Consider the following 72089-nt stretch of genomic DNA (forward strand, 5'->3'; position numbering starts at 1 on the left):
AGGTCTGGAGCCAGCAAATCGATTGCCTCTGCTGTTGGACTGGTTGGGACGCCAGCCACCATTGAAGCGGCCCCTACTACGGCCAAAATTGCCAAAAGTCTGGCGCTGTGCAACAAGAGCAGAAGATGGAATGCTGGGTGTGGGCAGCAGAGGAGCATGTATGGAAGCAGAAGATTTGTGAAGAAATTCATGTGTGAGGAGATGACTGTGAAGATCTGCATATGATAAAGGTTCAGCCTTGGTAATAAGACTGGTAACTAAGTCTTTAAACTCTCCCCGAAGACCACGAAACACATATAAATTGAAATCTTCAAGTGAAACTGGCCGACCAGCAGCGGGCAATTCATCAAATAAGGCCTTCGCTTTTTGCATAAATTGAGTTACTGATTCATCACCCTGTCGAAGATCCTGAAGAGAGCCGTGAAGTTGCATAATACGAGAGTTGGAGGTGGAAGCGAGAGCTCGCTCAAGAGTGCCCCAAGCTGAACAAGAACTTTGACAACCAACAACAAGATGCAAAACTTCCATAGATAGGGAGGAAAGAAGAGCACTTAGAATGAGTTGGTCCTGTTGTTTCCAGGTTTGAAAAAGCGGATTTACCTGAAGAGAGATACCATCATGGGCAAAAACATGTGTTGATGGACATGTGTTGGAGCCATCAACAAAACCAAAAACTCCTTGGCCTAGGAGATAAGGTAGCATTTGCATACGCCAATATAAATAATTGGTGTTTGTTAATTTGAGGGAGATGACTTGATGAGTGTGAGAAAGAGGGATAATGCTTGCGGCAGTAGAGGCAGCAAACGTGGGCTGCAAGAGGAGGCGTTCACCAGCCATGGCAAAGGAGAATCCAGGTGGTGACGTAGTAGAGGAAAGCAGAGGAGGCGCTGCAAGAGAAGAGGGCTGCACTGTCGGAGAAGAAGAAAGCTGGACTGCTGGTGCTGCAGAATTTGAAGATGTATGTGGTGGTTGTTCCATTAAAAAAGAGAGGTTGGGAGGCTATGAGAAAATTAGGTTTAATTTATTTTAGGGTTTTGTTGCTCTGATACCAAGTTGAGAATAATAGAATGTGTTGGGTTGTGCCTTAGCCAACCTTCTTATTTATATAGAGGCAGTAGAACACTGCAGTAACTGTAATGATTACAACATCCTATATTAGAATCCTATTTTGATAGATACATGAGTAACTGTAATGATTACAACATCCTATATTAGAATCCTATTATATAATAGTTAAAAACCTTTATAGGTGTCGTAGAGACAACCATGGCTTCTTTTGATCTTGCATGCTTTATATCTTTCTTAAATTCTTTCTTTGTTTCTGAGGATCACTTAGGAAATAGCTTATATACTTTGCTATTTGGATTTCCAAGTCATAGTTGTTTAAAAGTGAACGACATATTCCCTTAAAGACTATATAAAACTCCCATTGCATTTGATGTACACCCATGTCTATGAAAGAGGCTTCACTTATCTTCTCCTTACAACCGGACTAAGTTTATCTATTTTACAATATAGTCCAAGACTAGTTCTTCCTTTTTTTGGCTTAGAGCATGCAACTTCTAGTAATCTTACAACTTATTGAGTGTTGTAGAAGAGTGTTAGGGATTCTTACTTTAATTGGTCCCAACTATCTAGTTTTCCAACTAGAATCTTAGTGTACCTGTTTATAACAACTTCTTTTACGAGCAAAATGTTTCACCATCAGGTCTCTACATATTTATGCATTGTTACAAGTCTCCACATATTTACCTCAAATGTCCTTTATCTAGAGGATATTTTAAAAAAATTGATATGAAAACTACTTAAAATACCTTTAACTTGAGGGATATTAAATTAAGAATCATGAAATGTAATTGGACTAAGTTTTTTAATTTAATGTGAGTCCAAACACAAACAAATTTAATTTATTTGGTATTAAAGAACTTGGATCATAAATAGAACTTGGATCATAAATCAGACTTGTAGAGATTTTAGAGTCTACATGATAAAAATGATTTTTGCTTTAATCGCTTTTCTTTTAAGAGAATCAAAATGAATTAAAATGATAGTTTCATGCCTTCAAACAAGGATTGAGTTTCTAGCGATCACAATTTTCCCAATTAGAATAATGAAGTAACGAGTGAGACCTATTCTATTATGTAGTTTAAAAACTAGTTGGGTTTTTCACATAAATGTTCAATTAAAAGAGAGAGAGAGAGAGAGAGAGGGAGAGAGTAGTTTATAAATAAATAAATTATAAGAATATTCATCCGAATTGATGTAATAAATGATAACTGATGATCAAGTCATATTTTCTAGAAACACTAAATTCTTTTCATAAACATGAAAAATATACTTGTTCTATTAGTTTAAACAAAATAACTGGTTATTTATATAACATTTCTATATATAAAAAGTGAATATTTTCTATGAGAAAGAGAAAAATAGTTATTTCACTTGTTAAGAAGCAATATCTCCCAAGACTTGTTTACATACAATATATGACAAGAAAAATGAATTTTGGTAATACTAGACGCTGATAGTTTATTCAATATCTAATCAATTAAGAAATGTTTTTAATCATGGATTCAAAATCCAATTTTGTCATTAAAACTTACCCAGGAATTGCTCAAATAAATTAAACAATGCTAACTATTGTTTTGTATATCCAATATGAATGGTATGCTTTTAAATGAATTTAGTGTAATATCAGCCACAAGCTAATGCTGTAAAGTTTCTCCTTTTTTTTCACACAGAGAGTGTTCATAGGGATCAACACAATCACTAGAGTTTCTTATCGGGATGAGCCAACAATCATAGAATGGGAATTAGTGAATGAACCACGCTGCCAGGTTGACTCCTCAGGAAAGACTGTAAATGTCAGAAACAATGTTAGCAACCATGAATAAGTACAGGTAGCCATCGGCTTAATTATAATATTATCTGCTAATGAGTTCAAGAGATGACACCCTATGTTAAATCCATTGACAACAAACATTTGTTGTCAATAGGCATGGAAGGCCTTTATGGGCACTCGATTCCTAACATGGCGTTTGTGCAGAACTTCTGGAAAAAGGTCCTTCAAGAAAGAAGCGATCTTGATTTTGAATTTGATGTTACTCTCATGTAAAAACTAATCATAATTTTTGAATTTTTGAATTTTTAAAAATAATCATCAAACACAATTATGCTATATGTTTCCAATTTTAATCATTTATGTTCTTTTCTTAATCTTGATTAATTAACGTATAAATTCACTAAAAATAGAATAATAAATTTTAATAAATAAATTAGAAACACGAATTCAAGTTTCTAGAAGACTTACAAAATGCGTCTACTTCTATCAAAACATGTTCAATGCTAGCAATATTCTCACTTTAAAACAAATCAATCTCGAGAGGTTGCTTGATTTGATGGTTAAGAATGTTTCATAGTTTTTAATTTCTTTGTATGAGCACCTAAAAAATTTTATTAATCCATCAAATTAATATAAGCTGAAATTCCCAGAATTCTCTGATGTTTCATTTCGTGATGCATGAGCTCCATGAGAGGAGGAGGGGTGCCATAAGATATCATTTTCTTTGAACTTTCTCCACTGAAAGTCATCTTTCTTCACAGTCGAACTTGAAACATCCTTGAAACTTTACCGCTACGAGTCCTTGATCCAGAGAAACGGGAGAAAAAACAAACTCAAAAGTAATGGGAAAGAAAACAGAGAGTGAAAGATGGAAGGTGTAAGAGTGGCAAAGTGGAAAATAATTAGAGAGGGAAAAGAGGATTGGAAGTTATAGTAAAGAAATATGCAGAATACGTGAAGGGATTCAATTGCTTTTATTCAGCTTACTTTCTCTGTTACAAGCACATTATATATAACCAACTTTACAAAGGCTCCCTTTTCTATTAGGATACAATCACATGTTTACGGAGATTCTAGGATATATTTTACAGCTAACATCAGAGATACAATAGGACTCAAATACTGGAATTCCAACTTGGAGATAATTGCTTAGACTTATCAACACTCCCCCTCAAGTTGGTGCGTAGATATCGCTCATCCCTAGTTTGTTGAGACAGTCATTAAACGCTTGGTTTGACAGTGCCTTGGTTAGCACATCAGCAAGCTGATCTTGAGATCGAATATGAGGAACTTCAATTAATTTTTCTTCCAGTTTCTCTTTGATAAAATGCCTATCAACTTCAACATGTTTTGTGCGATCATGTTGGACAGGATTATGAGCAATATCACATGCGGCCTTGTTATCACAGTATAACTTCATAGGGTTGACTGGCTTGATCTGTAAGTCTAGCATCAGATTTCTAATCCACAACAATTCACATAGAGCTTTAGCCATTCCTCTATATTCAGCTTCAGCACTGGATCTAGAAACTACCTCTTGTTTTTTACTTCACCATGTAACCAAGTTTCCTCCTACAAACGTGAAATAGCCTGATGTAGAACGTCGATCTTGAATCGACCCATCCCAATCAGCATTTGTATAGCCGTGAATATCCAAATTGTGTCCTTTCATGAATAAAATTCCTTTTCCTGGAGATGACTTTAAGTAGCGTAAGATTCGGATGACAGCATTCATATGTTCTTCGCTTGGGAAGTGCATAAATTGACTGACCACACTCAATGCATAAGTTAAATCGGGTCGAGTATGTGCAAGATACATTAATCTTCCAACCAGCCTTTGATAGCGTTCCTTGTTAGTAGGAACTTGATTTGAATCACCATGTAGTTTCAGGTTTTCTTCCATAGGAGTGCTAGCTGGACTGCATGCTGTCATACCAGTTTCACTCAGTAAGTCTAAGGCATATTTTCTTTGTGATAGAAAAATACCTTTCTTTTATCTTGACACTTCAATTCCAAGGAAATACTTCAATTCTCAAAGATCTTTCATCTCAAATTCACGGGCAAGATGCTGTTGTAGTCTTTTCCTTTCTGCAGGATCATTTCCAGTCACTATCATATCATCAACGTACACAATGAGAGCTGTGATTTGTTTTTCGCTATGCTTTAAGAATAAAGTGTGATTTGAGTTACTTTGTGTGTAACCAACTGTCTTCATAAAATTTGTGAACCTTCCAAACCACGCTCTAGGAGACTGCTTCAAACCATATAGGGATTTTCTCAACTTGCAGACCTGTTTATTACCTTCAGCTTGCTATTTACAGCTAGGAGGCAATTCCATATACACTTCTTCCTGGAGAGTTCCGTGTAGAAATGCATTCTTTACATCAAACTGATGTAGAGGCCAATCGAGATTTACTGCTAGAGATAGTAGAATACGAACAGTATTAATTTTGGCCACTGGTGAAAAGGTCTCCATATAATCGATTCCATATGTTTGAGTATATCCCTTGGTGACAAGTCTTGCTTTGTACCGTTCAATAGTTCCATCTGCTTTGTATTTAATGGTGAAGACCCATCTACAGCCAACAAGTATTTTCCCTTTCGGCAAGTCAACAACGTCCCATGTTGAGTTCTTTTGAAGGGCTCTCATTTCTTCATTCATTGCCTCCCTCCATCTAGAATCATCCAAGGCTTCCTGCACATTGTTAGGAATAGATACAACAGATAATTGATGTACAAATGCCATTTTTTCTTGTGACAGTCTATGGTAGGATACATAGTCATTCATAGGATATTTAACTTTAGAATGAAGGACCGGTTCATAGTTCACCTTGGGTTTACCTCTTGTGACTCGATTAGGTAGTTCTTTTAGAGGTTCAAATGGAAGACTCTCATGAGACTCAAGTATGGAATCAACCGGGGAAGACAATTGGTTAACTGGTACATTATGGGAAACTATCGGCACCTCCAAGTTATCTTCATTATTATCAACGATTTCAATTTCTGGACCATCACTACCATAACTTGCATCACTGGTATACTCCTCCCTATCCTGGTGATCCCTAATGTTCTCATCACCCGGATATTCATTGCTAGTTTCCAAGTCATCCAATCGGTTACCTTGTGCAATGACATCCAAATTGTCTACAGGATTAGCTGATTCTGCAGGATTAGTTGATGTTTGCACTTTGTCGCCAGCATCCCATTGAGTTGAGCCAGTAGAATAATACATAGTAGTTTCATGGAAGACCACATCAAGAGTAACATAAAGTTTATGAGAAGGAGGGTGATAACATCGATAGCCTTTTTGATGCAGGGCATAGCCAACAAACACACATTTAAGTGCCCGAGGTTCCAGCTTAGTTCACCAGCCTTTGTGAAGATGCACAAAGGCTACACATCCAAAAACTTTAGGAGGTAAATTTGGCATAGTAGGAGCGTTGACAATGCAATGAAGAACCTCAAAAGGAGTTTGAAATTGCAGAGAACTAGAAGGTACACGGTTAATGATGTAGGCTCCAGCAGTGACAGCTTCTCCCCAGTAACTGGTAGGCATGTTGGCTTCAAATAAGGAGGCACGAACAACCTCAAGAAGGTGGTGATTTTTGCGTTCGGCTACCCCATTTTGTTGAGGGGTGTAAGGGCAAGTTGTTTGATGAACAATGCCATGTGAATTCAATTAATGTTTCAAGCTGTGATTGATGAACTCTCCCCCATTATCAGTACGGATAACCTGAATGTTAGATTGATACTGTGTTGCTATCATTTTGTGAAATTGCTGGAATAGAGAACTCACTTCACTCTTTGATTTCATTAAACAAATCCAAGTCATACGAGTGTGATCATCAATGAACGAAACAAACCAACGTGATCCATTCAGAGAAGCAGTATTTGCAGGCCCCCATACATCAGAGTGAATAACCATAAAAGGTGCAGGACTTTTATTCATACTAATAGGAAATGAAACACGATGACTTTTAGCAAGTTCACAAACATCACATTTAAAGTCTGAAACAATCGCTTGCGAAAATAACTGTGGGAATAATTTCTGTAAATATCCAAAGGATGCATGACCTAAACGCCTGTGCCATAACCAGATTTCAGAATTCTGATGTTTATCAGATGTTTTAACTGAGAACACTTGGGCCAACTGAGTTGAGCTTGCCGGAATCAGATCTAGATAGTAAAGCTTCCCTCTCCTAGTACCATAACCAATTGTCTTCCGAGTTTGAATGTCCTTGAATATACAAAGGTTAGGCCAAAAAATCACAACACATTTCAAAGCACAAGTTATTTGAGCAACAGATAATAGATTATGATTAAGAGAAGGGACAACAAGCACCGAATCTAAATTCAATTTTCGTGCCTTCTCCTAACACAGAAGAAAGAGTACCATCAGTTGTGGATACTATATGTTGATTTGAAGGCTTTATGGACTGGATACAATTATTGTTAAAGGTCATGTGATTTGTGGCACCTGAATCAATTATTCATTCACTATTTCTAACAAAAGTGGAGGTATGAAGAGCCTTACCTTCATTCCCAGCAGTAGCAATAGAAGAGGAGGCTTTCCCAGGATTGTTGACAGATGTATGATTAGGCTCTGCCACAGCAACTGAAGCATGAGGATTTGTCTTTAAGTTTCGTTTACGAGGTGCTTTGGAAAAATCCCACCATTCTGGATAACCAATCAATTCATAGCATCGTAGTTTGGTGTGTCCTGTTTCACCACAGTGAGTACACATGCGTTCTGGTCGTGCAACTCCTATTTCATAGCTGCGATTTTGTGATCCAATTGACTAATTATGATTCGGTGAATCAGATGCTCGCTCTGGTTTCAGGTTCATTGGTCGTTGATATTTGATTCGACGAGCTACCATAACAGATGGTTCTAAGTGTCCAGGTTCGCCATTCAATGTGTTTCGTCGGACAGAATCACGACGAACATAGGCATACGTTTCCTCAAGGTCTAGTACAGAATCTCTCCTGAGGATCTCACCACGAATTTGTTCAAACTCTTCATCGAGTCCATTCAGAAATATATGTACCCGCAATCTCTCAACGGATTTTTTATAGGCAATTACATCATCAGGGTCGTTCATGACAATTTTAGCACGATGATCTAGTTCTTGAAAGATTTCTATCAGATCACCATAATAGGTAGAAATAGGACGACCAACCTGTTTGGTAGAGAATGCACGTTGATTTAATGCAAATAATTGTGATTCATCTGCCCCATCATAGAATGCTTTGGCAAGAGCATTCCAGATCCCATGTGCAGTAGGCAGTCTAAGGTAGCGTTTCATAATCTCTGGTGACATGGAGGTCAACAACCATCCTTTAACCTTCTGATTCTTAGCATACCATTTAGCATAGGATGGATCGGTTGTCTCTGAGATGTGTTATTCATAAGATAGTCAAGTTTCTCTCACCCTGCAATCTGCATCTCCATGATTTGAGACCAGACATCATAGTTGCTTTCAGTAAGGATGACATTAGTTGAGAAACTGGAATTCTCTGATTGACCATGGATAACTGGTGCAGAGGAGGATGATTCGGTTTTGTCAATAGTCATGGTACGAAGGGAAAGTTTATAAGGTTTCAGGATTCATGTTGTGATGATATAGAGAAGATACTACACCTTGCTCTGATACCAAGTAAAGAAATATGCAGAATACGTGAAGGGATTCAATTGCTTTTATTCAGCTTACTTTCTCTGTTACAAGCATAGTATATATAACCAACTTTACAAAGGCTCCCTTTTCTATTAGGATACAATCACATGTTTACGGATATTCTAGGATATATTTTACAGTTAACATCAGAGATACAATAGGACTCAAATACTGGAATTCAAACTTGGAGATAATTGCTTAGACTTATCAACAATTATATAGTTATGAAGAGACCAAATGAAGAAAGAATTAGGCCTTGTAACATTCTGCGCTTCTCTATTCAATGCTTTCCACACTTTTTGTTTATGTTGTACGTACATGTATACAGCGTTGCAACGATCATTCAATTTTTTAGATTATTAAAAGTGATTGTGAATAATATAAAAGAAAACGATAATTTTTTTTTAAAATCCTTTTATCAATAGAATAAAAAAATCAAAACCACCACCTAGTATTTAACAATTGTCCATATAATTTCAACACTTTTCCCTATTTCCATATCATGCAAACCATGTTCCCTAAACATGCTTATATAATAGCTAGTTGAGGCAGAGATATAGAGACTATACTTTGACCCATTCGGATTTCAATCTGGATTTGTGGATAGAGGTAGTATCGTCGGTGAATCCGATAAAAATCAGGTGTACGGGCTCTCCAACAGTATGGCCGATAACTTGCGGGCGGCCCATAGTGTTTCAACCGTTAGGAGCGCTCCCAATTAGTATCGAGCATTCAATTTAAGGAGTTTGTGGCCTTGCAGTAGCACACGACTCATCTCATCAAAAAATACAAGCAATTATCGGTGAATTATAAATAACACACAACTCATCTCATCAAAAAATACGAGCAACTCTCGACGAATTATGAACAACTCCACCAAATGATCATGAACATTACATCATAGAAGAGTGATACATGTGCTTCCTCTTTTTGGTCGTATGGTCCCGAGAACAACCAACCTCCTCCTCCTCTTCCTCCTCCAGCTCCATCATTGTTCTAGTTTAATATTTTTTTGGAAACACATTAAATTTGTAATAAATATTATTTAACTTTATTTTTTTTAGTTTTGATGTTTAATAAAATTTTATTTGCATAATTGGTTTTTTTTACTATTAATTTTATAATTTTATATTATTTATTCTAAATAGTTATTTTAAAAAATATATATTAAAAAACCCCACCGACGGATTTACCGATGAAATGTCTCCGTCGGCATTTCATCAAGAGTTGAGAAATATGATGCAACCGTATTAGTTGATAGTTTCATTCACATTTAACTAGTGTTTTGCCTATGTTTTATATATAAAATGTCTTGATATTCTTTGTTTTATGTTTTGAAGGCACTTTTGGATGAAAGATGAAAAAGGAGTAAATTGGAGATAATTGACAGATTTAACCTTTAGTCGATGTTTTGTGCAGGGCGTTAGCTCTAGAGGTTGAAATGAAGTGATTCTACAGGCATTAAAAAGCTACCATCCATACCTTTTTGGACATCTATGGCAAGAAAATAAAATAAGGAAGAGCATGGAAATCACAACCTTCAAAATCAAATCTTGCAATCTGTCAATGTTGACCTTCGGCCATTCCGACTTGAATATCTGGAGCTAAAGAAGTCCAATTGAAGCAAACTCAATTTTTTTGGATTCCTGACTCAAATACCTATAAACACTCCAAATTTAAGCCATAAAAAATGTCATATGAAGGAGATATGATTTTTCAAATATGACAACTGAATTCTGCTGGCAAATAGGTTTCGTGAAGAAACGAGTCCAAATTATGTTCCAAAGCATCTAAACCGATATCCAAGTTTTATTTCAGCAATTTAGCTCCTCTAAGCCAAAGCTTGAAGATTTCATGCAAGGCCATTTCTTCTTTTTTAGAAAAATAGTTATTGAAGTACTTAAATGTAAACAGTCTACTTAAAGGAGGACTATTTTGTAAAATAGAGACTAGGGTTTCCTATGATATAAAAGGAATGAGAGAAGACAAGGGGGGCAGCCAGCCAAGAGGAGAAAAACACCCCCCCTCCTCTAAGAAACTCAAAATTATGCATTCTTCCTTCTTTTTGATTAGTTGTTCAACAAACATACAAGGCTAAACACTTTTTCTTGGTTGCAAGAACACGGAAATCATCAGATTTCAAGAACTGTGAAATTTATTGTACCTTTTCTTTTCAGTTTATATGATGAATATGTTTGTTCTCCTATGCTTATTTTTTCTATGATTGTTTATTTTAATTGCTAGAACGAACTCTAAGTTATTATTATAGACAATCTATTGTTAAGTTTGATATCAAAACTGGAGTTGTGGTATATGAACTTGTAAAGCAACTGAGTTTAATAATTGTGGCGGATCTACGTTATTAATCTTAGGAAGAATATTCAATCAAATCAAACATAGACTGCGGACAATTATGTTTTCTTGATTAATAAACTTATCTAGTTCTTAAGGCTGCCATTGAAATTAAATTACTAGTGCGGACACTGTGGTTGTTTTGATGGTTAGGTTAGTTATACGGCGGATCCGTTAACTAACCAATGTTAAGAAGAGATAAATATTCAGAATATAAATTGATGTTTCGTTTCCATGATCAATTCTGATTTCTGTAGGTGGATGTGTGCTTACGACCAAGGTTTGTTCTCTTGATAATTTTCTAATTTTATTAAATTTTGTTTGATAGTTTTTTGTTTTCTTTTGCTTTAGCCTAAATAACGTCCAAACCCCCCCCCAAATTGCATAACATCTAGCATAAAAATCTGACTTGAACCTTCCTTGTGGGATCAAGCCCTTGCTTGCTCTATACTATCTTGTGTGTTGTGTTTGAAGTTAGGGTAATTAATTTGTGCAACTGCGACATCGCAACAAAATATTCACTAAAAATGCAACAATCATCGACGCCTTCACAGATGGATGAAGTCCGTTGGCATTTTACCGAGAGTTAAGAAATATTTACTAGATATGCCACTATCACTGATGGAATATATCCGTCGATATATTTCCAATGGGAATTTGTTTTGGCCTGTATTTTCCGTTTGTAAAACCATCGGTAATTTTTTTTCTTCGACAAGCTTAGTGATGTAATGTGGTATTATTAAATTTTTTTTTCTCCAACAGACTTTAATATTATTATTTTAAAAGAATAAATCAACAAATTTAGAGTTCACGGTAGCCTTTTTTTCATTAAAAATTATGTTTTTTTTTGTTTCTATAGTTTCCGTCCGTATCATATAATTTACATAAAGTTTCTAAATCAAGCATGCTAGATGTTGATGGTTTTATATATCGATTCGTTTTTTCGATTATTTTTTTCCCTTTTCTCCCTTCCTCCTTCCCACCCATCTCTCCCTTCCTGCTCTCTCCCCCCCCCCTCTTCCCCTTTCCTCCTTTCTAGTTGCCCCACCCCTCCCTCTCTCCCACTCCCTCTCCTTTGTGCTCTTTTCTCTCATATTGTTGTCTTTCTCCTCTGTTCCATTTCCTGTTCTTTTTTTATCGTTACTGTTGTCTTTCTCTCATATTGTTGTCTTTTCTCATTTACTGATGATTTGATGAGACAAACCCTAATCCTGTTCTTTCTAGCTAAAGTTTGTACTCTCTGCTTTAGTTTATGGCAAAAAACTTGAATAAAATCCTTGTTTTTGGTTTTATTAACATGTAGTTCTCCTAGTGAGGTCCCAGTAGTTTGCGGGAGGCTATTGGAAACTTTGTTAACATATAGTTGTGCTAACTTGGATAAATCCAGTGATTGTGATTCGAGTAAGGAAGATCTTTCAGATTTCAACCAAAGGGCTCGAATTCAAAGTTTTCAGTAAGAAATTTTTTTAATGTGATTCGGCCAAGTTTATCCAGTGATTGTGATTCGGCCAAGTTTTTTTTTATTTAATTGGTTTCGGTTTTTTCTAGTTTTAAGGCTAAAAAACCGACCCAAAACCGAACAAAACCAGTTTGGTTCAGGTTATATTAACAAGGAATGGTATTTTCTGATTCGGTTGAATTTTTATATCAAAACTGGACCAAACCGGACCGTGAACACCCTTAGTTATTATAAAGTCCAACTTTTGCTTTGTTGCTTGCTTATACCTATTGTCTAAAAATATCCATTATGTAAGCTTTCCCCAATCAGTTTTCCATTTATTAGTCATTTGCTCTGGATATCTTAGTATGAAAATTTAAAGATTAATTGCCCGCTCAATCCATATCTAGTTTTAGTTTAAAGGATAATTAATTAGGGCATATATATGCCAATCCTACCTAAGGAGAATCTTCTGTCCATAACAGCATGCATTATGTGTCCACAAGTAGGAAACTTCAGTTTAAGAGGATGTTTGTAAATGTAGTTATAGTATTTTTTATTTAAAAATTTATTAAAATAATATTTTTTTAAAAAAAAATTATTTTTGATGTTAATACATCAAAATGATCTAAAAACATCAAAAAGTATTAATTTAAAATAACAAAATAAAATTTTATTTAAAATATTTTCAAAAGCACTTTTGAAATATAAAAATAAACGGGGTATAAAATATTATGGTCATTTCAATGAAAGTACATTAAATTAACCAATTTAATTACATTAGGTTTTGCTACATACATTAAGATGAGTAGTGCTGTAAATGCCCATACCTATAAATTTTTTTATATATCTTAATTTTAATCCTTTATATATATATATATATTATATATATATCTTTTAATGCTTGTTTCTTTTCTTTTTTTATGTTTAGAGTTTAGAGTGATGGTAATAAATGTAAAAATATTACTTTTCTCCTACCTGTTAGTAAAAAATTAGAATCCTAAAATAACTATAAGAAAAAAAAAATCCAATTCTCGTTTGGAAATTTTCAAGTGGACTAGGCATGTGTTGGCAAGAAATCAATCAATCATACATTAATATTTTTTTTTTATTTTGCTTATAGATTATAATAGAGAAATATACATGGATCCGACCAATTAACTATAAAGTAGTTTAATTTTTGTCAAGTAGACTTGGCATCTGTTGGCAAGAATCAATCAATCATACATTAAATTTTATTTATTTTGTGTCTAGGAAATTTCCTATGAAAATTCCATAAAATGTGAAAATTCTCTGATGTTTCGTTTTTGACTTGGGAGGCACTGCCCAGACTTTTGCTAGGAAGGTGCCACTTGACGGACCACTTGATGGTTAGAATAACAAGTTATCTAAGAGAGTGTTTGGCTGTGTGTTTCAATCTGTGTTTCGCTAAATTTTAAAATTTTTTTATTATTATTAAAATTAAGTGCGGTTTGTATTTTTTAGATCGTTTTGATGTGCTGATGTTAAAAATAATTTTTAAAAAATAAAAAAACATCATTGACATATATTTCAACATAAAAAACTATTTAAAAAACAACCGCTACCACACTACCAACCACACTCTAAGTCCAATGCGTGTTAGATTCCACTTGCGTTTTCATTTGTCTGCATTGAAAGTAATCTTCCTTACAATCACATAAGAAAAAATCCAGGACGTTTACCCGTACGAGTTTCTGCTCTAAAGAAACCGGAGAAAAAACCGAGAGTGAAGGATCGAGGGTGTAAGAGAGGAGAAAAATCAGAGAGGGAGAGGGGGATCTGGAAGATACACAGTTGTGGAGAGGCCAGAAGAAGAAAGAATTGGGCTTTGGCTAGATCTGTCATCTCTCTACTCAACTCTTCCCACACGGTTTGTCTCTGCTACGTGTATTAGAATTATGTTCCAGCTTGAGTTTGCCAGATCTCTTGCTCTTAACTTTTTGTTTCATGTTTGAACTCAGGAGAACGCTAGTTAAGAGTTAAGAAGACTAGAAGGAATCAATCAGTATTAAATTATTGCTACTGGGATTCCCATGGCTTCATCCAGCATACAGAAAGCAACCTCATCTTCTTATTCTCCTCCCCAATGGATGTATGATGTCTTCCTTAGTTTTAGAGGCAAAGACACACGGAATAACTTTACTAGCCATCTATATTCTAATTTGGTACAAAGAGGCATCGATGTATACATGGATGATAGGGAGCTAGAGAGAGGAAAGACCATCGAACCTGCTCTCTGGCAGGCCATCGAAGATTCAAGATTTTCAATCGTTGTGTTTTCAAGAGATTATGCGTCTTCACCATGGTGCTTAGATGAGCTCGTCAAGATTGTTCAGTGCATGAAAGAGATGGGGCACACTGTTCTTCCAGTTTTTTATGATGTGGATCCATCAGAGGAAGCCGATCAGAAAGGAAATTATATGAAGGCGTCCATTGAGCATAAAGAAAAGCTCTCGGGAAATCTGGACAAGGTAAAATGCTGGAGTGATTGTCTCTCCACAGTGGCCAATCTATCTGGCTGGGATGTACGGCTCAGGTAAACTAAGCCTGTTTATATTTATTTTGGAAGGAGTTATTACTGTCTCGCAAATCGTTATTCTTGTAAGTTATTTTTTTCATATGTTCGACCTTTGATTATAAATCAATGCATTATATTATTAAATATTTATTAGCATATTCAAACAACAGAAAAAACAAGAATACAAGATGCTAAAGTGTTTGTAGATTTATTTTATTAAAGACAAATTACCTTAAAGACAACCCAAAGTTTTATGCGCAATGGATTTTTTTCCTAATTAATTATGAAATTGATGGAGAGTAACTGCATGACTGAAGAAATATTGAAGAGCTATACGTTCATTTCGTCGTTGAGTTTTCATCATCAATTTAACAAGTGGCAAAATATGATATCGAAAAACTAATATTGAAGGGTGACTAAAAGGAGGCAAGTGATTGAGTTTTCATGGCGAGCTTGACAAATGACAATACACAAAAGAAATGTTATGTCGAGTAATCTTTTCGAATAAAAACTCAACAATTTAAAATCTAAAAAGTTTTATAAAAGCAAATCATTGCAAGATAAATTGATAAATTGACATGGCAATTTAAGAAGTGATTGGTTTTTGCCTGTCAAAACCATACTTAGTGGCTTTTGTGTTCTTACATGCATGCTATTCTATGTGCAATAAGCTAGCTATTATAAGGATCGATCATTCTGTGCATCCACAGAATCCTAGTTCCTTTTCAAACTATTCTTTCCTTTTCCTCCTCCTTCTTGAGGTATTATCAAAGGTTGATTGATTAATTTCTCGTTAACAACCACGCATATATTTCAAGTAACAATATTTCATGTTTTCGCACACTGCATGCCTAATGTTTTTTCCCCTTTTACGCAGGGACGAGTCACAATCAATTAAAAAGATTGCTGAATATATACAGTGCAAACTAAGCTTCACTTTGCCAACAATTAGCAAAAATTTAGTTGGAATAGATTCCCGTCTGGAGGTATTGGATGAATATATAGACGAGCAAGCAAATGATACTCTCTTTATAGGGATATGTGGAATGGGTGGCATGGGGAAGACAACCGTTGCAAGAGTCATGTATGATAGGATCCGTTGGCAATTCCAAGGCAGCTGCTTCTTAGCAAATGTGAGAGAAGTTTTTGCAGAGAAAGATGGACTGTGTCGTTTACAGGAACAACTTCTTTCAGAAATCTCAATGGAGCTTCCCACCGCACGGGATTCTTCAAGAAGGATTGATTTGATAAAGCGCAGGCTGCGGCGTAAAAGGGTTCTTCTTATTCTCGATGATGTAGATGATGAAGAACAATTACAGATGTTGGCTGCAGAGCATGGATCGTTTGGTCCAGGGAGCCGGATTATCATAACGAGCAGAAATAAACATGTGCTGCATAGCCATGGTGTTACTAGAATATACGAGGCTGAGAAATTAAATGATAAAGATGCTCTTATGTTATTTAGCTGGAAAGCTTTCAAAAGAGACCAGCCTACAGAAGATTTATCGGAACTGTCCAAGCAAGTTGTGGGTTATGCTAATGGCCTCCCACTAGCTCTTGAAGTCATTGGTTCGTTCTTGCATAAAAGAGGTCTGCGTGAATGGAAAAGTGCAATTGATAGAATGAATGACATTCCTGACAGGAAGATTATTGATGTTCTTCGCATTAGTTTTGATGGCCTCCATGAATTAGAGAAGAAAATATTTTTAGATATCGCTTGCTTCTTGAAGGGGATGAAAAAGGATCGTATAACAAGGCTACTTGACAGTTGTGGGTTCCATGCAGATATTGGGATGGAGGCTCTTATTGAGAAATCCCTTATAAGCGTCTCACGAGATGAGATAAGGATGCATTAATTTATTACAGAAAATGGGTGAAGAAATTGTTCGTCTTGAATCCCCTGAAGAGCCTGGAAGACGCAGTAGATTGTGCACGTACAAGGATGTCTGCGACGCACTCAAGGACAGCACAGTGAGTAGTAGCTGATATATACAGAACATTCATTATCCATAAGATTTCATGCTCCATCTCTACTCTGTAATAGCTTCTTACCTCTCCTTCCTCTTGGTCGACAGGGAAAAATAGAAAGTATATTCTTGGACTTGCCCAAAGCAAAAGAGGCACCATGGAACATGACAGCCTTCTCAAAAATGACAAAAACTAAGATTGCTCAAAATTCACAACGTGGATCTTTCTGAAGGACCCGAGTATCTCTCAAACGAGCTACGATTCCTTGAATGGCATGCTTACCCTTCAATGTCATTGCCAGCTTGTTTCCGTCCGGATGAGCTTGTTGAACTCTACATGTCTTGCAGCAGTATTGAGCAATTATGGTACGGATGTAAGGTAAGACCCACTAGCTCTGTATTTATTTCTATCTTTTAATAAGCCATAATAAACCACGAAGGGCATCAAAGGGAAATGGTGAAACAAGAGAGAACATGAAGCAAAAGTATTGTACACATAGGACAAGGTCACCGATTCGTGACAAATTGTGATAGGACTCCCTTGCACTCTCGGCTCTCAAGTGAGATTTCGATTTAGAGAGAAGAAAAAAAAACATATAATAGACAAGTGCAAATAAACAAGAGATTAAGATATTTTGATTTTTTTTTGTTTATAAATATATTAAAATAATATTTTTTATTTTTAAAAATTGATTTTTAATATAAACATATAAAAACTATCCAAAATCACTAGAAAATTAATTTATGGTAAAAAAAAAAGTAAAAATAAAAAGTTAATCCAATGGGTTATCATGTTGTAAAAGAAAGAAATAAAAATTTATAATAGAGAGTCAGTCAAACATGAGATTTAAATTACAATAAGAATAAAGAAAACATCTTGAGATTATCATTACTTGCTTGTCAATTGAATATCATAACTATTAGATACACATTTTAGGATTGGGTATATATGATAATGGACGATTAAAACTTCTGAGATTTTAACTTTTTTTATATATAACAAAATACACTAAAAGAAGAAGGGGTGAGAATACTACCTATTCTATTGCACCAAACTCATTTAATCATTGGTTACAACAATGAATTTAATATTTTGTCCCTTCTAGAAATAGCATTTAAGCTTGATGGTTAGACTAAGATTGTCTTGTTGTTTTTTTTTTTAATGGATAGTGAAACTGCTAAAATGTTCTAGAAAGCAAAATGTAAATGCATTGTTTAGGGGTAATTAATTTTTTTTTTTCACTAAAGGGTTATTTTCATTGTTTTAAAATTGATTTTTTTTTTTTGTTATTTACTATTTTTTTCAAAGGGCATTATGGTTTTTTAACCAAAATTATATAATATTAAATTTTAAAATGTTGTTGGCATATATGTCGCACATGTCAGCGTCTATAAGACACTTGCACACTTTGAACGACGTGTGCAACACCTTCATATGGTAAAAAGTGCATTTTTGTTGTATCGTTCGATGCATTGTCGTGTTCTCTTTCCCATAAATTAAATATTGGTCTTTTTTTATTTTTGATATTTCTACTTCTATTGTTTTTGTTTAATTTCTTATTTTTAACCTTGGTATTTTTGTAAAAGTTTTCTTTCTTTTAAATTTAATCATTTAATTTCATTTTCTTATATATTATTATTTTCAATTTAATTCTTTATTTTTAAATTTTTATTTGTTTTTCTTAGTTCTTTTATAAAAAAAAATTATTGATTTTTAATTTTACACTTTAATTCAGGTTACAACAAGGAGAGAAAAAAAAAATCAAAACTTGAGATTGTCTATTAATGGTTGCTTGCTTGTCAATTGAATATCGTAACTATTAAATACTTGTTACATTATTGGGGTATAAATGATAATGGACGGCAGAAGTTTTGAGATTTCCTTTTTTATATATAACAAAATACACTTGAAATGGAAGTGGTGAGAATACTAACTCTACTATAGCACCAAACTCATTTAATCATGGACTACAATAAAATTTATTATTTTACCCCTCAATCAAATAACATTTAGGCTTCTTGGTGAGGGTAAGATAGTTTTTCTAGATTTTTTATAAATAGTAAAACTACTAAAATGCTCTAGAAAACAAAATATACATATGCATGGGTTTAGGGGCAATCTTTTTTTTTCACTCTTGCTTGTATAGTAAATTTACTTAAATACCCTTATAGTAAAAAAGAGCCTTCAGTAAAGGGTTATTTCTGTCTTTTCAAATTGATTTTTTTTGTTATTTATTGTTCTTGAGGGTACTATAGTTTTTTAAGCAAAAGTATATAATATTATATTTTAAAAAGTTGTTGGCATGTGCATTGCACATGTTAGTATCTGTGAGGCGCTTGTACACTTCAAGTAACGCGTGTAACACCTCCATGTGGTAAAAACTGTCTTTTTATCGTGTCATTAGATATGTTGTCGTATCCTTTTTCCTCGTGTCGCGACGCGTGTCAATGATGATTAAACACTTTATCACATGTGGATTAGTTTTCTCTCTTTATTTTCTCCCCCTCCTAAATTACTTATTGATCGTCTTTGTTTTTTATATTTCTACTTTTGTCCTTTTTCGTCTAATTTCTTACTTTTTTCCTTGGGTTTTTTGTACATTTTTTATTTCTTTTAAATTTAGTTATTTAACTTCAATTTCTTAAATATTATTTTTTTTCATTTGGTCCATATTCTTTTTTTTTTCTAATTTGTTTCGTTAGCTTTTTAATAAAAACTTTATTGATTTTTCAATTTCACACTTCAATCCAAGTTTATGGCTTCTTATTGTTTCTTTGTTCCTTTTTAATTTTTTTTATTGGATTTGTTTTTCAATTTACCCTCCAATATAAATTTTTAGTTACCCTTTAATTTATTTTCACTATCAGTTTTTACTTATTATTTTTTTTTATTTTAGATTTTCTTGGTTAATTTTGTTTCCCTTTACATTTGAAATTGAATAATAAAAATTTGTCAAGTTAGAACTTAAAAATGACAAATCAAGGCACTTTGTTAACTTTATTTTGTCATATTTCCTGTTAATTAGCTTATTAAAATTTAAGTTAATGTTTGGTTATTCTTTTAGTATAAAAACATAAGAGACAATAAAAATAGAAAATATATTTAGTTGAAAAGATAAAGATATAAAGATAAAAAATAAATTTATCCCTAAAATAATTTTAGAGTGAATTTCTATAATTTCATAATAGGAAATATAGAAGGAATATATTTCCCGAGACAATATTTATTATCTTTATTTCTAAAATATCCTTATAAAAAACTCTTATCTTTTAAAAAATTTCTCAACTAAAACATGTAAGGATAATAATAATAATAATAATAATAATAATAATTTTAAAAACTCAACTTAGAGGTCGATATGGGATAAAACCTCAATCATCGATTAAGAAGATCAACCTAAGTTGACCCGAGTCAACGTAAGAATAACATTTTTATTAAAGTCTTAAAACTCGACTAGGTGGTCGATCCGGGACAAAGCATGGATCACGTGTCAAGTTGATCATTGACCCAAGTCAACATAAGAATAAAAGTTATTATTATCGTAGTTTTAAAATTCAATTCAAGGGTTGACCCAGAGCAAATCCCAAGTCATGAGTTGAGAGAGTTAATATGGGCTGACACAAGTCAATATATGGATAAAAATAATTACTATTATAGTTTTAAAACCCGACTCGAAAGTTGACCCGGAGTAATTCTTGAGTCACGGGTTAGGAGTGTCAACCCAAGGTGACCCAATTTTTTTATATATAAAAATAGAACCAAAGCAACCTCATTTTGACTAAAAAAAATCAACAGTTTTTTATCCATATTTTATCTGGTTTTTTACTAGGTTAAGTCCGGTCCGGTCAAACTCTCTTTTATTTTTTTTCTTAAATCCTAAACCAATTTAAGCCCATTAGGATTAGGTCGACCTATTGAGTCAGATCTGATTTTATAATTAGAATTATTATAATATTATTAATATTAACTCTTAATATAAATTAAAGTAAAAAAAAACATCTATTTAGTTTTTTAAACATTTAAGTTTCATAATATTACATATTAATGGTAAAATAATTTTTTTTATATTTTTTTATATCTTGTGTACCATAATCAACCATGATACATAAATAATTATTTTCTCTTGTATAATATTATCAAATATAATTTTGTTTTTGTCTCATTTTCTGTTTTGTTTCCTTTGTTTTTATTGTCTATGCATGTGTCTTTTATATTAGTACAGTAACTAAATGCTACTTAAAAATATGTATTTTCAAAGTACTAAATTATTATATCTTGTCAAATGTTGTTTTAAACTAAAACATAATGAATGCATAGTACCCCATTTAATTATTATCAAACATAATTTTACTAAACACAATTTTATTTTCATTTATTTTTCTGTCTTTTATTATTATTATTATTATTATTATTATTATTGTCTTCATTTTATTTTTTGCACTGAGAGAGAACAAAACATCACATAATAATATTTGAAAAACATTTTCTTATTTTGTCAAATATTATTATTTAAAACTAAATCATAGTGAATGTATATAGTACCACCATTTAATGTTTGTTCTCTCTCTCCGGTCTTGATTGCAGATTTTAGTTAATCTGAAAACTATCAATCTCAGCAACTCACTATACCTGACCAATACTCCAGATTTTTTTGGAATTCCAAATCTCGAGAGTCTGATTCTTGAAGGTTGTGCAAGTTTATCTGAGGTCCATCCATCATTTGGACGTCACAAGAAGCTTCAATTTGTGAATCTTGTGAACTGCTATAGTCTTAGGATTCTCCCAAGCTACCTTGAAATGGAATCATTAGAAGTTTGCACTCTCAGTGGCTGCTCAAAACTTGATAAGTTTCCTGATATAGTAGGAAACATGAACTTCTTGAGGGAGCTTCGTTTAGATGGGACTGCTATTGCAGAACTATCCTCATCATTTTATTGTTTGGCTGGTTTAGTTCTATTGAGCATGAACAGTTGTCAGAACCTTGAAAGTATTCCCAATAGTATAAGTGGTTTGAAATCCCTCAAAAGACTTGATGTGTCTGACTGCCTTGAATTTAAGAACATACCAGAGAATTTGGGGGAAGTAGAAACTTTGGAGGAGTTTGATGCAAGTGGAACTTCAATTAGACAACCTCCAGCATCTATTTTTCTTTTGAAGAATCTTACAGTATTGTCTTTTAATGGATGCAAAAGAATAGCTGTGAATCTGACAGATCAAGTGTTGCCTTCTTTGTCTGGTCTGTGTTTTTTAGAAGAACTGGATTTACGTGCTTGCAATCTAGGAGAAGGAGCAGTTCCTGAAGATATTGGCTGCTTATCATCATTGAGGATTCTAAATCTGAGCAGAAATCACTTCTTAGCTTGCCTAAAAGCATAAATCAGCTTTCTAGGCTTGAAAAGCTTGCCTTGAAGGATTGCGTGATGCTTGAATCATTGCCTGAGGTTCCCTTGAATGTTCAAAAAGTAAAATTGGATGGTTGTTTAAGACTAAAAGAAATTCCGGATCCAATAAAGCTAAGCAGTCTGAAAAGATCAGAGTTCAAATGTGTTAACTGTTGGGAACTGTACAAGCATAAGGGCCAAAACAACATGGGTCTGAATATGCTTGAAAAATACCTCCAGGTCTTCTCTTCACCATATCCAATCTCTCTCTCTCTCTCTCTCTCTCTCTCTCTCTGAAACATTTTTGTTTTATGATACAGGGCTCATCACCAAGACCTGGATTTGGTATTGTTGTTCCTGGAAATGAAATCCCAGGCTGGTTTACTCATCAAAGTAAGGAATCTTCAATTAAGGTGCAAGTTCCTTCTTATTATCTGGATGGTGATGCTAATGGATGGATGGGGTTTGCTGCATGTGTTGCATTTAGTGCACATGGTAGAAGCCCTCTCTTTTGTCATTTCAAAGTCGATGGAAAAGAGAATTATCCTGCGCCCATGTATATAGGTTGTAACTCTATGCAAGCTTTGTCAGATCATCTGTGGTTATTCTATTTATCTTTTGATCATCTAAAAGAGCTTAAAGAACGGGAGAATGAAGCCTATAGCGAACTCGAGTTGTCGTTTCATTCTTACGAGCGAGGAGAAAAGGTGAAGAATTGTGGTGTCCGTTTGGTAAATTATCCGTACACTCCATCATGGGAATCACCTACTGGCCATCTTATTGTTGCAAGCAAAGAAGCAGCTTCTTCATATATTGATTCTTTGGCTAATTCTTCATCTTACTATCAATGGATGCATGATGTCTTCTTTAGCTTCAGAGGTGAGCACACTAGCAATAATTTTACCCATTTGTATCCAGCTCTAGTCCAGAGAGGCATTATGCAAGAAGACAGAGAACTAGAGTATCTGAGGGTAATTGAATCGAGTCTCCTAAGGGACATCAAAGAGTCGGGGCTGTCAATTATTATATTTGCAAGAGATTATGCTTGTTCACCTTGGTGGTGCGAAGAACTTGTCAAGATTGTTGGATTCATGAAAAAGATGAAATCAGACACTGTTTTTCCAGTTTCAACAGTTTCTTATAATGTCGAGCAATCAAAGGTAGATGCACAAGCAGAGAGTTACACGATTGTCTTCGACAAGGATGAAGAAGATTTCGGTGAAGATATGGAGAAAGTACGAAGGTGGATGGATATTCTCACTGAGGTTGCCATTTCATTTGGATCGGAATCATCGAAAAGGTAATTAATCATTACTTCCCCCCTTTTCTATTTTCTTTACCATCTACTTAATTACCAAACCACTGAAAGTGGGTTTGGAACATGTTATTTTAAATTTTAAATAATTTTTTTTTATTTTAATATAATTTAAAAAATATATATACTTTAAATCACTACCACTAAAAAAATCTCAAAACACACAATAAAGCCTTTCAAAATCCCATGTTTACAAAAACTCTTGTGTATTCAAGCTTTTTGTGGAAGTTTAGTCTTGTTTTATCTACATATAGAAACTTGGCATTTATGAAAGATTAAAAACTATTTTTTGTGCATAATTTTATAGTGTTTCATCTAATGATATTTTATTAATTATTTATAAGCTTGTATTAAAAAGAAAAAAAAAAAAAAGGACAGACACAAAACCAGGTGTACAATGAAGAGAGTTTTAAATTCAACGGTTGGTAGTCACTAAGAAATCTTGTTTCAGGGTGAATGGCATGGATTGGCCAGTTGGGAATAGGTTTCAAGGGACTGACTTGGAGTTTTGTGCTGCACTTCATGAAGAAGGTCCTTGAGGAAAGAAACGATCTTGATTTTGAATTTGATATTACTCTTGAGGAAAACTAATCATGATTTTTTAATTATTATTTTTTTACAATATATACTTTCTTTTCATTGAGAATGAAAAAAACAATTTAATTTGTTAACAAAAAAAATGACAGCGTTAATTGATTGAGAAATATTAGCTTAATTTCTATCAAAATTAGTATGTTTGTGTTGGTTGATATAATGATTACAGGTAGGTGTTTCCTTTATTGCTCTGGTAAAGAAACATAGGATTAAAAGAAACATACAAATTTTTTTATTAATTTTCTCTTAATCCATCAAAATAATATAAGCTGAAATTCCCATAAAATAAGAGAATTCTCTGATGTTTCATTTCCTGATGCATAAAGCTCCATGAGAGGGGGAGGGGTGCCATATGATATTATTTTCTTTGGACTTTCTCCACTGAAAGTCGTCTTTCTTCATAATCTAACTTGAAACATCCTTGAAACTTTACAACTACGAGTCCTTGATCCAAAGAAACTGGAAAAAAAAAACCCAAAAGTAATGGGAAAGAAAACAGAGAGTGAAAGATGGAAGGTGTGCCAATCGTAACAGCTAAAAGAATAGCCAAAATAAATAAAACTATATTTTTACCTACAATTCCAATGAGTAAGCTATATGAATAGCTAAAATGCCTATTCTTATTTTGAAATGCTATTTCTATACTTCTATGTAGAAAAGCTAAAAGTAAATAAAAGGACATGTATCTATTGAAATGATATAATTATATTTTATAAAAAATAACAAAATTAGTTATATAATTATATTAAAATTAGTTTAATATAAAATATATTAAAATATAATTAGCTTTTCTAAATAACTTTTTACTTTTGAATTATACATTAACAAAAAAGATATATTTATACTATTTAAAAAGCCATTTTATTAATTTGGCTCTTTAATATAGCATCTTTCATTGAAGATGGTCTAAGAGTGGCAAAGTGGAAAATAATTAGATAGGGAATAGAGGACATGGAGTTATATAGTTATGAAGAGACCAAATGAAGAAAGAAATGGGCTTGCCAACATATCATGTGCTTCTCTAATCAATGCTTTATGCTTTCTGATAAGGGAGAATCTCATGATTCTCCATAACATATGTTGCTATCCCTTCTGTTATTGTAATATTGCTAATATATAGTTGTAGGATAATTACGCAATTCATTGTATCCTCATCTTTCCTATTATATAGCAATGTATAGATGTCGTTATGTTAATATATAATGAATACACGCCTCCTTATTAGGTTAAGGAGACATTCAGCCATTCTACTGTTTTGTAAACATCTTTATGGTATCAGAGCCTGCTTTACAAATTTCCATGGCCGACATATCTTCTCCTTCATTCCCTATTCTTCCGCTCAATACAATGGTGCACATGCTCACCATTAAACTGACTTCCTCCAATTACCTGTTGTGGAGAAATTTGTTTGTTCCCCTGTTAACCAGTCAAGAACTGTTTGGATTTTTAGATGGCACAATCATCGCTCCAAGTCTCATGGTTACAGACTCTAATGGAGTCACAAACCCAAATCCTTCTTACAGTTCCTGGTTGCATACAGATCAAATGCTGCTTAGTTTACTTTATTCTTCTCTTACAGAGGAGTCTATGAGTGAGGTGCTAGGACTACAACATTCTTATGAGGCCTGGCAAGTTCTTGAAGCCTCATTTTCTAACAGGTCAAAGACTGGAGAATTACAACTCAAGGATGAACTTCAGCTGATGCAACGTGGCTCTCGATCCATTGCTGAGTTTTCTCGATTATTTAAAGGTCTTTGCGACCAACTGGCTGCTATTGTTCGTCCCATTGATGACACAAACAAAGTGCACTGGTATCTGCGAGCATTTGGGACCAGGACTACAAAATTTTTCTCTACCACCATGATGTCACAGCTTCCATTACCATCATTCTCAGATATTGTTCCCAAAGCCTTAAGTCATGAGATATTTGCACGTTCTGTCAATCATGTGCCTTCAAATTCGGTTTATTATGCACAACAGACTTCCAAAATGACAGGAGTCAAGAAATGGAAATCTCAGTCTTCCATGTCTTCTACACCCTCTGTCAACATGAAATCATCACCCACCTCCTTTGTTTACTGTCAGTTGTGTGACAAAGAGGGACACCTAGCCAAACATTGTTGGAGCTTCTTGAAACTCAAGAAGAAGCAATCGGCTCACCTTGCTGAAGCCTTTTCTGCCTACTCTATTCAAGAACTGAATAACCCTGAGTGGTTCCTCGACTCTGGTGCAACCTCTCATATGACAAATAATCCTGACAACTTGGATGATCCTGCTACTTACTCTGGTAATGAAAGGGTGATGGTTGGTAATGGTCAGTCTCTGCCTATTTCTCACATTGGTTTTGTTTCCACAGTTGTTCCTCACAGTTCCATTCCTTTGTCTAATGTCTTGGTTGTTCCTGGCATTAAGAAGAATCTTATTTCTATCAGTCAGCTTACCAAACAAATTAATTTTCGTGTAATCTTTGATTCTCTTCGTCTTATCATACAAGATCGTGTCACAGGAACGGTGCTGGGGGTCGGTCGATGTGAAAATGGTCTTTATGTCCTCAATCAGCATCATCATGCTCTTGTTTCAATTCTTTCTGCCCATAAACCACGTGCTTCTGCTCAGTTGTGGCATGCACGCCTTGGCCATCCCAATTATCGTATTATTTCTTCTCTTAACAGATTAGGGTCTATTCTTTGTAGTGATAGATCACTGTCAAATAATTCCAACATTTGTGTTGTTTGTCAACTTGGCAAAAGCCACCGTTTACCTTTTTATTTAAATGATGAACATTGTAGCATGCCATTTGATCGATTACATTGTGACTTATGGGGTCCGTCACCAGTATCTTCTGTTACTGGATACAGATATTATGCAATTTTTATTGATGATTGTACTAGATTTAGTTGGATGTTTCCTTTGAAACAAAAATCTGATTTCTTTGATACATTTGTCAATTTACAACACTATATTGAGACTCAATTCTCCGCCAAAATAAAATCTTTCCAATGTGATGGTGGAACAGAATTTACAAATAATAAGTTTCGCTCTCATTTGCACTCTTGTGGTATTGTTCTTCATCTAGCATGTCCTTATACTCCCAGTCAAAATGGTGTTGCTGAACGCAAACATCGTCATGTCACAGAAACGGGTCTTACCCTTATGTTCCATGCTCATGTGCCCGTTTCGTTATAGGTCGAAGCCTTTTCTACTGTAATTTTTCTCATCAATCGACTCCCCACCGTCCCTTGATGGCAAAACTCCTTATGAAATCATGTTTGGTAAGTCCCCTAATTACTCTATGCTTCGTACTTTTGGGTGTCTTTGCTTCCCTTACTTAAAAGATTACTCACCTCATAAATTGTCTCCAAAATCTGCTCCATGTGTATTTTTAGGTTACAGTACTCTTCATAAAGGCTTTCATTGTTTAGACCGAAAGTCTCATCGTGTTTATATTTCCCGACATGTTCAGTTTTATGAACATCAATTTCCTTATAATGATGCCTCCTTTTCTACTCTACAGTCCAATACTGACTATACCTATTTTTCAGATTGTGTGGACTGTGTTCCTAGTTCTTCTCATGATAACTCTTGTGACTCTTTATCGTCTTCCTCTATTTTGAAATCACCATGTCTGCCTTGTAATGATGTTCCAGGTTCCTTGAGTTCTTCTTCACTGCAGGTTCCTATTATTGCAGTGTCTCTCCCTGCCCCTACATCTTTGGACTCCACGGTTCCTTCTCCTATGTCTTCACCTTCTCCTATGCCCGCCAACCGTCATCACATGATTACTAGGGGGAAGGCTGGTATTTTCAAACCACGGTCACATCATGCCTTGACTATTTTGTCTTCAAATCAGTTCTTTCAGGCTCTTCTTGTTACCAAAGAACCCAAGGGGTTTAAGTCTGCTGCAAAGCATCCTAAATGGCTTTCAGCCATAGATGATGAGATTCTTGCTTTAAAGAGAAATGGTACTTGGACTCTTGTTCCCCGGCCTCAATCTCATAATGTCGTTGGTTGTCGTTGGATCTTCAAAGTTAAACCTTGTCCATATGGGTCTACTGAACTCCATAAAGCACGCCTTGTGGCTCAAGGTTTTTCTCAGGTTCCTGGTCTTGACTTTGGCAACACCTTTAGTCCTGTGGTTCGTCCTGCTACAGTCCGACTCATATTATCATTAGCAGTTGCTTCTGGATGGCGTCTACATCAATTAGATGTCAACAACACTTTTCTTCATGGTTTTCTCAATGAAGAAGTATACATGGAACAACCACCAGGTTACACTGATTCCATATTCCCTCAGCATGTTTGTCGCTTAAAGTGTGCTCTGTATGGCCTCAAACAAGCTCCCCGCGCTTGGTTTCATCGCTTTGGCTCTTTCTAACATACACTCGGTTTTCACTCTAGTCTAGTTGATTCGTCATTATTTGTTTATCATTCTAAGCTTAGGACTGTTTACTTACTTTTGTATGTTGATGACATGGTGCTCACTGGCAGTAGTTCTTCGTTGATTCGCACCTTCATTACTCGGCTTTCCAAGGAATTTTCCATGAAAGATTTGGGCGATCTTCATTATTTTCTTGGGGTGGAAGTTCAATCTAATGACAAGGGTTTGTTTCTTAGTCAAACAAAGTATGCCCTTGATCTCTTACAAAGAGCTTCGATGATTGATGCCAAACCGATTTCCACACCTTTTGTTGTTGGTTAGCATTTATCAGCTAAGGACAGTTGTTTTCTGATCCAACTCTGTTCCGCTCTCTAGCCGGTGCACTTCAATACTTAACCATCATCAGGCCCGATTTATCTTTTTCGGTTAATTCTATTGGTCAATATATGCATGCTCCCACCGAAGATCATTTTCGTGCTCTCAAGCGTATTTTACGATATGTTAAAGGCACCGTTCATCATGGCCTTCAGCTTCATAAAGTTTCCACTCATAATCTTCTTGCCTATTCTGATGCGGACTAGGCTGGGTGTCCTGATACACGTCGCTCTACTACCGGTTATGCAATTTTTCTTGGAGCTAATTTAATCTCTTGGTCCTCTAAGAAACAAAGCATTGTTTCTCGTTCAAGTTCAGAAGTTGAATATCGCTCCTTAGTTGTTGCCATTGCTGAAGTCGTATGGCTTATTCAACTACTTTGTGATCTTCGGGTTCCACTTCCAGCTCCACCCCGCATTCTTTGTGATAATCAAAGTGCAATATTTATGGTTGTTAATCCTGTTACACGCCCTCGGTCAAAACACATTGCCATTGACTATCACTTTGTCCGAGAACTTATCGCTAATGGCTCTTTGAAAATAGGCTTTGTTCCTTCCCATCTGCAGCTTGCTGATTCGCTTACCAAAGGAGTCACCAAGCCTCAGTTTTTCCTCTTTCGAAGCAAGCTTAGCACTCTCCCTTCTCCCACGCTCACCTTGCAAGGGGTGATAAGGGAGAATCTCATGATTCTCCATAACATACGCTGCTATCCCTTCTGTTACTGTAATATTGCTAATATATAGCTGTAGGATAATTACGCAATTCATTGTATCCTTATCTTTCCTATTATTTAGCAATGTATAGCTGTCGTTATGTTAATATATAATGAATACACGCCTCCTTATTAGGTTAAGGAGACATTCATCCATTCTACTGTTTTGTAAACATCTTTACTTTCCACGCCATTTGTTTATGTTGTCATGTATATAGGGCGGTGTGACGATTATTTTTTTAAATTGAAAATAATTGAGAATGGTGTGGGACAAAAAAAAATTCTTGTTTTTCATTGATAGAATAAAAAAATAAAAATTACCACCTAGTATTTAACAATTATTCATATAATTTCAACACTTTTCCCTATTTCCATAACATGCAAACCATGTTCCCTAAACATGCTTATATCATAAACTTTCAAGATAAAATCTAATATTTATTCCACATCATATATCTCTCACATACACATCAAATTAACACACAATTTCTCTAATTTCCATTCAATTTCTCCATTTCCCCAAACTTCCATCATGTATCACAACATGTCAATATCCATTAAGTAAAAAATTCTACTTCAATTACCATTTCTAAGGCTTCCATATAAATCCATGAATGTGCATATCACAAAATCATACCAAATTTCACATACATGATTTTCCCTACACTTATACAACATAAAATCCAAATCAAAACTCTTTCCCAAATATAGTTTACTCATATCTATACATTAAATGGACATACATTATCACACAATTTAAGCGAAGTTTTTCATGTCCTACAATATTCTCCATGGTCAGCCCTAATGACACCTATCTCCCCTTGTTGTGTTTTGAATTTTTCTCTTAATATTTTCATCCAATCATCATTTTCATGTCAACTTAAACAAAATCCTACAAACCACCCTTTTCCTCAAAAACTTTTCATGAACCCTAGAATTAAAAATGTGAATTTTTTTCTCTTCCCCATAAAACAAAGTATCTTATGGGTTTAATTGAGAAAAAATCCTTTACCTTTATTAAAAAAACTCAATTGAATGAGCAAACCTCACCAAAACCCAAGCTTTCTCTCTCTAGCTGTTATATGTTCCATCACATTCTTTCTCTTTAAAATACCCCCTTTTGATTTGTTTTCCTAGATAGAAACATTTTTAAACCCTCTTAACACTCAAATCTTGGAAGATTACCATTTAATTTCTTAAAAAACAATTGAGCAAAATCAAGCTTCTCCGCCCTTAAAAAGAGCTTTCAACTAAAAATAGTAGCAAAAAAGTACCATGGGAAATTGTTTTATTAAATTATGACAATTCCATTACCAAATATCTCTATGATATTTCTCTGTATTTTTGTTTTATTATTAGCATTATCGCAAGGTCTTCCTAAACTTTGATTAACTTGAACTTTTATTTTAAGATAGAGAAATATGTCAAGAGTTTCATTGTAAGATTTCAATCAGATCCTATAGTTAAATTGAGATTTATACTTAATATCGTAAAACTAAATAGTAGGTAGTTTTATGTAAAAATTCAAATTTTGTATATTATTTTATTTACTTAGATCCTCAATATTTTTGAATTAATTTATTGGGCACTCTCATCAATTAAAAAGATAAAGATATCGAGGAAACAAAATTTTCTATGAGATAGAGAAAGTAGTTATTTCACTTGTTAAGAAGCAATATCTACCAAGACTTGTTTACATACAAAATGTGACAAGAAAAATGATTTTGGTAATACTAGACGCTGATAGTTTATTCAATATCTAATCAATTAAGAAATGTTTTAATCATGGATTCAAAATCCAATTTGTCATTAAAACTTGCCCAGGAATTGCTCAAATAAATTAAACAATGCTAACTATTGTTTTGTAAATCCAATATGAATGGTATGCTTTTAAATGAATTTAGTGTAAATATCAGCCACAAGCTAATGCTGTAAAGTTTCTCCTTTTTTTTCACACACACAGTTTCTTATCGGGATGAGCCAACAATCATAGAATGGGAATTAATGAATGAACCACGCTGCCAGGTTGACTACTCAGGAAAGACTGTAAATGTAAGAAACAATGTTAGCAACCATGAATAATACAGGTAGCCATCGGGTTAATTATAATATATTCTGCTAACGATCTCCTTGAAATATAACAGTGATGAGTTCAAGAGATGACACCCTATGTGGATGTCAAGTCATTGGATAGACTCGAAGACAATACTGAAGAAGCCTTTGGTTTTTGCTGAATTTGGGGAAGGATCCAGGGTACAGTACAAGTGTGAGGGATTCTTTCTTGAATATAGTCTATATATACAAGCATCTACAACCTTGCTAGAAATGGAAGGACGTTTGGTGGTGGCTTGGTTTGGCAAATCTTGGCTGAATGCTTGGAATCATATTATGATGGATACAAGATTGTTTTATCTCAAAATCCACCAACAAGCAATGTCTTTGCTCAACAATCTAGTAAGATGACGACTCTCGAACAAATTCATACTGAGAAGCTGAACTTGAATGTATATATAGGATTGAGTTAGAAAATCATTTCAAGAAGTCCATCATCTCAATGAAGCTAGTGAGAGAAAGACTAGAAGCAGAAGATAGACATATATGGGTAGTCAAGTAGTCCATTATCTCAATGAAGCTAGTGAGATATAGGTTTTGACCGAGTTACCAGGTTACAGGGTTTTGACTGGGTCATCAGGGTTTTGACCGAGTCACCGAGTCATCCGGATCAATTCTTCTTCTTTTTTAAATTAAAACGATATTATTTTAGTAAAAAAAAAAGTTAACAAGTTGCAACCAAGTCGTTGTTTCACCTCTGGTATTTTTTTTATTATTTTTTTAAATCCGGTCTGGTTCTAGCCTCGGGCAACCGGGTCCCAGATCAAACCATTAAGTTAGGCTGGATTTCAAAACTATGTCATTGTTTTTTAATAAATAGTCTGGCTATGGCTACCGGACAGTGACCCTGACGATGGCTCTAACATAATGTTAGGTCCAAAAATCAGAATCATCCGTCCTTCATAGAAATTATGACTTCCTCTCTCTAAAAAGTTGAGTGTATGAACCTACGAGAAAAGAGGTTTAATGACAACTCAAGTCAGGCATTTGTCAACTTTCAGGCTATCCGATTAGATATGAACAAGAAAGATTATACTCGAGCCAGATGGAAAGATCAACATAAATCCTTCATTGCAAACAAATAAAAAGTAAAAGACATACACCATAGGAATGGATTTAAGGAGTTAGAGATGAATACCCACTAGAGCTTTCCGATTATTGATACGGCCAGCTTTAGCTTCTAATCACCCAAGTGTTTTAACTGCTTTTTAAAATTATTTTTAAATTTGCTTTTTACATTAAGAAGCATTAAAATAATATATTTCATGTTTTTAAATGATTTTAACCATAATTATTAAATATGACTTGAAAATTAAACCCGATCAAAAAATCAAATTTCAGGTTACATGAATTGACCCGGTTTAATTTAGAAGAAAAAAAATATATATTTGAGGTTTTAATATTTTGCATGAAAAAGTTTTGAAACAATGCATATTTATGTAGGCTATAAAAAAATACGAAGCATGAAATTAATATAATTATCTCATAAAATAATTGAAAACAATTCATGTAAATATAAATTATAAGAAAAAATATAAGATTTAAAATATAGTATAATTATCTCACATCAAAATATTAAGAAACAAGTTATGTTAATGTAAATTATATATAATTGTTCCAAGTTTAAAAATTAAAAAACAAATGTAAATTTAAACTATAAAAAAAATATAAAGTTTAATATTTATAAGCTAATTTTTTATTTTTCAAGTTTATTAAAAATAAACTATAAATGTAAAGAAAAAAAATAACAAGACTACCCGAGTAATTTTAAAGTTAACCTGACAAGTTTTACCAGACCAATTGTATTTTAAGTAGTTTTTGTGGTTTAAGACCTGGACAAGCTAGGTTTCAATTTCCATAACTATTATTTAAAATATGTAATATAAGAGAAAAAAAAATTAAAAAATATATTATTTTAATATATATATATATATATATATATATATATATAAATTAAAAATCACTTTAAAATAGAATTCATACCAATCTCTACATCGCGGCCAGAATGTGCAACAGACTCCATCTTTTTATTATTTCTACCAGTTGGAACTGGGTGTGTTTGAAGAATACAATTTTCCTGCCAAAGCTATTCCCGATATCAAAATCTCAATTGAACGGCGGCTTGATACAAAATTACAAAGTGAAGAAAAGAAATATTGCTTACAGTTTTAATCACAACATACTACAAACTCACAGCCACAACCAGTAATCAATAACAAACCACACAATCTCCAATACCTACTGGCTGAATATCTAATCTTCAACATTTGACATAACACAGCCGTCTCTGCGCATTGGATGATTTTACTTAACGAGTGCACTTCTCAGATCTCTTCTTCCTCTTCTCATATGGTAAAGGCAATCCAACTCATTATAGCAAATCTAGAAGAGGGGGTTGTTCAGATTGTGGCTTTGCATGGCTAGACCTCAAGGTTGATGTGCCACCCCTCCCTCTTCCTCTTCCTCTGCCCACGGCACTTGTTGGGGGTGGAGCAAGTTTTATTGCAGTCTGCTCATTCTTGCTGGAACCAAATATGGATCCAAGATCTGTCGGCTTTGTGTTGTTATAAGAACCCAGAATTGATGTATTCTGGTTCTGTTTCAAGAAACCAATAGAGCTTTGGGGATTAGGACCACTGTTCAAACTACCAGAATTCACAGCAGAAGTGCCTTGATTTGGTTTCAATGGATCCAATGAACTTTGGTTGTTGAAGGCCCAGCTGATATTTCCTTTGTTCTGGAAATTCATAATGTCGGGTGTGTTTGTGATCAAATTTGAACTGTAACTATTTGGCTGCAGTCCTGTTGTGCCATTGTTAGAAGCCCCAGAACCACTAGAAATGCCACTTGGTCTTGGAGGCCAATCAGCAAAAGGATCTATTTCATTAAAACTTGAAGTGGATGTTGCTCCTGCATCCATTTGCTTGTTTCCAATATCTATCTGAGTTACAGTTGAAGATGCCCGTGGAGGCCATTCTATATCGATTGGAGGGCATGATATGGCTGTTTGCTTACTGGAAACTGCAGATGTCATGGGAGATTCTGATTGCAAAAATGTTAATTGAACTGGCTGATTAGCAGAAATAAATGGAGTAGGTGCTGAGTTGCTTGCTAAAGCCCGATGTGCAGTGGCAGATCCTTTTGAGACAGGACCCCAATCCTCATCCCATGAGGTGCTACCCTTTGCTGCTGGTGCAACAGTACCACTTGTTTTGCTTGAGGCTGGAGGCTGAATCCCATTGGGAAAAGATGATGACTTCACCTCTGGAATTCCAGAATCTGTTACTGTAACTCCTCTTTTTTCTTCTATCATCCTATGATAAAAACCCCAAGTTTCAAATATATATATATATAAAGGTAAATTCATTAGCATGTTCGTGCAGAAAACATTAATAGATAAATTACTTAGAAAAAGAGAATTCAGATGATGAAAGAACAGCGGTTTTATTCTTCGGATAGTAGAAAAGGGTTTAGTGGTCTGTGGGGGCAACAAAATGCTGAATACCTGAGGATATCCTTCACAAAGAGCATATACTTGGCAAACTGCTGAACATTCAATTGCTGAGCAGTGAGCAGAGGTGTGAGAAGTGGAAGAACATGCTCCGTAACAAATTCTACTCCATGCTGACAAGAATTAACCAGGAAAATGAGAAATAATTTCTATACATACCACATGGAGATGAATACTAATATAGCTGCAAAAGATAGTCAACTACCAGATACCATTACCTGCTTGAGAATTGAGTTTGCAACACCAAGGGTACACATAAGGGTAGGAGGAGTACGATCAACTGCCGTACAACGTTGAATTGTTTGCAGGATATCTAAAATAGCATGTTTATCGAGTGTGCTAACAAGATCTCCAAAGCATAGCAGAGCATTGACTCTTACCTGCCAATATAAACATACAGTTAGTTTCAGATTATATACCCCCAAGGCCCACAGGGTCACCTATTGAAACAGAGAACAGTTAAAAACCTACTTTAATTACTGAATAGACTTTCAACTACTAGAAGAATGTAGTGATATGACCACACACTGAGGATAGTCTAAGACGTATATAATTAACCTATGCTCTAGTAAATTCTTGCTGGGAAACGCCACAAAAGATTAACTAAATTCAACTCTATTAATCTAATATGAATTAACTTGTAAACTCAAAAACATACATACCGCAGCAACAGTTGTTTTGAGAGCTAATCCATGAACACGAGGCAAAATTGCTTGTTTCACCAGCTGAAAATAATTAAAATGAGTATATATTAAGACACTGTATGTAAGAACTTCAGCACCTCTCCAGTAAGGCATGCCAATAAAAAGTTACCAACCATTGTTTAGTAGCATTTTGCAAATGTTTCTGCCCTGTCATGCAGCAAGTTATTAACAAACACACGTGTACACACACACACAATATATATATATATATATATATATATATAAGTGACTAGGGTAAATTTATGAGTTGTGGACTTGCTTCTATTTATATAACCTCCATGGTCCAAGCAACTGGAATATTTAGGTAACAAGGAACTTTGATTATTCACAATGCCATGCTACCACAACATTGAGATTAATTAAAGAATTCAATTCCCCATGGGGGGGGAAGGATTAATGGTTAGGAACTATTTGGGAGTTGGCATAAACTGGTGTTTTAATAAATAAAGAAATATCATATTAAATGAATGAAGTAAAATAAAGCCACAGCTTAAGCTCTTGGAGAAAATAAGCCATCCACAAGATTTCTTAAAAATTATCAATTCCATGTGTTGAACTTGCCATGAGGCTGGTTCTAGGCATGCATGTGAGAGTAATAAAATATACACCTTTCTCTAATAGAGTAAGCAGGATGTTCAAAAAAAGTAAAGTAAAAGTGAACCACTCCCTCTTATTAGACTGCCTGCCAGTCTCTCCCATTTCCCTTAATTTGCACCGAGGAACTTCTTTATCAGATAAACCAACCAGATGTCAACGAAACTTATTGTTAACATTCTGTGTTTAACCTAAAGAAAACCTTCCAGGGCATCCTGACCAAACTACCAATATCTAGAATTAATTAACAGACAACACAAACACCACAATTATTATAGCAGACAAGACAGATGCACACCCTTAATAATAGAGATTCCATGTTTGGCATGCCACACACGCGCACACAAGTCAGTGTCACAAGAGAGAGAGAGAGAGAGAGAGGTGATAAGAAGCATGGGGTTCTTCCATAATCTATTTGCACAAGGGTATTATGTAAGCTAAACAAAGATGCAAGTCATTAATATCAGCAGTGGATAAAATTCTATCTTTCAGTGTGGAGTTCCAAATATAACCATTAGTCAAACCTAGAGAAAGCACATAACAGATCCAACTTCATAATCATCGTCTTTGATAACATGAGCCATTCCAAACTATACCAACTTATCCAACTCAATTAACGTGTCATATCAGCTAAAGAGGCAAAAATCCACATTCAGCTTTGTTCTAGCATTCCATCCATATCAGTTTGGATTTTTTTTATTTGTTGAACTCTATAAAAACTATCAGTTGTTTTGTACTCATTTTTTCTCCATTTCAATCCTTAAATGATATTTCTTATAGGTGAACCACTGTTAGTTGGCCTCAAGCAACTTATAAATTTGTCCTACTAAACTGAGTGTTGACAACATATGATTTAAGTTGGTTATTGATGTTTGACCCAGAGAAAAATTGCAAACACTTGAAAATTGTTCTGTTGGACTACTTTTTTACTTAAATCCTTGAATTACTCTTTTTTATTAAAAGTTGAAATTTTGCTTTATTCAAAAGTCAAAAACTATCTTTCAATTATTTATTTTGACTTGATGGTTTACGGAATTTAGAAAATACAGAGAAAGAGTGGCTTCTATAGCATTCTCACCAAATGTTCTATTCAATTTAAGTATTTTTCTTAAAAAGCAAATTTAAAGCAACTTTTCTTTGGTTATGACTGGAAAGAATCTATAACTGATGTCAAAACACTTTAAATTACTAAGAGAGAGAGAAGGAAGGAAAAATAGAGTTTCTCAATAACATTGTGGTGATCCTCAATCACAATTACCGGTAACAACAATGATAGCTATTGGAAACAAGAAACACAACGATACAGAAGAACTCTTTGCAAATTGAATATGGGCTCAATGAATTGCAGAGTTTAATGGCCAAAAAAATTTAGATGTAGATGAATTTATTATATTTCACATGCTCTCCTAATTGGACCCACCCTCCTCAACCTGCGTGTGTTTTGGGTTATAAACAGTCTAATACATCAAGTCATTGGGTATCAGAAAACTTCTACCAATAAAACGAACAAAATTTCTGTTTTCCTAGGAAAAGATGGCATGCATTTATATTAAGCAAGAAAGGCATACTTGAAAGAGATCATGTGCGAAGTGAAAACAACTCCAAAGTAAAAGAATGGTTACAGGAAAAAGAATAAAAAATGAAAGATTCCATAAGAATGATTATCAAATGAAAATGGAAGTACATAAATGCCACATATTGTGTGTGTGTGGGTGGGCACATTCATAATTTCATACAGATGGCAGTCACCTGAACATCTAGTTGCTTGGCAAGAAAGGATGATTTTCTCAAAACTTCCTCTTGAATGCGCGGATCTGTATCATCATAAGCTCGAACGAGCAAGGGCAGAACATGGGATATTAAGTTATCCTGACTAGTCTACAATAATTGCATAACAAACAATATTAGTATCAAATATTTTTATTGAAATAAGCAAGGTATTTTTAACAATGATTCTCAATGTCACATGTTTAAAAAACCAAAAACAAAAAAGGCTATAAGGAATGGGGTAAGGCCATAAAGGGAGAAGGAAACTCAATACTCCGATTGAAGTTTCTATCAAGAAATTTTTAGCACCATGCCTAACTAAAATTCAGATGCTTCTCAAAAGGATTTTGGTGTTTTTCATTTATAAAAAACATAAAAAAAAAAAAAGATAAAAGCGTCAACAAGTGAGTTGTTTTATAAAGGTTTCAATTAATGTTTCCAACCCCATGAATGAGAATTACATATACATTTCTCAACTAGCTAGTTGAGAGTATCAAATTTTTTAGGAACCAGATGCTCTAGGTACAGCTAACCCCTTTCAACTAAGAAAAAGTATGGCACTGAAAATAGCGGCTAATGAGTAACAGAACTTAGAATAATAATTTGTTGAGACTTGTTCAACAAGAAGCTTTTTCATCATTCAAATAAATCTGCTATTTTTTTCCATTGAGAGATGCCCATGTGCTGCCCCACCTGCACTTTGGACTTGAACCTGAGACCATAACCCCACAATCACCTTGCATTTTGCAAGGAGATAGCCACAAGAACAGGAAGTTTTTGCTTAATGATTTTCTTACGAGATGAAAGAAACTAATTGGACAGGAAAAAAAATATGAATAAAAGCCTTCCAATAAAAATATCATATGACCAACTAATAAATCCTTCCAAAAAAAACCCCTAAAGTCATATGATCAGGTCTAATGAACTAAATACTATTCTTGGGCACTCCGCACAATTACTAGGTGAACATGAAGATGAACTTATAAACCTTTCAATTTGCCAATCTTTTCATTTTCCTGAACCCAATAAAATATAGATAAAATCAAAAAAACTTAGCACTAGAAGCAACTTAACACCATATGCAAACACATCCTTCAAATCCACCATGCACAAGAACAGCACATATAGTTACCTTGTTGATAACAAGTTCAGCATGCTTCACAAGCAGCAGTAGTGTCTCGCCTGCAGCAGTACTGAGGACAGGAATGAGAGCTGGAAGTGTTGATAGCTCAAAGTCAATTTTATCCTACAATAGATATTAAGAAATCAAATTGCTTTTCCAGCTTGTAAGACATTAATGAATCTTAATAATAACTGGAAGATAAAAAAAAATATATATATATTGTATGAAGAAAAATCCCTTGTTTTACTTCCATATCAGAGAGAATGGGTGACTGGAAATTAATAGTCTGAAAAAGTTAATGAAAACTTGCCATAGTAAAAATTTAAATTAGCATAAACATTCTCAACAGAGAAACTAATATAAAAGTTATTTCAGACTCAGCCATTCAAGCAAATGCCATATCAACATGACAAAAAAATTCCAGTACAAGATTAAAACATAAACTCTACTTCAGATGTATTTGGACTTTGTAAAGCATAAAAAAGCTAAAGAAGGTGAGGAGGGCAGGAGGAGAGAGAGCTATTAACTCTACCAAAATAACACCAATTAAAATATTTTTCCCAGAACCAAACAGAAGTAACAATGGAACATCATTTACAATTAGAAATGTAGACATTCTATCTCTTTATGCTAGTAGGCAGTATGCCTCTATCAATGTGCACACAATATTTCCACCTAAGCCTGTAATTTGTCCATCAAATGTTTGTCTATACCATCACCAAACCATCTTGCCCCAAACCACTACCACCAGCTCCCTACTTTAGGGATTATGAGCAGTACCTGGGACTCTGCTATGGTGAGAACCATGGGGAGAATCATTGGTTGCATGACCATATTCCTAAGTTCAGCACATAAGGGTGGAAGAACCTGCATGAAAATCTTTTTTAGTGAACTTGACCTCTTGTTGTGACAAAAGAAATACCAGAATGAAATAAAAGCTCGAAGTAAAGCATAAATCCAGCATCCTAAAATTAGCATTGCTCAACCACGTGATTGAAAACATGGATGTTTATACGCATGCAGGTAAAAACAAAGCACTGTTCGTATAAAAAATCTGTAAGTGGTTAAAATTTTCAATGGGCTTCCTTGAGTACAAAAGTAATGTTTTATACTGAACATATAACCTCAAAAATATAGCTATATAACCCAACTAGAAAATTGAACAAGAGACAATATGAGTAGATAACAAAAGCTATAACCTTATATCGCAGCACACGGGTGTCGAAGTCTTTCCACATATTCTGATAATGCTTTTAAGAACTCAGACTTCTGCATGTTATCTCTTTCCTGTAAGAAATAGGATCAGTCAGAAAAGTATATAATTTCCACACATGTTCTCAATGAAATTTAATTATTCTCAAGCGCATCCCAAGTAAATTTATCCCAGAACAAGTGATAATCAAGATAAAATTCTAATGCATACAAGCATGTGGTCTAGGAAGCGAAGAGCGCGCAGCCTAGTGTCATTCCGGAAAAAAGGAGAACCTGCAACAAGAGAACATAGATCTTAAGAAACAATAAGATAAACAAGAAAAAATTAAGAAAGGTACACTCTTTCTTTACAAACAACTTCTAATAACTAAAACAAGCTGCAATGTTATAATGTTGCAGGGGTTGAGACAGCCACTCAAAAATGGTTAACATTCCATCCAGTCCATTGGATAAAAAAAATTATACTCAACACTATATATTGTTAATTCTAATGCAGAGAATTCCCCATGTTCTGTTAAAACTTGAAAGATTTACAAGAAAGTGGAAAGTGGAATGATATAGAATGACAAAACAAGAAATGGCAACAGAAAAATTGGTATGGATGATTGACAAGTGCCTTGGACTTTTAAAAAAGGCAAGCGCATACCAGAATTATATAAATAGTAATTGCCATATCATTCAATTTAACTATGGGGACAAAAACAATCCATCGATGAGCATCTAAGTGGAGTTGTCTTTATATGAAATATCTTTACTTCAAAGATTTTCTGAATCGAACATATAGGTTTGAGAGGATTTAAATCCTTAATACTTTTGTTATGGGTTCTCATGAAAATTTACTTACAGAAAGGAACAGCAGACTACATTAAACTACACTCCACATCTCTCCAACTTTCTGTTTCTTTCGTACACGTCAATTTGTTCTAGTATGTTATTACATTCCCCACCAAAGCTTGGACATTAATGTGTGAAAAGAGAAACTCTATATATAGACAGATAGATATGCATATAAACAAATGACAGAATCCTAAAGGCTCATGTTTTACCTGTAAAAATCCATAGCTGTTTGGCCTGAAAGATTCATTTGCAGAGAGCATCTTCTGCAGGTCAGGAACTAATTCTGGTGGAATAGAGGAGAAAGCTGCACTGGATAAGTAATTCAAGGTATTCATGTACTGCAGAAAGGAAAAACAAAAATAATTAAAATTCATTATCTTTGCTTGTAACAGAGTTGATAACATATAATCTGAAACTGAAATGGGGTCCAATAGCACAAAAATAATGTGGATGATGGCGTTAAAAAACAGTTTATGACTGTCCGATGCTCCAGTCCTAGAGACTAATTGAAAATCTTACTGTTCTCAAACCTGTGTTCTGTGTCACCTTTGTTACAACAATATGGAATAGAACAAATTAAGAACAAATCCAAAAGGACTGGAGAGATTGGAGAGCATTGATATTCTAGTTTTCTTCTCTGTTTTGGTTTCAGGTTCTCATGTTTAGCAGGAAAAAATCTTTATCTCCCAGTTAGCTATGCCTCCATTTTCTCTTAATAGAAACCCACGAAGTGCCTGACCATGAAGTGCTTTGCATCCTAATTCTTTTCCCAAATCATATCCCACCTGAGAAAACAAACATATGCTTCCCAAGACATTCTAAAATTAAAAAAAAAAAAATTGTGATGGACATTCTCCATAGAACATCCCTTATAAGAGTTAATTTTTACAGGAAGAGAAAAGTAAAAGAACCCCACACCCCGCCAGGAAAAGAAAAATAAATTGATAAATGCGAAGGTAGAAGTGTTATTGTTAAAAGGTGAGAGTCATTAACAAGGACTTGGGTAACATGACACCTGATAAGCCTATTTCCTCACTAGGACAAGCTTTGCTTTCATTAGGTCCCATATCAATTGTTTCCATGCTTTCCAACCTTGGAAAAGAAATTCAGAACATTTTTCAGCTGCATGTTCAAATTTTCACTTCAATGACTTCAACTCAAAAAAGGGACAACTTCAGGACAAAAAGAAACCGCATAAGGGGACTAATGCAGGCTTTTTTATACTGATGTAGCTTAGTTTACAGGATGATAGAAGGATGTATGTGTGTTTCTAATGCCTTAGATATCACAAGGCGAAGCAACCAAGGGGTTGCAGTATCAATGGTTCAACTGGCTAGTTCTGTAGGAATTGCATATCAATGACCAATTTGTTACAGGCACTGTTACATTCTTTTAAGGAATAATAAAATCCAATGCACTTGCTAAGGTCAGATAGAGTCCATTGATCAAACAATAAGTTGGAGGGGAACTCTCCTTTAGATTTGATAAGCATATAACTTAAAACTTTTTTCTTTGTTTCTAGAAAAAATAGAAGCACATTTTAGATACATTCAATGTCAATAACTCAGAGAAAGCAAAAAATTTAAATTACCATCTTCACATTGTTGTGGCAGTCAAACAAAGGCTTGTGAGCAATCAGTTGGTAGGCAAGGCATCCAAAACTAAAAATATCAGAAGAGCATCCAGCTGAGGGTGCTTTGCTCCTAACTAGTTCAGGTGCGGTGTAATTCAGTGATGGCTGAAGGGGCAGCATAGAGTCCTCATCATCATATTCCTGGAAATCCAGGTAAAACAGGAAATAACAGATAAATCTTTGCTTGAAGTATGTTTTCTGATACTTACACAAGGAAACTGAATAAAGAACTTCACAAAAGGGGCATATGGTAAACAGGTTCTTTGCCTTTGATGATGAACAGTGGTTGGCCCCTGGTGAGGATAGAGGATTTCTGCTCATGTATTTCGTGGTATTGGGGAAGAAGGATCTCAATATGATATGAAAATGGGCTATTTTTGAAGTGATCTGGGACACTTGGATGGAGGGGCAAAAAGCAAGAACTTTAACAATTCATCCCTCTCAAAGCAGTTGCTGTGGAACTTGTCTTTCTTTTTTACACTGCTTCAAGGGAGTTTAGAGAAGTGGCTTTACCTTTTAAGTTGCCACCAGTAACAATTATTTAAAGAGCCAATATGGTGGGATATGAAAGAGGAAAGAGGTGCGATTTGTAGGTTGGTCATAGTAAATCAATAAGTAGACCATGTGAAAGTTACATAGGATGGAGGTAGGGCCAGCTGTATAGATAAAATGTTCATAAAATAACCATGGTTGGAAAAGGATGGTGTCTGAATGAGTGATAATAGAGGAAATGACACAAACAAGGTATAAGCCTATTTGAAAAACACCAAGTTGAAAATTGAGGATAGGTCAATCTAAAAATGGCTGTGTCATGCAAAAACACCTTTAAATAGGTGGCCAAAATGATTTAGAGGAAAACCTAAATTGTCTTTATTTGGGAAAGGGGAAGGGCAAGCAGGACCAAAATAAAAATAATTCTTGAAACATAACCTAACAAAAAATTCAACTCACAGCATAATGAAAGGCCTGGGAACTAGCCAAATCGCCTGAAGCCTGATCTGTTGTTATTGCAAAACCAAATCCACCAAGCTTCCACGCTCCACTTGAAGTAATTAGAATATTCTGCAAGTTATAAATCTATTGTTAGATACATTAACCCCTAATGACAAGGATTAGTGACAGGTTCTCCACAACAATTAAGATAGTCAAATTGTGTTTGTTATCTTGATTGTGAAATTGAAAAACTTACAGTTGGGTGTTCATAAAAACAAGAGCTTTCAATTTCCAGACAACAATTTCCAAGTTGAGAAGATATTTCAAGAAATTCCCAAGTTTTTTTTTATCATACCAAGAGAAGTTTGATAGAAGTAAAGGGATTACACAAAACATATTTATTGTACTGATGTCATGTTTACATGGCCCATCCCTTCAAAAAAAAAACTTTATGTTTACATGGCCTATCACTTTTAAAAAAACCTTTATGTGACGGGGAGAGGGAGGGGGCAGCAAAATGAGAAGTTACCTCAGGAGATATAGCCCTGTGAATGAGATGTGCATTGTTATGGAGGAAGTCCAAGGATTCTGCAATTTGTAGCAAGCCATGCTCACCTCTAACAAGCCCATTTCCTACAAAACAAAAAACTTTCGTAATGCAATGCTTACCACCTATATTGATGGGAACAGTAGAATGATGAGTTAGAGCCCAAAAGCATGCGCTGCTCATAGGATGATAACGAGATCTTTGAATGTATAAAGAGCCCAAAAGCAAGCACTGCTCATAAGATGATAACAAGATCTTTGGATATATAAATTCCATTGGTCTAAACAAGATAAAGATATAGGCTGATGTACTATAAGAGATTATTTTCCCACCGAAGTCTTTTCCTTTGGAGCCATACCAACTTGGAAGAGTCTAACAGTTTAAGTCATTGAAACCCTTGAAAGGGTAAGGAAGAAGAGATGATGCCCAGCAATTGTACCTAGAGAGACTTCCAAACTCTATAGAGTCTAATTTGATTTCCTTCATGATGAGGTTAGCATGTTATTGAAGGAGTTCCTAGATTTCCTGGTAACATCTCATAATGCATTTCCACCATGTCATAGCGGACAAGCTTTTAATGAGATTGACTGTCCTTTCTCCACTATCCACTTCTCTTAACACTTGCTTTTAATATTTTAGTGAATTCCATGACTAATTCATTTCAGCTTTAAAGTTCTAATCACAATAAAAAGCTATTGCACAAACCATTCAAAGTCATTAATATTATTTTCCAAGTAACCTACATCAATTGCATCCCAGCCTGTAGTAAGTCAAAAGGGAGTGGAGGCACTTAAAATGATATTCGAGAGGTATTCTTTAACTGTTTTGGTAGCAAAAATGCAGATTAACCTTACAAAATGACTTCATGTGCAACCTTAAACTTCATCTTTTATCCGAAAGGTATTGCTATCAATCCTATTAGGGATACCCACAACCTAAGCCTATTTCTAATCACTCCACTATGCACATTATTTTTAACAAAATGGAGTTCAAATTAACAAACATAAACAATTCATTATCAAAGCTCACCATTCCCTTGAGCTCCTTAGGCACTTTCCCCACATTCTCCAAATTCCCAATCGCATTCGCCACCGACGCGAAAAAGCGGTTCCGTCACCATCGCCATCGCATTCTTATTCTCATCCAAAAGCCTGCACAACATGAACCACTCCGGATGCCTAATCCTAACCAACCTCGCAGCATCCGCTCGAATCACGTCCAAGAACGTATCCTCTGCCACCTTCGTTAAACCGCACGCGCTCGTGCTTCCGACAACGCCTTCTTATCCAGAACCCACACGCAAACCGTCGGTACTGGTGTGTGCGCGTTGACTCACGCGCTGCCTTGGCAGAATAGAGCTTCCAAGCGAGACCGGGTCCAGCTGAGCCGATCTGGTGAAGGGAGATCGTAGTCTTGCAAGGGTTTGGGACCCGTTACTTCTTGGACGGTGGTTTGTACGGTTTTTTCGATGACCGCTGCCGTTTTGGGCTAGCGCTTGTGTAAATGATTTCATGTTGAGAGACATTTTGTTTTCGTGAATTGACTAGTTTTTCTAATCAATCAATCAAAATTTTATTACACACGCAATCTTTATCTGTGGATTTTTCAACATCCGGTTGTGTTTTTAGATTTGTTCAGTGGAGGGAGAGGAGACGTGGTGGTGGTGGTGGTGGTGGTGGTGTGGTATCAAGTGGTGGTGAGATCAGGTGGTCGTTTTAGGTCTAACAAGAAAAATGTTTTGAATGTTTTTTCTTTGTATTTTTGACCTCTCTATATATATTTTTTCCTTCGTTAATTAGCTGTTTTTCGTGCTTTTATTAATTTGAATAATTGAATTATTTCGAAATTAGTTGGATTCATTCTCATATCTGGCTTGTGTGTTTCTTAATTATTTAATTTTTATTATTTTTTCCACTCTCAAAACTGTAAAACTTGGACCAAGGAATTGTTTGGATACACTGTTCAAGCCGCATTGTTTTAAAAATTTAAATTTTTTTATTTAAAATTAATTTATTTTATTTTTTTATTGTTTTGATATATTATTATGAAAAATAATTTTTAAAAAATAAAAAAATATTATTTTAATATATTTTTAAAATAAAAAATACTTAAAATATTATAGACACAATTTTTTTAGAATTGTACTAATGGTTCAAAGTAATTTTTATTTAAAAATACATTAAAAAAAATATTTTTTAAAAAATTACTATCTTGTGAAATAAATTATTTGTGTAAAGAATTGAAAATTTCTTTCAATTTTCTATATTTTATATCTTCCCCTGTTTAAGTGATATCTAGTTATACTTGTTTTTATGGGAGAAGTTTTTTGTGGGTGAGACTTGTGTTTTTACATAATCTGTTAATTATTATAAAAAAATTATTAAAAATTTTGGCTAATGTTCCAAGTCAGACAAACTTTTAAAAATATATAAAAAAATATTAAAAGAGCAAAGAAAATTTTTGCTATATTCTTAAACTTGGTTTTAATAGGTTAATTTTTGAAATCTCTCAACCTAACTTTTGGCCTTTCTCAAGTTCCAAACTAAATCGCGTAGGAGTTGATCCAAATTAAATTGATTAATTTCATGGATCAAAGTGCAATCTTATGACTAATAAAAACATGACTTAGTTTTTAACAAAACTATAAGATAATAACTTTTTTTCACAAAAGCTATTGACACAATGACAAACTAGATCGATTTTATTTTACAAGCAAAATCGTGTCATTGACTCCATTGAGTTTAATTAAAAATATTATAAAATATTTTTTAAATTATATGATAAAAATATATGGTCATGAGCACCAACCGAACAATAAAACTTATTTGAAACAGTGATAACCTAAAAAAATAAAAATAATAAAAGCATGCAGTTTATTTCTCAACCAATCCAATATTGAATGATAGAATTGAGAAAAAAACTATTAAAAACAAGTAATTGACCAAAACCAAAAAGGCATATTCAATTAGTAGGTGAACTCATCAAATCTATGGACTGAGTAACCAAGCTAGCACGCCAAACCTGTGAACCGGGTTATGGACTCCAGTGAGATTAAAATTTTTATTCCAAAACTATTTTTGATTTAACTACATGATAAATAATAATAATAATAATAATAATAATAATAATAACTGATCGCAAAATAAAATATCAACCTAATACTGAGATGCTATAAAAAATTAAGTGACAAATGAAGATCAAAATATTTAACATTGCAGCATAGATAATTTACCATGTTGTGTTTAATGAATATTTTTATCAAAATAAATTTGTAATAGAAAAACACTTAAAACTATAATAGAAATCAACACACACATAAAATTTATTGAATAAAAATATACAAAAAAATGCAAAACATGCACATATGGAAAATATTATAAAAAATTAATATAAAAAGAAACAAATTTAATCTATATAAAATTCCAAAAAAATTACATATGAATTTTTCATACCTCTTTAAAAATTAAACATACCCAATATCATTAAAAAAATCATCACAAAGGAATTAAAACATAAACCCAAGATTTATTTGAAGAAAAAAAATCAACTAATGCATTATTTAAAAAAATTCAAAATTTATTTTTAAAAAGAATCAAGTCAGGCCTAAAGCTTGTCCCTATATTTTTTTAAAAAAGGTTTTAATGAGGACAGAAAATCAGAAAAATAAATTGATGTGTCGCTTGTTCATCCCTGGAATCTAGCCACTGTTATGGTTGAAAAAACGAGGTCCTTTTTTTTTTAATATAAAAACCTATTTTGCCTAAAACACTTAGAAAACACCCTAGAAACCTTATTAAATCAATCCATGGCCATGAAAAAACATAAAAACACCTTAAAAACCTGAAATCCACCTGGAGAAAAAAGAAAAAAACCTTTCTAAGCTCAAATATGATTTTTTTTAAGTGTTTTTTAAGGTAAAAAAAAACACACAATCTTAATTCTACTTATCATAAGGAATCATTTGACACAAAAACAACTGTTTTGGTGATCAGATTCCTCATAAACAAATACTTTCTCTTTTTAAAACTAGAATCTAGTGACTTCTTCTCTCTCCTCCAACCAAAATAAAGGATTGAAAAATGAGTAAAATAAAGTTTGATTATCAAAATTGAATTTTGTAAAAGTATGGGGACCAATAAACCTAATGGATAAAAAAATGGGGGGCTCAAAATGAATTTTTAATAAAAATATTTTCAATCTGCCACCTTATGTTACCTGCTTTTTTTTCACTTTACTCCTATTTTTTTTTCAATTCAACTCTCCCTTACAAAGAAACATGCAATTAGACTCTAATCTAGGCTCAAATGGCTCAATTGTGCAATAACAAGTTTGGGGATCAAATTGAATTTTTTTAAAAATTGCATTATTGTAATCCATAGTAAATGTGAGAAGGTGAATATTATTTTTTTGAATAGTAAAAACACCACATGTTTTTAGCTTTATGTATGTATTAGATCATTGACCCATGCCACGTTATGGGTCGAGTCAAATTTTTCTTAAACATAAAAAAAATATATTCTGATATCGCTAATGCTTTTTAGTGCAAATTTTTTAAAATCATATGAAAGTTAACATGATGTGACTAGATATACTTTGTGAGTCAAAGAACAACTCGAACGACCCGTAAAAAATGAGTTAAGCAATATGAGTTAACTTGTTAAACACTATTATCAGGTTATAAGTGTAGGGGTTTTATGATCGGTGGTGTTCATGATCATTACTCTTTAAAGGTTGAGCACGCTGATATGATATTTAAAGTGATTTGGCAAATTACCTACATCCACGAGAGCAATCTATATTATTAGGGATAAAGAAAGGATACAATACACACATAACATGGAGGAGGATGATCACTTCCACTCAACTCAACTTCCATCCCTCATTCACATTGCTGCCCTTAGCAGCCACTCCGCTTTCTCTCTTCTCATGTATTTCCCTTTTCTTCTGATCTGCACTCATTTCTCTCTTAACAATGCTGCAATGGCAGACACTGCTTACTGCCCTTGGCAACTCACCATTTCCTATATTTCCTCATATTTTTTAGCTCTTCAATATGCTACTCTATTGGTGTCTATTTATAAGCAAGAATGGGAGACATGCTCCATCTCATTGTCAACATCGATGGTTCCCAACCTTATGACTTTTAGGCTACTCCAACAACCCTCTTTAACTATCACAAGCTAGCATATTTATTTCCCATCTTTGCAGCCTTTTTTCTTTGACAATGGCAGTCGTCCTCTTCTAGACGATAGATTGCAGATGCTGCACATGAGTGGTAATATCCTAACAATAAAGTCATGATAAATTGATAAAAATCAAATTGAAGTAAATCATCAAGACTAATTTTTAATCAAACACAATATTAAATGATGAAACTAAAAAAACAAATTAAAAAAAAACTAAGTTAACTAAATTAACCTATCAAACCTGTAACCTAAGTCATGAGACATGGACAACCTAATAAAAAGCGAATTCAATATTGAAGGACTTGAGATTGAAATAATCTCTTATAAAGAAAATAAAAAGAAACAACATGATTTAACCGGAGTTAAAATACCAATATGATCTTGATCATGAGACCAAGATATCATCACAGAAAATAAATTAAAACAGATTAAGAAGCTCAATTGTCAACTGATCTAATATTAAATGATAAATTTGAAAAAAAAAAAGTTCAATTACAAAAAACACAAAAAAACAATCTGATTCAACCTTGGTTAATCCATTAAGAACTATTTTTAGATCATGAGATTAAAATAACCTAATGAAAAGAAAAGAAAATAAATCATGAAACCTAATTCTCAATTAACCCAATATTAAATGATGAAATTGAGAAAAAAAAGTTAAATAAGAAAAAAAAAAAACCTAGCCAACCGGGTTAACCCTTCAAACTCGTGATTTGGTGTCATGAGAGTGAAATAACCCAATAAAAAAATAAATCTAATATTAAATGATAAAATTACAAAAAAAAAACATTGATTGAAAATAAATCAAAGAAAAAAAATAGACAATTTTGTTTTTTTTAAAGCCACACCAAAAACATTTGGGGGAAAGCACTATTCATTACTAAAGTACTTTCCCAATATTAGATAATTTCACAAGGTTTTATTGGTCATTGTCAAATTCAAATAGGGCAATTAAGTATTTTTACTTCTATAAATAAAACAACTATTCTACCATTTAATTTACAAAATTTAAAGTTTGCCTACATAGTCATTTTTAGTATTTTTTTTATATATTTTTTAAGTATAATAAAATGACTTAAATATCCTTAAAAGTATAATTTTTCTTTAACTTACATCCAAGAGCATTTTTATATTTTCATTCGATTCTTTTTTTGTTATTATGTTGTTAGTTAAAGGGGCAATTTTGTAATTGCAAAAATATAAATACTTTGAAAAGAGGTTAACACGTACGATGCACATGAGTTTTATAGCTATGTAGTTTGAGTAGCACATGCGGTGTCTCTTAATGGCCAAACAATGGCTTCAAGGGTAGCGAACTCGATTTTGATGTTGATGTTCTTTTTTTTCTATTCTTTTCTCTCTCCATCTTAATTTTCTTATATGGACCTACCGAGTTTTTAAAGCAACCCTTCAATTTGTTTTCCTTTAGATTTGGTTTAAGTTTTTTTAATTGCTATTTATTTTATTTGAAAAAATTGATAAAATTATTTTTTTTTAATTTCATTGTCCTTTAATTTTTTTTATATCAAAATTTGTTCCTTATTTTTTTTATTGATATTTGTTTTGGTTGAATTAATTTTATAATTGGAATTTTGTTTTTGATATTTCATCCTTCTTCAATTTTCTTTCCAATCATATTTGATCCTCATTATTTATTGTTATTTGTTTTATTAAATTGGTTGGGAATTTAGTTTTTTTATTTAGCCCGGGTCTAAGATTTTACAGATTGTCGTTTAGAAAATCAACCTGGATTTAGGAAATTCACCCAGGTTTGCTTGTTGTTTTTAATCTCATGTTTTTTTTTTTAATTTCATCTTCAATTTTTATTTAATTAGAGTTTTAGCTCCGATGATTTTTTTCTATTTGCTTTCTATATGATTTTTTCACTGATTTTAAAAAATTACCTGGATTATCATGAGTCTTTTTATTTATTGTTCTTCTTTTAAATTTAGGTTTTTTTAAAGGTATTTTTTTTTTTAATTAAATTAAATTAAATTAATTGATTAAATAAAAAAATTATTAGGTAGACATTATTTTATTGGCATGGATGATGATTTGGTTAAATAAAAAATTTTATTTAAAAAAAACAAGTTATTAAACATAACTATGTACATAGCTCATTTTACGAAATTAAATATTTTATTCTATATTTATTTTTTAATTTTTTCAATTTAATATTTATTTATAATTAAAATTTGCAAGTAACATTAAGGATAAAAATGTTTCGATCAATTGATAAAAAGGTAACATGGTTAAGAAGCACAAACGTGGGGCATTCTCAAGTAATTCGGCCAACTTGATTTCAAGCTGGTGATTGCATCGATCCAGTTAATTTATTTCAAATTTAGAATGAAACTTAATTGAATTAATTTTAAATATATTTTTAATTTTTTTATCTAAAAAAATAAAATGTCATCATTTTGAACTCCGCAGATCCGCTCGTTTCTGATGACTATGTATTTTGCGAACTGAAATATTCTGGACATAAAAATCTCATTGGTAGCATATCTTGTCAACAACTCAACATTATTAGCAGCCAGGTAAGTAGGTAGGTGACGCCTATGCATCAGTGATAGAAATGCGCACATTCTTGTGTCCACTTCCCTTCCGCGGCTAATATCTGATCTGTTTATTTAAGAAAATAAATAACAAAAGTAGGTAGGTCCCGCTTCTCTGGTGCAGCATCTGCAGAAGAACCATGGCCAACTTCATTTAAACAAAACTATTAAATAGCTTCACGATCTCTATCTTTTTGTTGCTTTGATCAAAACTTGGGACTGGTAGCTTGAGCTTTTTCCTCCATGAACAAGCCTTTACACTGTACTGTGAAGGCTGGTAGAAAATGATGTCTGCAAGAGAGAGTATCAGCAAGCTGGTGAAGTATATTTACTTGGAAAGAAGCCGAGTCAAAGACCAAGATGATGATGCTAACGACATGATGTCTTTTGAGGATCTCTCTGTTTTGGATAAGCAGTGCAGTAAGACATCCACAAACGTCATGAAATAACATTTTTATCATTGTGAGCACCACATTATTGCTTGTCTTGGTTCTCAGCCCACTTGAGAAATGGAGCAAGATCACTAGAACCTTGATTTTTCGTCAATGAGTAAGGATGATGTCTTGGAATTTCAGCTGTGCCAAGATTCTCAAAACAATCTGAAAACATTGTGTTAAGAATCTCAAAACTGTGTTTATTTTTAATTAACAGGAATGCCATGTTGCCAATCATGAACAGTTAGATAAATCTTCATAGAAGCTCTATCTTTACACTTCATAGAACCTCACGCAACTCTTGGAAACTCTGTCCATACTCCGGTCCAACTATTCACAGCTACAAGACGTTGGTTAAAACTAGCAGACGAGCTAACAAAATTGTTTCTGTTGAGATGATTGTATTCTCAGCGGCAGATACATGGCCAAGAACATTGGGGATTGCTCCAATCACTTGGATCAATTGTAGTCACTGCCATAAAAATATTCCATGACAAACAATGCATTCCATAATCAAACTGTGTTGGCTTCAGAAGAATCTGAAATGCTTTTCAGAGTAATAGCATTGTTATAATTCCACCCAATTCATGCAAAATTCAGCACTATGATATCCAATATTTCCCATTGTAAGATATCACAGGCCGACAGAAGTTGATGAGGGAATTTGGAGAATAACTCGCATTCATTCAGGAGGTGCTCGATGAACCATGAAGGAAGCAGGTGGAAACCGGTGATTTTGGTCGATGGTGCTCATTTGTTACCAATAGTCATTGCAAGAGCACGTCCTATTTTTGAAATGGTGGAAACGATTTGAGTCCCTCACCACAATCTCCTTTTGGAGAAGATCTGATGCCAACTTCATGAAGTTGTGACAGTCCACACAAATTCGGATGTTCTTCACAATTCTTATGACACCTCCACCACAACGCAAACTACCTTCACTCATCAGAGCAAACACCAGGGCCAGCTTCTCACTATGGAGGTACAACTGCTCTTGTTTATGCTCCTCCTCTATGTCTTGCAAGGCCAAGCTTGTCTCCGGCACATAGCCTACCCCCTTTAACTGCCCAATCAGTGAATAAAGTTTAGCATATATGGCCTCTCTTTGAGGATGACGCCTGCCTCCAGAGGCAAACTCATGTACTCGATTCTCAATCTCTATCCAGCTTAAACCAGGTTCTTTTCTTACTCTAGAGCCATTCATTTCATCCCTAATTAACCCTGCTTCATTATAACTACCTCCAGAGCAGTAAATGTTTGAAATCTGTACATAGCCTAATGAATTTCCAGGTTCCAACTCTTTCAGTTTATCTGCTGCTAATTTTGCCAACTGAGTCTCGCCATATTTCCTACATGAGCTAAGCAGTGCACTCCAAACCACAGAATCAGGCTTCATTGGCATTCTACTTATAAGCTCCCCTGCCTCCAAAAGAAGCCCAGCTCGACCTAGAATATCCACCATGCAGGCATAGTGATCAAGTTGTGGAGAAACACCATGATTCATGGACATTGAGTCAAAGATGTTAATTCCTTCTTCCACTAATCCTGCATGGCTGCATGCTGAGAGGAGAGCAACCATCGTTGCAGAGTCAGGTCTGACATTCATCTCTGAGAAGAGATGCAATGCCTCCTTAGCTTGTCCATGCAGAGCATAAGCCTTGATCATCGAGTTCCAGGAAACAACATCACGAGATTTCATTTTATCGAAAACTTGCTTCGAAAAAGAGATGGAGCCACACCTAGCATAGGCATGGATTAAGGTATTTGCAAGCACTCTGTCATCCTCAAACCCAGCTTTAACTACTTGAGAATAAACTGCCAAAGCATGCCTTTCAGTCACAAAACCAGCACAAGCTTTTAACACAATTGAAAATGTACACCAATCGGGTGCTAAGCCCTCCCTGTACAACTGACGAAAGAGTACAAGTGCTTCTTCTGGTTCACGGTCAGCAAATGCTGTTATAATGCCAGTCCACAAAAAAAGATCCCGACTACTTGTCTCCATGAAGAGCCTGTAACAATCAGAAACCTTCCCTCCAAGATCCGAATAAGCTTTCACCAATGCAGTTGCCAATTCAATTTTCAACATAAACCCACGTTTGATACTAACACAGTGCAATTGAAAACAACCCTTCAGACCCACGTCAGCATTATCGCCATCATAACTCTCACTCAAGGAAGAAAGCACACTGACCAAAGTAGCACCATCAAACTCCACTCCACCACTATGCATTTTGAAAAAAATTCCAATAGCTAGACCCCCAAGTTTCCAATGTTGAAACGCGGCAATCATTGAATTCCAAGAAACAAGATTACGAAACTCCATTGACTCAAAAACGCGGCAGGCCTCGCTACCATCACCGACAAAATTATCCTCACAACTCTTGCTATATCTTGTAATAAGAGCATTCCCCACATAAACACTAGCAATCAACCCCATTTTCAACGCGAGGGCGTGCACTTGCTTGCCACAAACGTAATCACAAGAAGTAATCACACTCGCAAAAGCAAACTCATTCGGATAACAATCCACCAACATATCAGAAAACAAGGAAAAGCACTCATAACTTCGCCCATGTTGGGCATACCCAGAAATGAGCGCGGTCCAAGACACCACATTTCTGCGACCCATTTCATCGAACACTTGGCGTGCACAGTCCAGGTCACCACATTTGGCATACATATTAATAAGATGGTTAGTTACAAAGAGGTCTTGTGGGTTTTTGGGGTTTTTGGAAATCATATGTTGGTGTAAATATTGGCCTTGTTTAAGGTTCCCATGGCGTGCACAGGCATGGAAGAGTGTGGCATAGGTTTGTTGAGACTGGTTTAGTTGTGGTGTGCTGTAGAAGAAGGAGAGTGCTTCTTTGATGTTGCCGCGGGTGGAGAGCACCCGCACCTTGTTGAAAAGATCGGTGGCTTCCGGGGTTGAGTTGGGGAGTTGGGGATGAATGCTGGAGCAGAAGCTTCGGAGGAAGAGGTACCACCCGCCGGTGGTGGGCCTTGGCATCACGGAGTCCGAGTGCTGTGGTTAACAGACGATAGTTGTGATGGATTTGGCATCAATAGTTTCAAGGTGGACGTTAGAATCACACTGTACGGTCCAATCGGGCGCGCTGGATACACATGAATTGAGTTAAAAACATTATGGAATGATGTAATATTAAAAATATTTTTTAAAAAATATAATTTATTTATATAAAAATAAAACAAATTATAAATGAATTATAAAAACTCTTTAAATTTAAATACATAACAAAAAAAAATAGCAGTTCTAAACAAAATGAAAAGGAAAAAATGATATTAATTTAAATATAAATAAATAAAATTAGAGAAAAATCATTAATTTTAAAACAAAAATTAGGAAAAAAAACAAAGGTCAAATATTGCTCGGCCTAGCAAGCCAACCTAGCCCACCTAATCTATTTTTTTAAGGCTCTTATTTGTTTTCTGGTTGCAACTAGGGCGGATGAAAAAATCTTTTTGACAAAAAATCATATGATGAGTCGACTGATTTACCTAAATTTCAGCCATTATAGTGGCTGCAAAATTAGAGCTTAAGTTATTTTGACCTAAAATTCAATTTTTCAATTCATTTTTCACCTAAAACACCTCAGAAATCATGATAAATTTATCCATTGCTTTAAAAAACAAAAAATTATCCTAAAAACCAAAATCAACCTGAAATAAAAAATCAAACTGAGTTTAAATCTGTTTTTTCATGAACTTTAAAGATAAAAATACACTTAATATGAACTTTCCTCATCAAATGAAATCATTTGACACAAATATCAGCCATTTTGGTGGCTTAAATTAGTGTCAATTCCCTTTCTCTTCTCTTTTAACTAGGAACTCGAAAATAACAAAAATAAATTTTTATACCAAAATTGAATTTGAAAGAAATTGAGGGACCAAAATCATATAATTGTTGTTATTTTGAAAGTTAGATGACCAAATGTTTTCTTTGCCAAAACTTCTGGCACGCCACCTATGTTTGGAGCGTTTTTAATTTCGATCTATATTCTTCCAATTCCATTATTGCCTTAGAAATCCAAATCAATTGGCCTTCAATCAAGATCAAATCTTCCAAAATAAAAATTTAAGATCCAAAATAACTTTTTTAAAAAATAAATAGAGTCATCCACAATGTTTTGTGAGGATGTGAACAATACCATTTGTGTAGTGTTTACCCCACATGTTTTTTAGGTTTTAGGTTAATGACTTCCTCGTACCAAAACTAATATCCATATCTATATTTTTATTTATTATGAAAATTTATATTTTTACAATATAAAAATACAAACCTGTATTAATAAAACAAAAATTGGTAGAAAAATACACGAAAAAACCATAAATTGTTTTTTAAAGGGGAATAAAATAAAAAGGGATTGGTATAAGGGTGAGTTTTGTCAAATACACCTGTAACCCAAATCAAATTGGGTCGGCTAGGCCTCGGCCCAGGCCCAGGCCCAACCTAGCCTCAGCTTTTTTACTTTTTTGTTGGGTTAGGTCCAGCTCAGCTTGTACAAACTGCGTTGTACCTAGTCAACCCAGTTTGGTCACTAGCACAAGCCAGTGTTGCATGCATGCGTGAATTATACACGCATGCTTTGCACAGTGACAGAGTAATTATATTTCCTAGAAAAAAAACGCAACTTACTTGGTGTTGGAGCTTGATGACGAAAACTATGGCTTAGGTGTGCTGACTGGCTACTTTCTTCCTTTGTTCTTTGTGTGTTTCTCCTCTGACTTTGCTTTTGTTTGCTTGGTTTCTTTTTGCTTCTTTTGCTCTCCCTATCTTTCTCAATGTTTGCCTGGTGATGGAGCATGACGACGAAGACAATAGCGAAGGTGTGCTGACTAGCCAAAGCTAACTTCTCTCTTTAGTGTTGATTAGCCAAATCTAACTTCTCTCCTTATTTGTTTCTGTCTCTGTTTTTTGTTTGTTCTTTTTTTATTTTTTTTTATCTCTAGTTTTTTTTTGTCTTACCTCTTTCCCCTGGTTTCCTTTTTGTTCTCTCCTCCACCTCCTTCGTGGCCTTTTTCTGGCTTTTCTTCTTGAAGTTGATTTTTGTTTGTCAATAGAGCCTTCATCAGTTAAAAATATATTATTAAATTTCTATCTTTGTATTTTTAAACTTTTTCAACCAATCTTTGATTTTTTTTTGGCGCCCTCATATTTGTTTCTTACTGTTTATATATTTTTCGGTTTTTTTCTAATAATTTTTTTTTAATTCGAGGATCCAAAATTAAATAATAAACAACATTCTTATTCTAACTTTTTCTATCAAGAAAAGCATCTTATCATTTTTTTAATTTCATTTTATTTCTCCTTATGTACCTTTTGTTAAAATTGATAAAAATACACGCGATTCTGCTATCTTTCTCATTAAATGTACACAAGCACTTATTTAACAATTCCATCGTTAATATTTGATCTTCAATTATCATTTACACAATATTTTTTAATTTACAATGGAATGATTAAATGTGCAAACACCTCACAATCGAAGATATTTCCACACCACTATCTAGAGAGAGTTTTTTATAGCATAACGATAATGATCGGACTTATAAGTTTGGTGGGTCATCATCTGCACTAATTTTCATCAATAATATAATTATTTTAATGAACTAATTTTAAAAAACTTTTAGCCTCGTCACTAAATTATGAGTGAACAACAATTGTATTTATCTTAGATTATATTTATTAGTGTGGTTAAGATTATTTTTTAAAATATTTTTTATTTAAAAAGAATTTAAAATATAACTTTTTTATTTTTAAAAAAATTATTTTTAATATCAATATATTAAAATGATCTAAAAAAATTAATTTAATTTTTATATTATAACTTTTAATAAGTTTATGGTAACACCTTCCTATCATAAACAACATTATCAAGTTGTCCATGATTGCTCCACAAACTCTACAAACAATGATGTCTAAAAAAGAAAAACATCACACACATTTACTTCACCTTCTCTTTAGATATTGCATGTCATGAAAAACCGTCACATTCTAATACGATTATGTGGGTGAGATCACTATTCACCTTCATCTCTTGGTTTACATTTTGCAAGATATATATTAATAATATAAAAAAAACTAACAACAAAATATTCAATTTAGTTCAAACTAAAGTAATTAACATCATATATATTATGATGAGCAATTCTTTTTCTATTTTTTTCAATTAACATGAATATTTGAGTTACCTTGTGTGTATCTCGACTAATTTCACGAAACCTGAAGTTAATAACTATATGAATATTCAATGGCTCTAGGGTTTGTGAGACTTGAATTGGTGATCTTTAAAAAATAAACTTAGAGCCTAACCAATTAAACTACACCGCTCAGGATTAATCATTAATACATAACTTTATTCTAAAAAAAATGATATTCAATACTTAATTTCAAATGACTGGTTTACAAATTACATTAACAATATAACCCTGTTAATTACTTGATGCTATTTATGATATAGGATAAAAATGATTAAGGTATTTTTTGTTTTCGTAACTAGCATTTTAAAATAATTTTGCTTTAAAAAAATATTAAATTAATATTTTTTTAGATATTTTTTTTATGATTATAATATATTTTATGAAAAATAAAAATTATATTAAAAGATTATAAGACACGGATATTCTCAATCTCCTCCTAGTGCATGACAGAAATGACAAACTACAAATTTGAAAAGGATATTAAATAACAACCGCTTGATTGATTCTGTGTGCTCTCTATTTGATTTCGATCGGTGGATTAGCCGACGGGTTTGACCAGTGAAGTAAATAGATGAGGCTGCTATCCTTGACCTTGGTCAGCGATATCCGTGTTTGGATAAGATATTGAATGCTCTTCTTTCCTTTATTAGGGGGTGCGGACCCTTCTTTTGTCCTGTATCACTGCAAAATATCTAATTTACTTAATTACTTACTAGATGAATAATACATACTGTGGATTAAGTTAGATTTTTTAAATAAAATAAAAAATTTAATTTTTTTTAATATAAAAAAATTAAATTGTGTTATTGTTTATCTGATGTAACCCGGTTAACTTTACTGGTCTAAAAACAACTCATACACTCAATAAAAATAATATTTGACTAAACAAAATTTTAAAATAATATTTTTTTAATATTAAAATAAAAATTTATTAGATTAACCTGGATCAACTCGGGTTAATATGTCAAACTCATGACCCATGTATATGAGACTATGATAACTCTATAAAAAATAAATTAAAATAAATTATGAAGTATTATTCCTATTTAACCCAATCTTAAATAATGAAATTGAAAAAAAAATCAACTAAAAAATGACATAAAAAAAAAACCCAAGTTAACATGTTAAATTTGCGACTCGGGTCATAAGACTGGGATAACATTATGAAAAGTAAATCAAAATAAATTACGATTTTGAATCCCTAACTAGCCTAATATTGAAGGATGAGATTAAAAAAGAAATCAATTATAAAAGGAACAAAAAAAAATAACATGAGTCAATCCACCAAACTCATGACCCGGGTTATCAGATCAAAATAACCTTATAGAAAAATAAAATAAAGAATGACCTGATTTAACCCGGATTAACTTATTAAATCCATGACTTTGATCTTGAGATTAAGATAACTTCATAGAAAGAAAGTCAAAACAAATTATAAAGCTCGATTCTCAATTACACTTGTCGAACCTAATGTTGAACCATGTAATTTGTAAAAATCTTAATTAAACATAAAAAATAAGCCTAGTTAACTCGAGCTAACCGTTAAACGATATTCTTGAGTCTTGAAACTAAGATAATCTAATAAAAAACAATCTGAAATAAATCATGACACTAAATTCTCAGTCAAACACAATGTTAATTGATGAAATTGAGAAAAAAAAAGTCAATTAAAAAAAGAAAAATAAGTTAATTAGATCAACCCATCAAACCTGTGACCCGCGTCATGAGATGAGGACAACCCAATAAAAAAAATCCAATTATGACAGACCTGTGACTCGGGTTATAAAACCGATATAAACTTCTATAAAGAAAATAAAAAACAATAACATGATCTAACTAGGGTTAAAATGTCGAAACTCGTGACCTTGATTGTGAGACCAATATATTCTTCATAAAAAGAAAATCAAAACAAATTATGAAACTCAATTCTCAATCAACCCGATCTTAAATGATAAAATTAAAAAAAATCAATTAAAAAAACACAGAAACAACCATAATAAACTTAGGTTAACCCACCAAACTAAGTTAAACCATCAAACCTAAAATCTGTGTCATAAGAAAAGTAATAACTAAATAGAAAAAAAAAATCTAATATTAAAGGATGAATTTAGATGTTGATTAAAAAAATATAAAAAAAACAAACAAAATAGTGATAATGAACAGTACTCCGTGAGAAGAGGTATAATAATATTATTTTTAGTTTATAGTTAATATAACGATAACCATCCTAAGAATGCTACCCTTATCTCATACACTAATTCTTAATTTCTGCATGTTCATCTTCAACATGAATCAAGTTCAAAAAAAAAAAAAAAGATAAAAAATATAAATGATAACTAAATCCATATCATAAGAAAATGATAACTAAATAGAAAACAAATCTAACATTAAAAGGATGAATTTAAACGTTGATTAAAAAAATAAAAAAATAAAAACAAAACAAAATAGTAATAATGAATAATACTCCGTGAGAAGAGGTACAATAAAACTCTTTTTTTTTTTAGTTTATAGTTAATATAACGATAACCATCCTAAGAACGCTACACTTATCTCATACACTAATTCTTAATTTCTGCATGTTCATCTTCAACATGAATCAAGTTAAAAAAAAAATTAAAAGAAAAAAAAGAAGATAAATGATAATTAAATCTGTGTCATAAGAAAGTGATAATTAAATAAAAAAAATCTAATATTAAAGGATGAATTTCAACGTTGATTAAAAAAAAAAACAAAATAGTAATAATGAATAGTACTCTATGAGAAGAGGAACACTAAAACTCTTTTTTTTTTTTTAGTTTATAGTTGATATATAATGATAACCATCCTAAAAACGCTACACTTGTATCATACACCAATTCTTAATTTCTGCATGTCCACCTTCAACATGAATCAAGTTCAAAATAAAAAAAAAAATTAAAAGAACAAAAAACATAAATGATAAACGAAAAGAAATGTAATTGATAACATTGGTCGCCTATTATTATAGGATTGGGGAGTGGGTTGCTCATTTATAGTTGAGGTCCATCATTGATAACATGGTCGTTTGTTCAGGCATATTTATTTTTGCATTTCAAAATGGTTTTTGAAAATTTTTATCTATTTCAAATTAATATTTTTTTATATTTTCAAATCATTTTAATATGTTGATGTCAAAAATAATTTTTTTTTAAAAAATATTATTTTGATGCATTTCCGAGTAAAAACTACTTTGAAAAAAAACCACAACTACATTTCCAAACAACCTTCAATTGGTCTCCTATCAGCATTTTTTTTTTATTTTCTTTTGTAAGCCTTCAAAAAGGCAAAGTCTTTTCTTTCCTTAAAAAAAAAAAAAAAAAAAAAACTATTGCACTTATCATTTCAACCATTTTTTTTAATAAAAAAAGTTATTCTGATGCTAAGAATAAATTTGTTTGCGTTTTTTTTTTTTTTATCTTTAGAAGAAAATAAAAACCTTGCCTCGTCAAATTGAAAAAACTAAAAATGATTAGAACTACAACTCATCAACATATTTGTCAATCTTTGCAATATATGAAAATAAAACAAAGCTCAAGCAGTTATTGTTGACTAATATTTATTGTTTACTAATATTTTTGGGATTGTGGTGATTTTTTTTAATAATTTTTTAATTTTTTTTAATTTTTTTATTATAAATTATTAAAACAATCTAAAATTTATAAAAAATTTAAATTTAAATAAAAAATAATTCAAATTTTAATCTATTTTATTTGAAACAAAATACCAAACGGAACTAAAATAAAAGCACATGGGTGATGGTGGGACCCCATAAGAGTTGAAACTGAATCCTATATAAATCCCCTTCTTACCGATCCCAATTCTCACTCCCAACTACACGTGTCTTCTTTCTTGCTTTCTCCTTTCTAGAAATCAACATGAAGCTCCTCTCTCTTCTCCTCTTCTCAATGCTGCTGCTTATCCTCCGTTCCTTCGAGCACACATCAGCTGCCTGCCACGTCGATGATCATGCGGGTCTTTTGGCATTCAAGTCGGGTATAACCCACGATCCATCAGGCATGCTCAGCTCGTGGAAACCGGGCACCGATTGCTGCTCTTGGGAAGGCATTTCTTGCCTCGACAAGATCCGGGTCAACACCATATGGCTCTCCGGCAACCCGGACAAACCGAATGGATATTTAACGGGTTCAATCTCACCCTCTCTCGTCAAAGTTCAAAACCTTGACGGTATTTATTTTTTTGATCTTAACATTACGGGTCGATTCCCGGATGTTTTATTCCGGTTACGAAACCTCAAATACATTTACATAGAAAACAACAAGCTCTCGGGTCCGTTACCTTCTGATATAGGCAGGATGACCCAACTTTACTCTCTCAGTTTATCAGGCAACCAATTCACTGGGTTAATACCGAGCTCAATCGCCGAGTTGACTCAGCTGACTCAGCTTAAACTTGGTAACAATCTACTCACTGGCCCAATTCCTCTTGGAATCAGCAAGCTAGCACAGCTGAGTTTCTTGAGTCTACAAAATAACAAACTCACGGGTACCATACCTGATTTTCTCTCATCACTCACAAACCTTAGGATTCTTCGACTTTCACATAACAAATTCTCTGGTAAAATACCAAATTCAATAGCCTCCCTGGCTCCAAACCTTGCTTACCTTGAACTAGGCCACAATGCATTGACAGGAACAATCCCAAGTTTTCTTGGAAAGTTCAAGGCACTAGACACCCTTGATCTTTCTTGGAACAACTTCACAGAAACTGTCCCAAAAAGTTTTGGAAACTTGACAAAAATTTTCAATCTTGATCTCTCTCACAACTCTCTTGTAGACCCATTTCCTGTAATGAATGTTAAAGGCATCGAGTCACTTGATTTGTCCTACAATAAGTTCCACCTTGAGAAAATACCGAACTGGGTCACTTCGTCTCCTATCATTTACTCTCTCAAGCTTGCCAAATGCGGGATCAAGATGAGCTTGAATGATTGGAAGCCAAAGGAGACGTATTTCTATGACTACATCGATCTTTCCTACAATGAAATATCAGGCAGTCCAGTTTGGTTGATGAATAAGACAGATTATTTGGTTGGTTTTTGGGCTTCGGGGAATAAGTTGAAATTTGATCTGGGGAGTTTAAAGGTTGTTGGGACATTGAAGAACCTGGAGTTGTCAAGAAATCTGGTTTATGGTAAGGTGCCCAAGTCAGTTTCAGGGCTGGAAAGTTTGAAATTGAGTTACAATCATCTCTGTGGACAGCTTCCATCAACAAAATTCCCCGCCAGTGCATTTGTCGGCAATGACTGTCTGTGTGGTGCTCCACTACCTCCTTGCAAAGTGAAGGGGGAGTAAAATAACAAATCGGGGTCCATGCGAGTTGGATCAACAAGAAAGTGTTCGCACTCAAGACTAGGAATCTTTTGCTGATAATAGAATAACGCTCAACTAGGAGCTGTCTTGTGCCCTTCTATTTCTTTTTTTTGTTAGCGTCTTGTGTTGTTATGTGCTCTCTTCCTGTGGAATTCAGAATAATTTATTACAGCATTTAAAATCTATTACTGCGAACGATTTGGGCGTTAAGACCCGATTTAAAAAAAAAAAAAAAATTTGTTGGGATAGCAAATCAATAATTTATATGGTATTTTGGTATGCTAATATTAAAATTAAAAAAAATATTATTTTAATATATTTTAAAAACAATATTTACTGTATTCGCAAACATACTAAGTTAAAGAAAATATATCACAAATGATGAGGAGATAAAGCTCCCAGACTTATAACACTATCATTCAGGATCTACGGATTAGCAATACACAAAATCATTAAAAACTGGTATTATTAAGTGCACATACATTTCACAAATTAATAAACTTGGAATAATTAGCAATGTGTGCATTTGGTTAAATGGAACTCACCTCCAAATAATGGAATATGCCGATCTGAAGTTCAAGTCGTGCCTCTCAACTTATTTAAATAAATAAAAAAAGGGTTGAAATTCATGATTCAGAATTGTTTTATAATGACTATAAGAAAATAGAAGAATATAGAGGCTTTAAGACCAGGGGTATGCAGCTAGACAGCTGATGTAACTGGGACAATTCCCTGCCCCACATGATCTTTCACCGAAGGCTATAAGACAGAAACCAGACTAATTCTTAATTTCTGCATGTTAATCTCCAACATGAATCAAGTTCAAAATAAAAAAAATTAAAAGAAAAAAAAAAAAGATAAATGATAATTAAATCTGTATCATAAAAAAAAATAATAACTATATAAAAAAAATCTAATATTCAAGAATAAATTTAAACGTTGATTAAAAAAAATAAAAAATAATAAACAAAATAGTGATAATGAATAGTACTCCGTGAGAAGAGGAACACTAAAACTCTTTTTTTTGTTTTTTTAGTTTATAGTTAATATAATTATAACCATCCTAAGAACGCTACACTTATCTCATACACCAATTCTTAATTTTTGCATGTCCACCTTCAACATGAATCAAGTTCAAAAAAAAAAAAAAAACTAAAAGAAAAAAAAAACATAAATGATAAATAGAAAGAAACATAATTGATAACGTTGGTCGCCTATTGTTATGGGATTGGGGAGTGGGTTGCTCATTTGTAGTTGAGGTCCATCATTGATAACATTGGTCGCCTCTTCAGGCATATTTGTTTTTGCATTTCAAAAAGGTTTTTGAAAAAATTGAATTTTATTATATTTTTTCTCTATTTTAAATTAATATTTTTTTGGTATTTTCAAATCATTCTAATGTGTTGATGTCAAAAATAATTTTTTTAAAATAAAAAAAATATTATTTTGATGCATTTCTGAGTAAAAACTACTTTGAAAAGAAACCATAACCACATTCCTAAACAGCCTTCAATTGGTCTCTTATCAACATTTTTTTTTATTTTTTTTTGTAAGCCTCAAAAAAGGCAAAGTCTTTTCTTTCCTTAAAAAAAAAACAAAGAAAAAATTATTGCACTTATCATTTCAACCATTTTTTAATAAAAAAGCTATTCTGATGCTAAGAATAAATTTGTTTGTTTTTTTTATCTTTAGAAGAAATAAAAACCTTGCCTCGTCAAATTAAAAAAACGGCTCCGTTTGGTTGCAGGAAAGTGAATTCCTAGAAAGTGAATTCCGGAAAAGTATTTTCCGATGTTTGGTAGTGTTATGAAAAACACTTTCCAGTGTTTGGTTGTATTATGGAAAATGAACTGAAAAAATAATTTATTAATAAATTAATTTTTTTTTTCAAATTTATCTAATATATAAAAAATATTTAATCACTTACAATTAAAAAAATGAAATCTAAAATGTACAATGATGATTTTTTTATTATATCCTACATACATAACTTATTTTATAAAATATAACTATATATATCATATCATATTATAGAGAAATAAGCTTCTGAAATATTTTTTACTATTCCATGAAACCATTTATAATTTCCATTACGTACGAAATACATCCGACAAAAAACTATAGTTTTAATAATATTTTTAGCATGTAATAAAATTGGATAAAAATATTAAGGTATAAAATTCACTCTAAACTAGTTTTTTTTTTAAATGTTAAAAAAAAAAAAAAAAAAGTTCCCGCAAGCAAGTGAACAGTGCAAAAGAACTGTACTGTTCACTATTTTGAGCGAATAGTGTACGCAATATACTGTTCATGCTAATTGCACTGTTCATTGAACAGTGTAATTAACATGAACAATTAAAAAAGTATGAGAGCGCAGGATTGGACCCACATCAGGAAAGTGTTTTCCAAAAATAAGAAGCGAAAAACACTTTCCTGATATTAATGTTACATTTTTCTTTGACTGGAATTTAATTTTCTTTGACTCACTTTCCATGTATTTACCAAACATAAAAAAATAAAGAAAATAGTTTTCAAAAAAATAAATTTCTGAAAACAAACGGACACTTAAAAATGATTATAACTACAACCAATCAACATATTTGTCAATCTTTGCAATATATGAAAATAAAACAAAGCTCAAGCAGTTATTGTTGACTAATATTTTTGGGATTGTGGTGATTTTTGTTTTTTAATAATTTTTAATTTTTTTTAAATTTATTTTATTATAAACTATTAAAACAATCTAAACTTATAAAAAAAATTTAAATTTAAATAAAAAATAATTCAAATTTTAATCTATTTTATTTGAAACAAAATACCAAACGGAACTAAAATAAAAACACATGGGTGATGGTGGGACCCATAAGAGTTGAAACTGAATCCTATATAAATCATTAAATCCCCTTCTTACCGATCCCAATTCTCACTCCCAACTACACGTGTCATCTTTCTTGCTTTCTCCTTTCTAGAAATCAACATGAAGCTCCTCTCTCTTCTCCTCTTCTCAATGCTGCTGCTTATCCTCCGTTCCTTCGAGCACACATCAGCTGCCTGCCACGTCGATGATCATGCGGGTCTTTTGGCATTCAAGTCGGGTATAACCCACGATCCATCAGGCATGCTCAGCTCGTGGAAACCGGGCACCGATTGCTGCTCTTGGGGAGGCATTTCTTGCCTCGACAAGATCCGGGTCAACACCATAAGGCTCTCCGGCAACCCGGACAAACCGAATGGATATTTAACGGGTTCAATCTCACCCTCTCTCGTCAAAGTTCAAAACCTTGACGGTATTTATTTTTTTGATCTTAACATTACGGGTCGATTCCCGGATGTTTTATTCCGGTTACCAAACCTCAAATTCATTTACATAGAAAACAACAAGCTCTCGGGTCCGTTACCTTCTGATATAGGCAAGATGACCCAACTTTACGATCTCAGTTTATCAGGCAACCAATTCACTGGGTTAATACCGAGCTCAATCGCCGAGTTGACTCAGCTGGGTCAGCTTAAACTTGGCAACAATCTACTCACTGGCCCAATTCCTCTTGGAATCAGCAAGCTAGCACAGCTGAGTTTCTTGAGTCTAAAAAATAACAAACTCTCGGGAACCATACCTGATTTTTTCTCATCACTCACAAACCTTAGGATTCTTGAACTTTCACATAACAAATTCTCTGGTAAAATACCAAATTCAATAGCCTCCCTGGCTCCAAACCTTGCTTACCTTGAACTAGGCCACAATGCGTTGACAGGAACAATCCCAAGTTTTCTTGGAAAGTTCAAGGCACTAGACACCCTTGATCTTTCTTGGAACAACTTCACAGAAACTGTCCCAAAAAGTTTTGGAAACTTGACAAAAATTTTCAATCTTGATCTCTCTCACAACTCTCTTGGAGACCCATTTCCTGTAATGAATGTTAAAGGCATCGAGTCACTTGATCTGTCCTACAATAAGTTCCACCTTGAGAAAATACTGAACTGGGTCACTTCGTCTCCTATCATTTACTCTCTCAAGCTTGCCAAATGCGGGATCAAGATGAACTTGAATGATTGGAAGCCAAAGGAGACGTATTTCTATGACTACATCGATCTTTCCTACAATGAAATATCAGGCAGTCCAGTTTGGTTGATGAATAAGACAGATTATTTGGTTGGTTTTTGGGCTTCGGGGAATAAGTTGAAATTTGATCTGGGGAGTTTAAAGGTTGCTGGGACATTGAAGAACCTGGAGTTGTCAAGAAATCTGGCTTATGGTAAGGTGCCCAAGTCAGTTTCTGGGCTGGAAAGTTTGAATTTGAGTTACAATCATCTCTGTGGACAGCTTCCATCAACAAAATTCCCCGCCAGTGCATTTGTCGGCAATGACTGTCTGTGTGGTGCTCCACTACCTCCTTGCAAAGTGAAGGGGGAGTAAAATAACAAATCGGGGTCCATGCGAGTTGGATCAATAAGAAAGTGTTCGCACTCAAGACTAGGAATCTTTTGCTGATAATAGAATAACGCTCAACTAGGAGCTGTCTTGTGCCCTTCTATTTCTTTTTTTTTTTAGCGTCTTGTGCTGTTATGTGCTCTCTCCCTGTGGAATTCAGAATAATTTATCACAGCATTTAAAATCTATTACTGCGAACCCCCGATTTTCACAAAAAAAATAAAAATAAATAAATAAAAAATACTGCAACACACGAATGAACTGAAACAAGTCCAACTTTGAGAGAAAATACTACACAACAAGCATGCATGGCCAAGAAAAAGAAGGACCCAAATGTCTCTGTCAGTCCAGGAACAGGAAGAGCCCTATGATGCCAAAAAGAAATGATGCCAGAAAAGAAAAGAAAAAGTTTCGCACTGTTCCAACAATCTGTTACCTGTTACTTGCAGTACTAAAAGAAATCATATTGCCCTATAAACTTACCAATAACAACAATGATGAGATCCTTGACATGTTTTACAAAAGAGCTGAATTCTAATGACAAAATGAGTCAGGTGTAGCAAATGTGCAGCTATATCATAATTCTCAAATCTTTTTTGGTTCTGTTTTGTTAATTTTTCAAGTTTGATTCTATTAAGTTAACCTACGACAATTTCTTTATATTTCACCCTGAGATTTTTAAATATATAAATAATTTATTAAATTATAAATATTTTTTTTAATTTTATCCATTATGATTTTTTTATCTATAAAATTTGGTTTTTATTCCTTTAATTAATATTTATTTTATTTAAGAATATTTTTTTAATCTTTGTAATTGCATTCTTGGGTTTTTATTCTTTTTATCTATAAAATTTGGTTTTTGTTATTAAATTTTATCATTATTATTTTTGTTGTTTTTGCTATTTTTTTTTTTTAGTGATATCATCCTTTAAAATTATATTTGTTGAGAATTAGGCTTCTTTATTAAATCTAGATCAAAGATTTCATGGGTTGTAAATTTTAAAAATTCAACTAGGTTTAAAAGGTTCGTCGGTTTTGCATAATTGTTTTTTTAAAATGATATTTTTTTATTTTATATCCTTTTTTTGTTTTTGTTTTGTTAATTTTTTAGTTTTATTTTATTGGGTTAGCCTTTTTATAATATATTTTTCAATTTCACCCTGACCATTTTTTAACTTACAAATAATTTGTAAAATTACAAATGTTTTTCAATATAGTAACACTTTTGATTTTGTTATTAGTTGCTTTTTAACATCTGGAATTCGCAATTCCACATATTCAAAATTCAAAAATGGAAAGAAAAAAATAGAAACACTCATGTTTCATACAGGCTTTACATGAAATCTTTTTAGCTTTTCGCTGGATTTGCTCAGGCCCCTAAATTTGACGATTTAGGTTTGTGGGAGGCCAGCATATTGCCTTTGTAATTTGAGAGCTGGGAATCGTTGTCTGGATTGTTCAACTTGACCACGTATATCCTCTATCTTGAATGTGTTGTTTCCTCCTCGAATCAAGGAAATAAACTTCTGTTCGAAGATTATAGGAAATTTGCTGCCAAACTTATTTGGGGTGTCTTCAACCATTTTGGCGGCAGATATTGCCTCCCATGAACAGAGATGAAAAATTACCAAATATTAAAAAGCACAGAGAAAACCAAGTACGTAGCTCATACAATGACCAAAAAGGCAAGAAAATAGATGTATTGTTGAAATATATAATGCTAACGGAAGTAAAATCTATGACACTTAGTTGAGTTACCAGGATTCTGGGACCAAATCATCCATAGTTCAAAATAACAATTGTTAAAGCATCTTGGCCGCTTCTAACTGTTATTCCCCCTTCAAAGAACACTAACTATCTTTAACATTTTCAATTTGCTCACAGCAAAACTAAATCTTAATTTCCACAATTCTCTATTGCCTTCTTTTTCTAAAAAAAATTCGCACCAAAAGAGGCACATCTATGCAAACATCTCCTTTCTGGCAAAAAAAGGAAAAAATCAACAATCACCTAATCAGTTGTTTATTTATGGTCACCAGAGCTCTTCATTGCTTCTCAATCCATCAATCCACAACTATCACCGCTTCCTTTTCAGCCACATTTGATTCTAATTTTTTCGCTGCCTTTTCCTTCAACTCATTCACAGCTTCTTCTTTGGCAGCCTTCTCTGCCTGTAAAATTGGCTCGTAATAATCGGCATGAGCTTCCATACATTTTGTCAAGGACCGAGTAACCTCATGGCACTTCTCCACAATATCCTCATTGCTATCTTCTGCCTCTTTAACGCAATCCTCCCATGCAACAAAAGCATCTTTGCACCCACCTCCCTTCATGTACACACAGAACCCGCACTCTCCTTCCTCTTCCTCTTCCACTTCTTGACCTTCATCTCCATTGGCATCAGTGGGTTTCTTTGATTGATCTGATGCTTCAGGGGTTTCAGTGGCAACTGAAAAACCTGAAGAGGGCAGCGGAACGTTTGATGAGGTTGTGGATGGATTATGATTCTGGGAATTGCCAGGAATTGATGAGCTCGGCGATAAGTCGGATTTATTAGAATCATTAGGGTTTGTTCTTGAAGAAGAGACACCTCCCATGGCTGCTTAAAACCTTGTGAAAACCCTTAGATAAGGCTCAGTAATTATCTAGTGGATATTTATTTCTTTTCTTTCAGTACGACCAAACAAATATATAGGCTATTTGGAGGAGGCACATTCACTCACACAGTGAGAAAATAAATAAATTCTACTAAACTAGAAAACAAAAACTGAACCCGCACAATCTCTTGTACCTAAATCTCCTCTGAAACCTGAGAAAAATTGCACAAGTTTTCATCATCAAATCAAATCTAAACCACTTAAAAGGCTCACAATTAAAAGGAATACGAGAAGATTCATAAGCATTTGTCTACATATTGCCTTGTTTACCAACAACATCATTCACTACAAGCTAAAACCTATCAAACAACTAAAACATATCACCACATCCAGAGAAAATTGCATCTCAAGAAAGATGCCAGGGTCTTGGAACTACACACTCATCATGTTTTAGGAACAAGAACCACATCTAACTCACTTAAAATTCAAGTTTATAAGTTTAAATCCATTCACACACATGAAGAACATCGCCCAAGGGGTAATGTAGATCATCAGAAATTCAAAAGATTCGGGAAGCTCAGCAATACAAGTATCGGAAAGCGATGATCTTTTCGGTAAATACTTTGTAGGAAAATTGCATCAAGCAATAATTGAAACCGGCAAAAATTTACACACAAACATACACATGCGGCACTAAAATAACAATCTACACTACCCAATTTTAGTTCAAACTGGTGGGGACTAAGCTTAAGCAGTGTCTTGGGTCTGCA

At 33.5% G+C, this 72089-nt stretch overlaps 4 protein-coding genes and 2 pseudogenes across 5 annotated transcripts in view; 3 read left to right on the forward strand and 3 right to left on the reverse strand.

Annotated features, from left to right (window-relative positions):
* The first annotated feature begins 14053 nt into the window (after positions 1 to 14053).
* Positions 14054 to 24234, forward strand: LOC118059373 (TMV resistance protein N-like; annotated as a pseudogene).
* A 9447-nt stretch (positions 24235 to 33681) lies between these two features.
* LOC118059370 (SCY1-like protein 2 B) lies at positions 33682 to 46079 on the reverse strand (annotated as a pseudogene).
* A 7053-nt stretch (positions 46080 to 53132) lies between these two features.
* LOC118059390 (pentatricopeptide repeat-containing protein At1g71420) lies at positions 53133 to 55828 on the reverse strand. The gene has a single exon (XM_035072238.2). It carries the CDS (start codon positions 55725 to 55727, stop codon positions 53475 to 53477), a length of 2253 nt encoding a protein of 750 aa, XP_034928129.1. The 5' UTR covers positions 55728 to 55828; the 3' UTR covers positions 53133 to 53474.
* A 6961-nt stretch (positions 55829 to 62789) lies between these two features.
* LOC118059392 (uncharacterized) lies at positions 62790 to 64475 on the forward strand. The gene has a single exon (XM_035072242.2). The coding sequence runs from the start codon at positions 62836 to 62838 to the stop codon at positions 64270 to 64272; it is 1437 nt and encodes a 478-aa protein (XP_034928133.1). The 5' UTR covers positions 62790 to 62835; the 3' UTR covers positions 64273 to 64475.
* Positions 64476 to 67221: 2746 nt separating this feature from the next.
* On the forward strand, positions 67222 to 68896 carry LOC118059393 (uncharacterized). The gene has a single exon (XM_035072243.2). The coding sequence runs from the start codon at positions 67268 to 67270 to the stop codon at positions 68702 to 68704; it is 1437 nt and encodes a 478-aa protein (XP_034928134.1). The 5' UTR covers positions 67222 to 67267; the 3' UTR covers positions 68705 to 68896.
* Positions 68897 to 70654: 1758 nt separating this feature from the next.
* Positions 70655 to 72089, reverse strand: part of LOC118059391 (uncharacterized) — a 1770-nt gene continuing 335 nt past the window's right edge. For both annotated transcript variants that reach the window (XM_035072239.2, XM_035072240.2), the window contains exon 2: positions 70655 to 71531. In XM_035072239.2, the coding sequence (XP_034928130.1) occupies positions 70786 to 71319 (534 nt within the window). In that variant the 5' untranslated portion in view covers positions 71320 to 71531 and the 3' untranslated portion in view covers positions 70655 to 70785. The remainder of the gene's footprint in view (positions 71532 to 72089) is intronic.

This window comes from Populus alba, chromosome 13 (assembly GCF_005239225.2).
Source record: "Populus alba chromosome 13, ASM523922v2, whole genome shotgun sequence".
In the NCBI taxonomy this organism is placed as follows: Eukaryota; Viridiplantae; Streptophyta; class Magnoliopsida; order Malpighiales; family Salicaceae; genus Populus; species Populus alba.

Bases quoted from the DNA above. Each gene is read 5' to 3' on its own strand.
- LOC118059390 (XM_035072238.2), bottom strand. From the start codon at position 55,727: ATGCCAAGGCCCACCACCGGCGGGTGGTACCTCTTCCTCCGAAGCTTC.
- LOC118059392 (XM_035072242.2), top strand. From the start codon at position 62,836: ATGAAGCTCCTCTCTCTTCTCCTCTTCTCAATGCTGCTGCTTATCCTC.
- LOC118059393 (XM_035072243.2), top strand. From the start codon at position 67,268: ATGAAGCTCCTCTCTCTTCTCCTCTTCTCAATGCTGCTGCTTATCCTC.